The following is a 72,089-nucleotide window of genomic DNA, read 5'->3' as shown; positions in this document are numbered from 1 at the left end:
CAATAAATAGATTTGTCTCTTTCTCCCTTGTTTTTCATTATTCAATCTTATTAAGAGTTTGGAAAACATTCAAACATGATAATTCTTGCTTCTCAAAAAAAAAAAATTGGAGTCTCCATAATGTATTGAAATTTTAAAACTTATTTACAACAATGTGAAAAGTGCTATACTTTACTAATTTCGAATATTGATTATTACAGGGATATTAGGAAAAATATGTGTGTCATTGTGTCACAACGTTCGAAAGAGAAACTCAATTTCCTCGCTTGGTTAGCTTTCATTTGCTCTAACTTCTCCGTTTCCTTTATAAAAATGTATTATTTTTGGCAAAATTAAATGATCTGTAGTAATAATTGTTTGTGCCACCCGATATTTTATAGAACTTGCAGCCCCTGAAAAAACCAATATGATACTCAGAGTTCATGGCTTACTGGCGTTTATAACTAAAACTTTTTAAAAAAAATCAGCAGTGCTATGACGATATTATGACACACATGCGAAATACACATGTTTTGATTCAATGACTACTAGATCAAGTTGTATGATGAAAGTGAGTTAGTGTTTCTTGGCTGTTAGAAGTCCTACTCTCATTTGTATGACTCAAATATCAAGTCGACGAATTGATTGCATCTCAATTAAAAATGCAATGAATGAATTGTGTACTATTCTGTCGGTTCATAAGCGAGGGATATGTGTGCAAATTGTTGTCGACTGATCACCTGTGCACCTACATATGTAGTTCTTGAAAAACTTATAATCAGATTCATGATAGACAATACGAATACACTGAGGTCTTTTTCTACGCGGTTTTTTACGCGGATTTTCAAAGTTATGTGATTTATCTGGTGTCATCACGAAATTTTTTAAAGTCGACTCTCTAACATTTAGAAAATTTTCGTCTGTTTCTAAAAAAAATTTTTTTTAATTACACTAGATCTCGACGTTTCATGCATTTCTAAGACATTTGCCATCGAAAAAATATTTTCGATTCAAGAAATATCAGACCTTTTTATGATTCTTTTTCTGAGATTACACCAGATCTGAACGCTTCGTGCAAAATTTTCGATTTCGGAAATATCAAAAATATTCCCAAACTTGATTTGAAAAAAAAATTTCTAGATAACTTCCGATATTAACGTTTCATGCATTTTTAAGATATTTAATACAACAATTCAAAAAATATATTTCTAAATTCCTTAAATCAGCCCCTGAAAACACAAAAACACCAGTGGCGTATCAAGGAAATTTTGCTCCCGGCACAAAATAACTAATAAATAACTAATTTTGCGTTGAGTTGTATACGAAGAAAAGTAATGGTACCCCCATTTAAAACAACAAAATAGTTTTCATTTAAAACCTAAATAAGAGTTGTATTAAACCGAGAAATCATAGATTCAAGCCAGAATCTGCTTACTTACTTACTGCTATTTAGATGTGTTGTTGTCACTAAAAAAATTTAAAAAAATTCTTCAATTACCCAGAATTTATTGATTTTTTCAATGTTTTCTACTTCTCAGTTTTAGTTATAAGTGAATAATATTTTACCATTTTTCATGAATTTTCCGAAGAATTATAGATAGTTTTTATCTACGCTATATTATTTTTTTTTGTAACTCTAGATGGCAGTTTCGGTTTTTGGATAATTTCTTCCAGTCGTTATATAATTTGAAACTTCGAGACGGGTTAGACAAGCAAGCTATTGAGATTAATGTCATATCAATTCCTAACATAGATTTAGAAATCCTTGATGAACTCAAACTATTTGTTGTGAATTTTTCAAATTTGAATGAATATATGAAGGAATTTTAACTTTGCATTTCCAGTATCATCGTATTCTGTCTTGTTCCCCACACAACCTTGTAATTTTTTGCTGTCATGTGTTTGGCCATATATTCGTACCGTTACAATTCTGAAAGTGGAGCATTGTAAGTTTGCAAAATTCACACAACAATTAACTAAACTGTGTTTTTTGCTGGTATCTTTTTGGCAACACTGTTTTCGACAGATCACGCGTGAATCGTGTCTTGTGTCATTGTCAAACTTGTTCAGTTAGGTCTATAATTTAATCATGAATCGTCGTTTGATCTATAACTAAATCATCATTAGACGCTGGCAAAGTTAGAGGAAGATCCACCTATTTATAAATAAATTATGTTCTGCGACGAAACTCATTGCTGGTTGAATGGATACGTCAACAAGAAAAATTGCCGCATCTGGAATGAAGACCAGCCAGAAGCTTTGCAAGAGCTACCAATGCATCCCAAAAAACCACTGTTTGGTATGGATTATGGGCCAATTCATGGAATACCGATCGATATGTTGAAGAAAGTGCGCCAACATGCGCCGTCTAAATGCGGAGCCGCGGCCAACATTTGCTTGAAATAATCTTCAAATATGAAATTATCGATTATAAAAAAGAATTCATATATTTTTATCATTTTTTGTGTTTTTTTTTTTTCAAAAAATCAAATCCTATACCTGTTGAAAAATTACCCTTTAGTACGAACGGCTATCGATATTCGACTCTGACATTACCCGCCCACCTATTTCATCCAGATGTTAACTGATGCTAGCTTTAAATTATTTAGGCAAAAAATGTTTCCTTTCCGACAAGGTCGTTGTGTTTTGAACACTCTAAGACTCGTCTCTAAGTTTCGTCTTACCATTCCGTTCTTCTCTAACTCATCGAACTTATCAGTGTCTAGCTCTTGTCTCTCGAAATAGAATGTTATCAGATGATCAACAGAAAACTGAGTGACCAATAACGAGCTTCGAACAAATGTCAGTCAAATAACCGATTGTCATTTTATTTCAATGGAACCAAAAATAGTGCAAGACGTTTCGATCAATCGATAAGCATGCAATGGTTTTGTTTGTCAACAATGAAATTATTACAGCATCATTGTCCCATTGTCCATTGCTGGGGATCGAAGCTTGATTGTTTTTTTTTTAAATGATTAACACTTTATCTCACTCAGTCATGCTCGGGTCCGAAGCGCGACATGCTGAACGTCCATCTGGTGCCGCACTCCCACGATGACGTCGGTTGGCTCAAGACGGTAGATCAGTACTACTACGGTAGTAGAACCAATCACCAACGAGCCGGAGTTCAGTACATCCTGGACTCGGTTGTTGAGGCTCTGCTGCACAATCCCGAGCGTAGATTCATCTACGTCGAATCGGCATTCTTCTTCAAATGGTGGAACGAGCAAACAACGGAACTCCAGGACGCGGTCAGAGAGCTGATCGAACAGGGACGGTTGCAGTTTGTAGGAGGTGCATGGAGCATGAATGACGAGGCAGCTTCACACTATCAGAGTTTGATCGATCAGTTCACGTGGGGACTGCGGTTGCTGAATGACACCTTCGGGGATTGCGGTCGACCTCGGACGGGCTGGCAGATTGATCCGTTTGGGCATTCCAAGGAACAGGCTTCGTTGTTTGCCCAGATGGGCTACGATGCGACATTCTTTGCCCGGCTCGACTGGCGGGATAAATCCAAGCGCCTGGCTAATCAAGAAGCGGAAATGATTTGGAAAGCAAGCCAGAATCTGGATGACAGCGAACTGTTCACTTCCGTACTCTACAACCACTACAGTGCTCCGCCCGGTTTTTGCTTCGATGTGCTGTGTTCCGATGATCCCTTCGTTGATGGACCGTTCAGTGCGGAAAACAATGTCAAGGAAAGGGTTAGTTCGAGAGCACATTCTTTCGGGAAAATCGAGTCTTGAAAGGTATTTTTTTCCTATTCTAGGTTGATGCTTTTCTGTACTTTGTTGGAAACATGTCTACGAAGTACCGTTCCAACAATTTACTTGTAACCATGGGCGATGATTTCAACTATATGGACGCTAACATGAACTTTAAAAATATGGACAAACTGATCAAGTACCGCCTGAGATCTGAAACGTAAATCAATGTTCCTAAATGTGATTTTATTACAGATACACCAACGCACGCCAGTCCCAGGAATCCAAGGTCAATGTGTTCTACTCAACGCCAGCCTGCTACCTGAAGGCAGTTCACGAAGCGGAGCTTCGCTGGCCGGCAAAAACCGACGACTTTTTCCCGTACGCGTCCGACCCGCATGCCTATTGGACCGGATATTTCACGTCTCGACCGACTTCGAAACGCTACGAACGAATGGGAAATCATTTCCTGCAGGTATGCAAACAACTGACGGCACTCGCTCTTCCATCCGCGGACGAATCCTATCAGGAGAATTTAACCCATTTGAGAGAAGTTATTGGAGTAATGCAGCACCATGATGCCATCACCGGTACAGAAAAACAGCACGTGGCCGACGATTACGCCAGGATGATCCACACTGCGATCGATGCATGCGGTAAAAACACAGATGCCGCGTTGACACGGTTAACCAGTCGAACCAGTGCAACGGAGTTGAGGTTCGAATCATGCAACCAACTCAATGTTAGCCTGTGTGAAATAACTGAAACCAAAAAGACGTTTGTAGTCACCCTGTACAATCCGCTGGCACATGCCACGCATCAATACGTACGTCTTCCGGTCAATGGGAACAGTTACGTGGTCCGAGATGCCACTGGAACTCAGTTACCTACTCAAATAGTTTCGGTTGCGGAATCGGTTACCTCACTGGACTCTCGAACCAGTCCCGCCATCGATGAGTTAATCTTCTTTGCTGAAGAAATACCCCCGTTGGGATTCAAATCCTTCTACATCTCGGAAGGATCCGGAAACAAAAAGAAACACACACCACAACCGAAACAACAATTCGTCAGCATCGGCAATGAATATCTTACCTTGTATTTTAACGGCAATGGTTTTCTGAGTACGATCAACATCAACGGACAGGATCATCGGTTGGAGCAGAACTTCCTGTACTACGAAGGAGCGTACGGTAACAACGAGGTGTTCGAGAATCGATCGTCCGGAGCCTACATTTTCCGTCCGAATGGGACCGAGTCCCCGATCGCCAATTACGCACAGATTCGCGTTTTCAAGGGAGATCACGTTCAGGAAGTGCACCAGATCTTCAACGAGTGGGTCAGTCAGGTCATTCGAGTTTACGAACACGATCGACATGTGGAATTCGAATGGTTGGTGGGACCAATTCCGATCGAGGACGGAACGGGGAAAGAAATCATCATCCGTTACTATTCGGATATCAAATCCGATGGAATCTTCTGGACCGACTCGAACGGTCGTGAAATGATCAAGAGGATCCGCAATCATCGGGAAACTTGGGATCTGGAGTTGGCTGAACCGGTAGCAGGAAATTACTATCCGGTAACGGCCAAAATTGCTTTAGAAGATGATCGTCTGAGGATGGCGGTTTTGAATGATAGAGCACAGGGTGGCACCAGTATGCAGGATGGAGTTTTGGAATTGATGGTTCACCGGAGATTGCTGAGGGATGATGCATTCGGAGTTGGTGAGGCGTTGAATGAAACGGCTTACGGAAAGGGGCTGGTCGCACGTGGAAAGCATTATCTGTTGGTGGGACCGAAATCTATAGCACAGCAGACGACAACTTTGCCAGCCAAGGAACGCTTCCTACAAAATCAAATTCTTACTCCTGCCTGGTTGTTTGTGAGTGATGCCACTGGACTTTCCTTCAATGCATGGCAGAGCTCCTTCAATAGTGCAGTAAGTTTCCAGATTCGTAGATTCGCCGATCTGTTTTGATTTAATTCGAACTTTATTTCAGTTCACCGCACTTACAACGTCACTCCCGGAAAATGTTAATCTACTTACGTTCGAACCATGGAAAGGAAGCAACAACTTCCTGGTGCGCTTCGAGCATTTGCTCGAAAAGAACGAAGATCCGCTTTACTCGCTTCCAGTAACAATCGACCTGCAAAGTGTTTTTTCAAATAGCGAAATTGTGAGCGCTCGCGAAACAACTCTCGCTGGAAATCAATGGAAGGAAGACAGCAGTCGTTTGAAATTTTTCTTCGATATAGAACCTGCCCGGCAAAAGCAGAAAGTGTCCAAACCGAAACGGACAGCGGGGCTTCAGTTTGTCCTGCAACCGATGGAGATCAAAACTTTCGTGGTGGAAATGCGCAGAACTCGTTGAAATGCGGCTATTGTTCTAATTGAGATTGAAATATATGATTAATCTTTTACAAATGATTTTTTTTTGCTTCTGAAATCCAATACTATTTGTAAAATGTTTTGGTTTTGGTAGATTTCTGAACACTACTAGCTGAGTAATTTGAAGCTAAAACAAAATAATTTCCATTTACGCTGCCATATGTCGGTTTCGAAGATGTGTGTAGGAAGGTTCAAAAGTTCTGAATCGCTTCGTAGTTCGTACAATCGGTTTTGGATGGTTTCCCTTACTGTTTTGACACGCTCTATTCTCATCTCTCATGCGGAAATGCTTTCGACGAAAGATGTTTGAAAATCAGATTCGATTTGCTTTTGTTTCTGTTAGAAACGGGCCAATTTACTAAATGCAAGATCTATTTCAAAATAGTAACTGGTAATGGGAAGACACCATTCGTTCGTTTCAAATTTTTCCGTCGCTATAACAAGTAGACCATACTATCGACACTATTTTCCGGGATATTGCTTTTTCGAGAGCCGTTCGTCGAGAGTCCTAATGTGACTGGTTGTAGCTCTAAACAATCCCTTCCACCTCTTCTATATACGTGCCTGATTTGCTCAATTTAACAAAGTATTCTTTAATACTAACGTCGTTTACTAAGTAACATTCCTGCAACTGAAGCATTAGTCGTTATGCCATTATTGAGTAAATAAAGACATTATCTAGAAAAGAGTGCTGTTTGGCGATTACGTCTATTCTTCGGTCATATCTCCAGAACCGGGAATGCTCACTATGAACTATTCACATTTGGCCTTAAATTGTCGAAATCGGATGAGCGACCGTTGAGCCATGCGTTTAGTCGGTTACGTCACTTAAGCGATTATGTCACCGGAATGACTAATCTCGAACGTGATTTGCGACCATATCATAACTTTCGAAAGATCTCAAGTTTGTCGATTTTCTTGTCCGAACAATTTTTTTTCCACCTACTAAACTAAATTAAACTGGAAGTCATTAGCATCCAAAAATCCAATGAAACTTAATTGGTGAGGAAATTTCACAAAAGTCTTTCGCTAATTGCCCGATATTTTCGAACAGTGTCAGTACGGGGCAAGACAAAGTTTTTGTTAGGAGAACTTTTTTTCCCTAAAATTCTAAAATACTAATGTTAGTATATGGATGGTTGGAGGGGCACATAATTACCAACATCTCACAACAAAATATCATTTGAGCTTGAGCTTGAGCTTGAGCGAGCACCCCTGGTTGCTACTCCGTTACTGATCGGGATTAGCTGAAATTGTACAGGGAGTTTCTAGATGATCCGACCGGGGACTGGTAAATCATCCTTCAATGTACATCTTATGGTAATCCAAGAATTCATTGATCAGTACCGGCACCGACCAGGCCCGAACGTAGATCGTCTAAGGAATGGGAAGGGATGCTAGTCCAACACTTGTTGTTACTAGAGGCCGTATATACTACTGCGCACTCCACAAATGTCACGGGAGAAGGATATTTGTTAGTAAAAATTTCAGTATTGGTATTATTCGCGCACGACTCAGTATGTTCCGGTTTCGAGATGCTCGGATGCACCACTAAACTCACTGACTTCCCGAGTGAACGTTTCAACAATATCCTATATTGAAGTCCCGGGAAGTCTTGATTCACCGCTTTTTTCCGAGGAAACTAAAGAAAAATTTGAAATACTATCGCGAAAATAATAAAAACTTGTCTATTTTTTATAAATGAAATTACGTGATACAAAATAAACGAGTGAATAGGATTAAGACAAAATAGTTGATTCATTGCATTGACATATTCTAAACAGTTGTTATAAAATCATTTTAAATCACCAAATAAAGGTCAAGAGAGTTCACGTGCGTCTTGATTCTTTATTATTTCCGCTTTATTCTTTTAATTATATATTAAAACCAATATTAGTTGATCTGGGCAAAACTATTAATTTATTGTCTGAAATATTAATATCAAGTGTTTTTTTAGTATGTACCTTATGATCAAAAAAGAACCGGAATTTTCATTTTAAAATTCCCGCGCTTGTCCAATCGGTAAACTTTTATTCTCTCAACGTTGGCAACACTTTTATACACATTCTGTCAAATTTTGACACATATCGTACGATTATTTTTTGTTTGGCGTCTATACAAAGAAAGTCTATACAAAATTTTCGTGTGGCGATTTTTATAATGGATGAAAATTTAGAACAACGTGCGTGCATCAAATTTCGTGTTGCAAATGGATTTAAGTGTTCCGAAATGTTGAAAATGTTAGAAAAGGCCTTTGGTGAATCGTGTCTAGGAAAAACACAGTCATACGAGTGGTAAAAACGCTTCAAAGGTGGTCGTACAAGCTTGGATCATGATGAGATCCCTGGCCGCCCAACAACATCTGTTACTGAAGAAAACATTGAATCGATGAAGCAAATCGTGTTGCAAAATCGTTCTGTACCGATTAGAGAGATTGCTGTGTTGTTGGGTGACCAAAAAGATGATTTCCAACGCAGATAGTGACCCCACATTCATCGAATGCGTCATAACTGGTGATGAGGTGTGGATCTATGAATATGACGTCGAAACCGCACAACAATCGACCGAATGGCGCTTCGAAGGCGAGCCGTTGTTCTAAATTTTCATCCATCATAAAAATCGTCACACGAAAATTTTTCAACATCTTTGTATAGACGCCAAACAAAAACTAATCGTACGATATGCGTCAAAATTTGACAGAATGTGTATAAAAGTGTTGCCAATGTTGAGAGAATAAAAGTTTACCGATTGGACAAGCGCGGGAATTTTTAAATGAAAATTCCGGATCTTTTTTGATCATAAGGTATTCAATATACCGATATATGTTATCGCTGTTATTAACTTTGTAATATCAACGGATTTGCGCAATAGTTGATTTTTATCATTCAATTTATAATCCTGAAAGACAATCAAAAACATGGAAGAAGAAAACATTCCAAATAAAACTTTTCTCCGAAGCTAGACGGAAATTGATAGGTTGAATGAAGAGATAATTTAGTAAAATATAGTAATCAGAAGTGAAACATTGAAAATATCTGATAACTGAAAGGAAAAAGAAACTTCTGCAATTGTCGCCATGGAAGCAGGAACCCAGTGGATCTATTCTTGGTTCATTTTTTTCCGCCGGATTCCACACGTCATCCAGGCTGGTACTGTCCGGAGAGAGCTAATAGGTACTATCAATCTCGTAGTGGACCCAGCCCCTTTTCACAACAAAATATCATTTGAATAGAGCAAGAAGTTTTTTTTTGTAAGCCGACTTTAACCCATTATGTCCTAGCGTATGACAAGTTATACGCAATAATATCTGCTTTTCAAAACATGTTTTGTGAGGAACTTGCAATACCCAACAGCTTCACTATAAAAAAGCAGGAGAACTACACTACGCAACTTCCTCGCGTGTTAAAACTGCTGCCTATTTTTTCCATTTTATTGTATTTTGATCCTCGAACCTTGACCCACTAATGTACAATTTAATTTAATTTCATTCAATTGATATCGACTATACACAGTTGACTGTACTATACTTCATACTTAATCGCTCACTGACATACTGAATGGACATCATCCGTTGTACCATTGCCGTTTCAACCTTCCGAGCGAACGGACGTGATTTGGATTTACTGCGAAAGCATTGAAAACCAGTTGTGTGTGTGTGATAAAGTGGTCGGACGATATTGTGTGATAGACAATAGTGCTTTTTCCTCTGATAGGTTTTTTTTTCGTATTATATAATAGAACAGTGCCTTATTGCGAGCGGTCGATCGAAACGGTACCGTTAGCCGATTATTGTTTCGCCGATCAAGGCCAAGTGTGAGGATTATAAACAAGCGGCCATTGTGTGAGGATTATAAATAAGTGTGCCTTTTCCTCTCGGAGGTTTTTTGCACATCATCAAAGCGGCGATACGCCGATCGACGAAGTCCAGCTTGGTGTCCCCCGTTGGATCTTTGTTAAGTACCTTTACTTCGTTTATTTTTATTTCTTTATTTGACCATTATATTTCCCCCCGAATCATTTGTTTTTGCGCGGAAGTAGTTCCGCTATGTCTAATTTAAAACCTGCCCCCCCCGCTCCCGATGTTCAAATGGAGACTTCCCTTGTCAGTAAAAAGTCCCGCATAAAGAGCTATCCTGATGGGCTCGCACTACCGGCCGGGCCTTACGCGGTCTATTTCCGGACCAAATCAAAGGAAAAAAAACTGAATATTTTAAAAATATCGCGGGACCTGAATTCGCGATATAATACCATAAAAAGTATAGATAGAATACGGCCAGACAAGCTCAGGGTCCTGTTTACCAGCTCAAAACAGGCTAATGAGCTTGTTCAAAATGATCCTTTTACGCTGGAGTACCGCGTCTACGTGCCAGCTCGTGAAGTCGAAATCAACGGTGTGGTCACCGATTCGAGTTTGACTTGCGAGGATATTCTTAAGTACGGGGCGGGTTGTTTTAAAGACCCCTCACTTAAGAATGTCAAGATACTGGATTGCAAGCGATTGCATTCAGTATCGATCGCCGGGGATGGAACAAAGTCTTATCCCCAATCAGACTCTTATCGTGTGACCTTCGCCGGCTCGGCATTGCCCAACTACATCCTCTTGGACCGGGTTCGTTTGCCTGTTCGTTTATTTGTACCCCGGATAATGAATTGTACCAATTGCAAACAACTGGGGCATACAGCTACCCATTGCAGCAATAAGCCACGTTGTGCTAACTGTGGGGAAGCTCATGCGGACGGCTCTTGCGGTAAGGATGCTGAAAAGTGTCTCTACTGTAAGGAGGGTCCGCATGACCTCTCTGACTGTCCCGCTTACAAACTGCGAGGAGATCGGATGAAGCGTTCCCTGAAGGAACACTCCAAGCGTTCCTTTGCCGAGATGGTTAAGAGTGCCACCCCTCCTAAACAGGCAACGAATCCATATGCCTGCTTGTCAACTGACGAGAGCGATTCTGACGACCCTTTGGAAGGTCCATCTTCAGCGGTCCCTCGTAGCTGTAGGAAAAGAATGAATAAATCTTCTCATAAGCTACCTAGTAAGTGTTCGAAGGTGTCTTCCGAAGGGCTTCGAAAAGTTACAGCTAACGGGAATCGGGAAAAATCACCGAAGCAAAAAGCTCCTGGTCTCGGAAAACTCAATTCCGAGATGGAATTCCCACCGCTTCCAGGGACAAAAAAATCCCCAAGCGTCCCTGAAAATCCACCAGAGAACCAACTAGGTGCTGGACTTATAAAGTTCTCTGATGTTGTGGACTGGATTTTTACAACTTTCAATATTTCAGACCCTCTTAGAAGCATTTTAATTGCTTTCATGCCAACAGTAAAAACATATTTGAAGCAGTTGACTGCAAATTGGCCCCTTCTTTCAGCGATTGTATCTTTCGATGGCTAAATCATCCACCGAGGTCACGGATCTAATCACTGTTTTACAGTGGAATTGCAGAAGTATTATCCCAAAAATAGATTCATTTAAATTTCTAGTAAACAATCTGAAATGTGACGCATTTGCATTGTGCGAAACTTGGCTAACTTCTGAAATATTCTTAAACTTTCACGATTTTAACATTATTCGTCTGGATCGAGATAATCCCTATGGAGGAGTACTTTTGGGGATCAAAAAGTGCTATTCTTTCTATCGCATTAACCTCCCCTCGATACCAGGTATTGAAGTTGTCGCATGTCATGTTACAATCAAAGGTAAGGACCTTTGCATTGCTTCCATCTACATTCCCCCAAGAGCCTCGGTTGGGCATCGGTGGCTCAGTGATATCGTAGAGCTCCTTCCTGCACCGACGTTGGTTTTAGGAGACTTTAACTCACACGGTACGGGATGGGGCTGTCTTCACGATGATAACAGATCAACTATGATCCATGATATCTGCGACAACTTCAATATGGCAATCTTGAATACGGGAGAAATGACACGGATTCCTGCACCACCAGCAAGACCAAGTGCGCTGGATTTATCCCTTTGCTCGACATCGCTACGGTTGGATTGCACGTGGGAGGTAATTCCTGATCCCCACGGTAGTGATCATCTACCGATCGTAATATCAATCACCAGCGGCTCAAAACCATCGAAGACAATCAATGTTTCGTATGATCTCACACGAAATATTGATTGGAATAGCTATGCGACCTCGATATCTGAGAAACTTGAAAGAACTCAACAACTTCCTCCGGAGGAAGAGTACACGTTTTTGGCTGGCTTGATTCTCGACACCGCGACTCAAGCTCAGACGAAACGTGTACCCGGCGCGAAAACTAACATCCGTCCTCCCAACCCGTGGTGGGACAAAGAGTGCACAAATTTAAACGCGGAGAGAGCCTCCGCGTATAAAATATTCAGAAAAAATGGAACACCTGATAATTACCGGAATTACGCGGCGTTAGACGTTAAAACTAAGAACTTGATTAGAGCCAAGAAACGCGGTTACTGGCGTCGGTTTATAGACGGCTTAACGAAAGAAACATCTATGAGTACTCTTTGGAACACAGCCCGACGAATGCGCAATCATAACACCACGAATGAAAGCGAGGAATATTCCAACCGCTGGATATTCGATTTCGCTAAAAAAGTATGCCCAGACTCTGTTCCGGAACAGAAGATCACCCGCGCCGCGACACCAAATACAAACGAAACACCGTTTTCGATGGTAGAGCTCTCACTTGCACTCTTGTCATGCAACAATAAAGCCCCGGGATTAGACAGAATAAAATTCAACTTGTTGAAAAATCTGCCAGACCCCGCCAAAAGGCGCTTGTTGAGTTTATTCAATAAGTTCCTTGAGGACAACATTGTTCCACATGACTGGAGACAAGTGAAAGTGATCGCCATTCAAAAACCAGGAAAATCAGCCTCCGATCACAATTCGTATCGGCCGATTGCTATGCTTTCCTGTATCCGGAAATTGTTCGAAAAAATGATTCTCTTCCGTCTAGACAATTGGGTCGAAACTAATGGCTTACTTTCAGATACACAATTTGGTTTCCGCAGGGGTAAAGGAACGAACGATTGTCTTGCGTTGCTCTCAACAGAAATTCAAATGGCATTTGCTCGTAAAGAACAAATGGCGTCAGTTTTCCTAGACATTAAGGGGGCTTTTGACTCAGTTTCTATAAATATCTTATCTGAGAAGCTGCATCAGCATGGTCTTTCGCCAGTTTTGAACAACTTTTTACATAATCTATTGTCTGAGAAACACATGTATTTCGCGCATGGTGATTTGTCGACAATACGATTCAGTTACATGGGTCTTCCTCAGGGCTCATGCTTAAGCCCCCTTCTATACAATTTTTACGTAAACGACATCGATAAATGTATCAACACATCTTGCACGCTAAGACAACTTGCCGACGACAGCGTTGTGTCTATTATAGGACCCAAAGCTGGCGATCTGCAAGGGCCGTTACAAGATACTCTTGTCAACTTATCCACATGGGCTCTTCAAATGGGTATCGAGTTCTCTACGGAGAAAACTGAGCTGGTTGTATTTTCGAGAAAGCGAGAACCAGCACAATTACAGCTTCAACTAGGGGGTGAAACCATAGCTCAGGTCTTCACATTTAAATATCTCGGGGTCTGGTTCGACTCCAAAGGCACCTGGGGATGTCACATTAGGTATCTGAAAAGAAAATGCCAACAAAGAATCAACTTTCTTCGTACAATAACCGGGTCGTGGTGGGGTGCCCATCCAGGAGACCTGATCAGGCTGTACCAAACAACGATATTGTCCGTGATGGAATACGGATGCTTTGGCTTCCGATCCGCGGCGAACACTCATTTCATCATGCTGGAATGAATTCAGTATCGTTGTTTGCGTATTGCCTTGGGTTGCATGCAATCGACTCATACGATGAGCCTCGAAGTGCTGGCGGGTGTTCTCCCATTGAAAAACCGGTTCTGGGATCTCTCATATCGTTTGCTCATTCGATGCGACATTTTGAATCCTCTGGTGATTGAAAATTTCGAAAGGTTAGTTGAGCTTAATTCTCAAACCCGTTTTATGTCCTTGTATTTTGATTACATGGCTCAGAATATTAATCCTTCTTCGTTTGTTTCCAACCGTGCTCATTTCTTGGATACTTCTGATTCTACTGTGTTTTTCGACACATCCATGAGAGAAGAAATTCGTGGAATTCCGGCTCACGTGCGCCCTCAAGTGGCCCCAAATATTTTTTATAATAAATTTAGAACAGTCAACTGTGAAAAGGTGTTTTACACTGACGGATCAAACATTAACAAGTCCACAGGCTTCGGCATCTTCAATCAAAACATCACCGCTTCTTACAAACTCAGTGATCCGGCTTCAGTTTACGTCGCAGAATTAGCTGCTATTCAGTACACCCTCGAGATCATTGAAACATTGCCCAAAGACCATTACTTCATTGTCACGGACAGTCTAAGCTCAATAGAAGCTCTCCGGGCAATGAAGCCAGGAAAGTGTCCCCCATATTTCCTGGGGAAAATACGGGAACATTTGAGTACTTTATCTGAACGGTCTTATTTAATATCGTTAGTCTGGGTCCCTTCGCATTGTTCCATTCCGGGCAATGAAAAGGCAGACTCATTGGCTAAAGTGGGCGCATTAGAAGGTGATATTTATGAAAGACCAATCTGCTTCAATGAATTTTTCAGTATCTCTCGTCAGAAAACTCTCGAAAGTTGGCAAACTTCATGGAGCAATGACGAACTGGGACGATGGCTACACTCCATTATCCCTAAGGTATCGACGAAACCTTGGTTCAAGGGGATGAACGTGAGTCGTGATTTCATTCGCGTTATGTCACGACTCATGTCAAATCACTATACATTCAACGCACATCTCCGGCGTATCGGGATCGTGGAGAACGGGCTCTGCACCTGTGGCGACGGTTATCAGGACATCGAGCATGTCGTGTGGTCGTGCGTAGAGTATCGCGACGCCAGGTCGAAGCTACTGGAATCCCTCAGGGCCCGAGGTAGACCGCCTGAGGTTCCGGTTCGGGATGTGTTGGCGAGTCGGGATAGTTCATATATGCTTCTCATATACCAGTTTCTCAAACACATTAATATACAAGTGTAATCTGTTACATCTGGCTTAGAAAGTTCCTCCTATTTATCGACGTTGTTTCAACTGTGGCTAAGAATTATTTCTCAACTGCAGGTTCGACACTAACTTCCGCCGATTATCCCGATTCCTCATCTGTCCACCATCTTCATCGGAACTAACAAGATCTTTTTGCTGTCACTAACCTTCGCTTCCCCCCTCCCCGTCTTTTCACCATCTCGATGTCAACTAATTAGATCTCTGTCGTTTTAGTCATTTCATTCCCATATCCCCATTTTACTTCGTTTTCCGCAATATTTACTTCGCTATCTTTTTTTTTCATTTTCTTCTGTAACAACACCATCATCGCCCACGGAAACTTATCAACAGCATGCGGGCCACCCGCCGGGTATTCGTAACCTGGGGGTGTTTCCCGCGGACCCACACGGACCGAAGAATGCGGCCAACATGAATATTCACCAACGCCATATGGAAGACTCTCATGAAATATTCAGATCACCGGCCGATCACCACATGAAGGCTGGATCTGCCAAAGTCAACCACTACGACCCAAATATGACATTACTTAATGATACAACCCTAGTTTTAAGTTAGTCGTAAATTTTAAATTAGTAAAAGCCCTTGGCATCTTAGAGCTTAAGCAGTGTGCCTTAAACATTATATTCTTGAATAAAAAAAAAAAATCCGTTGTACCGTCAATTGAAACTCAGCTAAACCGACGTCAGTTTCTTCCTTGAAATAACAACATCTTTATTGCTTTCTCTTCCAATCTTCATTTCTAATACTTTGGAATACATCTCACTGCATACCAAAAATACTAAAATTATTTACTCAAACTTACTGGTGGTAACTCTGAACTCAAATCGAAACCGTCACCTTTTGTTTTATGTACCGGTCGGAATAATTTTCTGCCATCGAGCTGATGTTCATGCCTATTCATTCGAACTTGTTCACTGTCGGCAGCTGAGACAGAGAAACAGGTGGGTTCATTTGCTCCAAAGTCCTGGCATTACATTCCTCTTGTGGAATTTGGCCTTTCTGTTTCAACAGACTTCGCAGCCGATTCTTAGTGTACAGAATCATTGCATGGCTAGTACTATGGATTCTACTGACACTAATGTCGTTTTCGCTTGATACCAAACCTAACCCAGTTTCCACCCTAACTGCTGTCAAACCGTTTGTTTGAAGCTAGTTTCGAACCTAGTTTTAACGTTGTTGAACTGAAAATCGAGTCAGTTTCGAACCTGGTTGTTATATCAGGTTTGCTCAAACCGCCGTTGCTAAGCGCGAAAACAACACAGTTTCGTGAAAAGTGTTTGTTTGAAGAAACTACCCTGGGTCAGTTTCAGTGTTCTCAAGCGAAAACGACATAAGAATCCTTCCAGGTCGGGGCTCGAACATACCGCAACTGTGGTGCAATGGTGCCTTTCTCATTACCATTTCACGAGAAATTGTTGCAAGTTTCATATTGAACATTTTGAATAATTGTTTCCGGAACCCAAATTAGAAGCTGCAATAAGTTTTTAGGGTTTTTAGGGCCTTCAAATAACCAACCCTACAAGTTCGAATAGTTCTACAACCTTTTTCGAAAATTTCGTACATTTTTGTGTCGTCAACTGTATGAAGGTTAGACATTGTTATCTTTCATCATCCTGTCTTTACCTCACCACCGTGTTCAACAAAAATCGGACATCGATAACAGACATTCCAGTCTGTGCCGTGATTCTGGTCCGGTGGATTCGCTAGAGTTTTCAAAATTAAACTTCGGTGTTGGTTTTTGTTTTCTTTATCGCGTATACGAAATCGAACACCACACACAGCGTACTTCGTAGCGTAGCGTAAAACCATGTATTTCAAACTAATTTTGTAAAAATCGGTTCAGCCATCTTCGAGAAAAAATGGTTTAATCTTAATGCCATTCGCTTCTTCCGACTATCGAATCGAACCCAGGTGGGTTGCGTGAAAGACTTCGACTAACACATCGCGCTACACCCGTCCTCCGAGTTGGTGGACTTATTTTTATACTTTATGGCACATTCTACCCCATACTTCCGGAACCAGGAAGTCGAATTCGAAAAATATTCAGGAATTTTTATGGGATCACAAGACCATTCATTTGAATCTAAGTTTCTGAAAATCGGTTCAGCCAACTCCGAGAAAAGTTAGTGAAATGTTTTCCAAAAACCGTTTGAGTATGATCTTTGACCAGACTCAAGCTAAGCCCAAGTTTAGACAAATCGATTCAGGCATTCTTGAGAAATTTGTGCGGATCGGAAATGTCACTTATGGTAGTTTACATATAGTAGTTTTGGTAAAATCATTATATGAATCGTGTAGAAAAAAGTGTTGTTTGTTGGTTAAATTACTTATATCTTCAGAAGTGTTCACAATATGTCCTTTCAAGTCCATGAATGATCTAATAGTAGCTTTCAAGCGAGTCTAGGGTTGTTGGAATGGGTTAAATTATTTTATAGAAAACTAAGCGGATAGAGAAAACTGCGATCTGTAACTAAAATATGGTCAGAGTGAAGAAAGGAGCACTTGCTCATATAATTATGCAGACGTACTCAAGCAGACATTTTCCGACCTTGTCGAGCTGAGTCGAATGATACATAACACCAGGAGTCTCCGGGGAAACAATAAAAATGTGGTTATTTTAGCAATTCTTTTATAGAGAAAGGCAAAGAGCAAATTATCTCTCTGTTCCATTCATACAGAACAAAGGTAAAGCGTTCGACCAAGTTTCTAATAACTGCAACCGGTGGGTCCTTTCCTGTAACTCCTTCCATCAAACTTTTCACAGACTTCTTGGTTACTTCCCTCGCCGTGAACGTCATTTTGTCTTCAACTGAAACATGTTCCTAACAGTCCTTCGCGACTTGTTGAGGCTTTGCTGATGATAATCACTCAATGAATTGTGAAACTCTGGTGTGTTGGGAGGGTTAATGACTTTGGGTATCTCCTGGAAGTTGTTCGTGGCATAGCGCTATGGCAAGATGCCAAATCCGACCGAAACAGAATGGGACAATTGTTTTGCTCGTGGAAAGACAACCGACGTTTTTTCTAGGCAATTTAGCATATAAACTTAGGGTTTGATGCTCCAAGCCACGATGTAAAGCCACAGATACAGATGGCCTTTACATGAGACATCTCGGGGCGAGAGGTGAAAGTTCCGCTGGAAACAGCTGGTTACTCCTTTTGAAAACATTCAGCTTTCAAATTTTCACCTGATCCGGGCTTCCTGTCAGTCGTTTTCAAAACACTTATAATACGTTGGTGACAGCAAAATTTAAAATTTTCGCAAAGTCAATGTTCGAGTACTTTGGGGTTTCGCGATAAGCGAACAAATATCAAAATTATGCAATAGAAATTATGTTCATCATACATATCTTTAAAGCGACGGGTAGGCAGGATGTTTTATGCACGCTAGATGTAAAATTCATCTTGTCGAAGGTGATCACTTTTCGATCGTAGCTTCTTTTATGAGTAAAAGTCCTACAACAGAATCTTAAAGACTTTTAACCATAGTTCCGAACTTTTCTAATTTTTGGAATATGGATTAAACGCTGTATAAATTAACCATTTTTTCATTCATATATTAGAAGCAGGAACATAAATGGATCATAAATTCATGTTTCTTGAATTCATCAATCCGTTTTGATAAAAGTCAAGGTACTGATTCAACATAAAACAAATTCTATTCGAATCGGCAAAAACTTTTACATATATTAAAATTAAAGATTCTAAACAATAAACGAAAATTTACGGCATGAATTTAATTCTTTTCAGTTCACGTACGATGCGATATGATTTTTTTTTTAAATTGATACCTTCGAATATCTAAAATCTAAATATGTTCGATTTATCACTAGAGTTACATAAACAGGTCAAAACACTTCCAACGGCGACTGTGGATGCATCTTCAATCATATCTATCAAACAAGGCATTCGTTTTATCTGTTTATTTACGGCGCCCCAGCCAAGAGACAATCAGTCGAACTGTCATTTGATAGTGATATTATGTAACAAATCCATTGTTATGCGAGGATGTTTCTCTGGAAGACGAATACGCCGAGAAAACACTTGATTCGCTGACTTGATAAACAACAACAACAATCTCACTTTCTTTTCGATTGATATATAAACTACTCAATTAGTCAAGTTCGATGACTGGTCTCGGTTAGACCACGGCGCGAGTAGGTCATCAAGTGAACTTTCCGACAGTGAGTGAAGTGCCTTGATTCGGCTAATTTGAGTTCTAAAGATTCAACACATTGTAGAGATGCGATTTTTGGTAGTTTTGATTCTCCTGATAGCCGGAACGCTTGCTCGGCCGGGCCGTTTCGGTAAAGATTGGGATCACTCCCAACAGGAAGCCAAGTGTGGTTATGAGGTAAATAACGACCGTATCGAATACTGATGTATTTTCGAAAAGTGCTGAAACGTGATTTTTTTTATTTATTCTGCTGTCAACATCAAGTTTGTTGAAAAACGCAAAATCAGTTTCCTCCGTTACTGCTTGATGAATCTTAAAAAAAACATCAGTTTGTGCAGAAAACTGTTCCAAACAAACTGATATTTGTCTTTTGGATTTCCATTCAACTACAGCGAAGAAAACTGCAGTTGCGTTTTGCAACAATTGCCGTTTAATAAATTTATGGTGTCGTCGTAAAGCTGTCATTACTGGTGTTTGCTGAGTTCAGTTTTCGTGATTCATGGAAATGAACGGTCATGTTCTGGTACTTGTGTTAAGTTAAGACTGATAAAGAATTTAACAGAAAGAAAATTTTCTGTTTTCGACAATATGTAATTTCAAGTAACTAAAGGTAAAGTAATAAAAATAAGATTTTTGACACTGCAAGTTCAACAAATTCGATTAGTTTCCAGACTAGATTGAAAGACAATCTTTTAAAGTCGTCATTTATATGAAAAAGTTGAAATTTGAAATACTCATCACCTTATACTTCTGGAACTGAATACTCATACTCGGATTATAACCAACAGCATTCCATAAAATCATTAGTTGATATATAAAAAACGTGCTTAATCCACCTATCAGTGAGATGATACCTTTTTTTATCAATCCGCATGTGTTTTTTTCATGAATATTCTTCGGTTTTCATGACATTATTTTATGACCGTCGTTTTAAGCTGCAATTTGACATTTTAATCACTCATTACTCTATCTAAAAAGGTTACAATCGATTAAACTTTTCATGATATGTCGAAGTGAGTTCCACTTTAGAATTTACGGTAATTTAAGGTACTTCCAGAGCCGGTATTCAGGAACCAGCATAAACCAAACCGATTCGTATGGCCATATGACGAATAAATTGCAATATTTTTGAGTCCAACTTTAAAGCTTTTCGGGATTGTCATCTTCTATATCGGTTTGAATTTAAAAAATTCATCCTCCTGTAATTCCAGAATCGGGAGTCAGCATTGAATAAAATTAATTAATTTTGTGTGGGACTATAAGTTTATTTTAATTTGAATTTTTTTCTGAAATTCGATTTGGCTTTATTTGAGAAAACGATTGAGCTTTGAGAAACGATTCGATACTGGAGCCGGAATTCGAAAATCGGTGTAGCCGAAGTCAGACAAATTCACCTGATTAGTTTACATTTGTTTCAATATGTTTAAAAATCAGTATAGACATCTTTGAGAAATCGTAGTACGAGTTAAATTGTTGGGTGCCTTCCGAATCGAAAACTGAATACCACTAAAACTGAAATAAGTTTATTTGGTTGTCGACTATTCAAATCAGCAAATCTTAGATGATTCTTAAATATCATTTGAATCTTAGATCGGTTCAGCCATCTACGAGGAAAATAAGTTACACAATTTTAATTTCGTTTCACATATCATCCTGTAGTTCCGGAACCAGAAGTCGGATCCAAACATAATTCAGGAACCTTGTTTAGGAGCATACGAATTTTCATATGAATCTGAGTTTGTAGAAAACGGTTGAGTCATCTTCGAAAATAAGGTAAAAAATTGAGTGAAATTATTTGTCACATACGCATTTGCTGATCTCGACGAACTGATTCAAATGGTATATGGGTGTTTTGTTCTTCCAGCATTTATTGCTGTAAGCAGTTTAAATAAATATAATTATGAAATTGTTCAGAATTCGGAAGTACTGCCATCTTTCCAATATGTCATATTCGAACGATTATGTTGCCAAAAACGAACCGTGCTAAAATTGGTCCGAGGCAAAATGTCATGAAAAATAATGCTGTACACAGTCTTTTTGGTACTTAGAAACTATTGTATGTAACAGTATAAAAAATCGTGTTTTACGTTGCTCCCAAGCCTTTCTTTGCCATACAGCGCTCAGAACTTCTACTGCTGGAATATGGGGGAAAAGTCGCTTACACAAAAAATTCGATATCTCCGTTAAAAATGGACGGATTTTAACAATCTATGGCTTGTTGGATAGCTATTACCGTGCGGAATCTAAGTCTGAAAACATATTCTGTTTTCAAGGTTAATTGTGACAGATACTGCCAAAAAATTTTGAAAATTTTGACATAAAACTTCGTATAACTCAAAAAGTAAACATCCGATCTCAAAACCATTCAATAGCGTTCTGGGTGACGGAGAGACCTTTCATTTGCGACTAGTTTGATCAAAATCGGTCCAGCCATCACTGAGATCTCGACCTCTTAGTTGACAACACACATACAGACACACACACATACACACACACACACACACACACACACACACACACACACACACACACACACACATACACACACACACAGACATTTGCTCAGTTCGTTGAGCTGAATCGATTGGTATATGACATTCGGCCCTCCGGGCCTCGGAAAATTTTTCGAAAGTTTGAGCGAATTCTATACCTATTTTTTATATATATAAAAAAAGGTAAAAACACTGAAGAATTCGATATTTTTATACTGTTCACCCTATAATTACGGATTTGGATAATCGCAACTTCTGCATACTAGAATATCTTCCGGTACTCCACCATGGTCAAAGTCGGTAGTACTATTATCAACTGATATAACTTACAAGTTGAGATTTCCTATTTTCCTAATTTGGAATTCCCGTCAAGTTCAAGAAGAAATTTTTTGACATTTGATAAAGAAAACAATTTTCCCTTCACCATTTTTGCGAAACAAATCCAGAAAGATAATTCTCTTAGAGATAATATTTAGTAACACTATTAAAACATATTAAGTATAAGGAATAGCGGTATTCTTTGTACATTTTTATTATCAAAATGAAGAGTGGTGCCATCGGCAAGAAAAAATTAAGCTACCTTGCCATCGTAAGTTTTTGAAGAATATAAGAAATCCATTCGAAAACCGGGTGCCAGCTTTGAGTATCTATTTCTAATGTCTAAATGTTTGGCTGAAAAGTTTATATAATAAAGTAGGCAAATTTACTATATTTTTTTTGTGAGCACTACAGTTGATTGTTCTACAATGGAGCCTGAGTCAGAATATTTCAACGATGTAAGTACTGTGTAAACTGAAAGGTTTTGTTGTAGTATTTTCATCGTGTTAATGTGTTTATCTAACAGATTAATAAACTCCTCAGCCAAATATTTAGTCATTCGAATTAGCTGCTCAAAGTTATCATCCGATACTTCAAACGCATCAAAAATCGACGGTTGCGAAGTAGCTTAATTTTTTCTTTCTTGCCGTACCACTTCTTCTTATGCAAGTACTATTGCACAAAGAATATCTCGATTGCTCCTACGTAATAATTTTTTAATAGTTTTAGTGCTTTTTATCTCTAAAAAAAGAAATGCATTTCTAAATTTCTTACGCATAAATGTTACAGAGAAAACTATTTTCTTTTTCTTTTTCAAGTGTCAAAAAAATCTGCTTGAACTTGGCAGTAATTCCAAATTAAGAAAACAATCGAAATCTCTTTGCAGTTTTCTTATCTATCTTCTATCTATCTATCTATATTTAAAAAAATGCAGAGATCATTCTTTGGAATCACATCACGTAAGAACGGATGGACGGATTTACATGTTTCTATTTTGTTTTATTAGTTTTTACCACCGCCGGGTTCGCACATCAAAAAAATTAGAAAAACTAGCCAGAAAAGTGGGAGAAATTCATGAAGTTGTTTTGTATGGACAATGGAATTTTCCACTGAAAAAGTCGCCAATGCTTGCTAGATCTACGATTGATGTTTGGTGCGCAACGAGTTGGATAAGTGCTTGGTTTGTCGATGAAAGGAACACTAGATCGTTAAAGAATCTTTCCGAGCTTCCGAGCCACGTGCTTAATTGGGTATCAACATTATTGCTTGCAAAATGATTTAATGATGGAACGCATATGAGTGTTCTAGCTATACCGTAAACAGGATCAAAAGTTCTGATATTGTTTACCAGAAGATGCATTGTGTGCAATGTAATCAGTTAGATGATTAATGTTAGATGATTAATGTCTAAAACCAATTTACATCGCCTTAGTACGAAGTATTTTGGAATATGGAGTTACAATTTGGCCTGCGCATCATAATGTTCACATCGACCGGATCGAAAGGGTCCAAAAGTGTTTCGTCCGATTTGCTCTTCGACGACTACCTTTGCAGAATCATCTTCAATTGCCACGTTACGAGAATCGCTGTGCTTTCATGAACCTGCCGACTCTACAAAATAGACGAGTACATCTACAAAGGATCTTCGTTTTTATCTACTGACTGATAACATCGATTGCCTCGTGCTACTCGAAAGAATTCACTTTAACGTTCCAGGAAGATCATTGCGAAGGACGGATTTTCTTAGACGCCCAGCGTGTATCATCTATTTGATTTTAATATTAGCAAAGACATGTTTAAATCAAAAATATTATTAAGTTAACATTAGTGTTTAGTTATATAGCCAAAGTCTGTGCGAAAAATTAACTCTAATCGAAGACAATAAAGAAATTATTGATACAACTAAAAACGTGATTAATCCACCTAGCAGTGAGATGATACCTTTTTTTTATCAATACGCATGTGTTTTTGCATGGATATTCTTAGGTGTTTTAGTTCTCATGACATTATTTTAATTATCGTCGTTTTAAACGGCAAATTGAGATTTTAATCACTCATTACCCTGTAATGCCGAAACTGCAAAACATATCGAATTTCAATCTTAGCGTGCGACAATCGATTGAACATTCCATGAGATGTCGAAGTAAGTTCCACTTTAGAGTTTTTCGTCATTATTTATGGTACTTCCAGAGCCGGTATTCAGGAATTAGCATAGCCCAAAACGATTCGAATGGCCATAAATTATTACGCCAAACAATTTACATGAAATTTATAAACTCATCATCTGTAATTCCATAATCGGATCAAATTCACCAATTTTGTATGGGACCTTAAGTCCTGTAATATTTGTTTTTGAAGTTCGATTTGGTCTTTTTTGAGAAAATGATTGAGCTTTGAGAATCGATTCGATACTGGAACCGGAATTCTAAAATCGGTGTAGCCGAAATCAGTTAAATTCACCTGAGCAGTGTGTAGACATCTTTGAGAAATTGTAGTGCGAATTAAAATTTGGGGGTACATTCCGAATCCAAAAACGAATACCGCTCAAACTGAAATAAATTTATTTGGTAATCGACTATCCAAATCTGCAAACCCGATAAACCTGATTAATTTATGTGAAATGGACATTTTTATACTAATCACCCTGCATTTTCTAAACCGGAAGTCGGATCTGACTAAAAAGTAAGAGGTTTTATAGGATTTTAAGACCTCTCATTTGAATCATAGATGATTCTTGAATTTCATTTGAATCTTAGATCGGTTCAGCCATCTACAAGAAAAATTTATTGCATTATTTTAATTTCGTTTCACATATCATCCTGTGGTTCCGCAATCAGAAGTCGGATCCAAACGTAATTCAGGAACCTTGTTTGAGTATACGACTTTTCATATGAATCTGAGTTTGTAGAAAACGGTTTAACCATCTCCGAGAAAATTGAGTGAAATTATTTGTCACACACGCATTTGCTGATCTCGACGAACTGAGTCGTATGGTATATGGAAGTCATGTTCTTCCAGCATTTATTGCTGTGAGTAGTTTAAATCAATATAATTATGGAATTACTTTCAACTCGATAATGCTGGTATCATCTGGTTTATATATGCCATATTCGAAAGATTATGTTGCCAAAAATAAACCGTGCTAAAATTGGTCCGAGGCAAATTGTCATAAAAAAGGATGCTGTACACAGTCCTTTTGGTACTTAGAAACAATTATATGTAACAGTATAAAAAATCGTGTTTCATGTTGCTCCCAAGCATTGCTTTTTCATACAGCGCTCAAAATTCCTTCTACTGGAATAAGGCTTACACAAAAATATCGATATCTCCGTTAAAAATGGACGGATTTTAACAATCTATGGCTTGTTGGATAGCTATTACCGAGCGAAATCTAAGTCTGGAAACATATTCTGTTTTCAAGGTCAAATGTGACAGATACTGTCAAAAAACTGAAAATTTTGACATAAAACTTCGTATAACTCAAAAAGTAAACATCCGATCTCAAAACCATTCAATAGCGTTCTGGGTGACGGGGAGACCTTTCATTTGCGACTAGTTTGATCAAAATCGGTCCAGCCATCTCTGAGATCTCGACCTCTTAGTTGACAACACACATACAGACACACACACATACACACACACAGACACACACACACACACACACACACACTCACACACAGACATTTGCTCAGTTCGTCGAGCTGAATCGATTGGTATATGACATTCGGCCCTCCGGGCCTCGGAAAATTTTTCGAAAGTTTGAGCGAATTCTATACCTATTTTTTATGTATATAAAAAAAGGTAAAAACGAATGCAGTGTTCATGTAAAAGTTAATGGACACAATATTTAATAGAATAGTAACTTGAATTTTAGAATGTCCCAGAATTACTCATTTTATCTTCCGGTTTTTTTACAATATCAAACTAACTAGAGATCGTGAGAGGAATGAGAAAGAATATGAAAATGTAGAGCCATAGTACTCAAGGATCAAAAGGTTTCTTGCATCTAATTTTTTACCTTCTACCAGAAGAGTCCAACTTAGCGATGCGAATCATCCGAGTCGCTGATATGTCAGAATTTTAGTAAATATTTACTGACTTACCAGAAGTCATAAATAAACTATATTTTTTGTATCGTTTATTTATACCCGGCTATAACTTAATAAAATATTTAAAAAAATGTTTTTCGCTAAATTGTTAATCGAATATTGTTCCTGTGGCTGTGATTGTTACGCTACGAACATTCATCAAACACGACTAAATAATATCATCTGACTAGCGAGAAGTGACGAACTACAAGTCGCGAGGGCAGCTTTTGTAAATTTGCGGAATCAAGTTAAAGTAGTCATCTTAGTTATGTTTGTTTCACTTTTTATCTCATTTGTCGAAACCATCGCTGTTTGATGCACTGACTCAAAAGATGATATGGCGATCGGTGCATTCGCTCAATTTTTGCGTAACAAAAGCGTTTAACATATTCACAATATGTTTTGATGAATATATAACAGCATAAGATGTTTGACAATTTGCTATCCGAAAACATAAATTCAAAACAATAATTTCGGGCGAGACGAAGTTCGACGGGTCAGCTATCTATATATATATATATATATATATATATATATATATATATATATATATATATATATATATATATATATATATATATATATATATATATATATATATATATATATATATATATATATATATATATATATATATATATATATATATATATATATATATATATATATATATATATATATATATATATATATATAAATGCAGAGATCATTCTTTGTAATCGCATCACGTAAGAACGGATGGACGGATTTACATGATTCTTTTTTTGTTTGATTAGTTTCCTTTGTATGGACAATGGAATTTTCCGATGAAAAAGTCGTCAATGATTGCTAGATCTACGATTGATGTTTGGCGCGGAACGAGTTGAATAATGGTAGTTTCGTTTTTAAATTGCACTACACTGGTGTAGCGAAATCTACACTGAAACCGTTCGTTTTTACCAATTGCACTACACCAGTGCTACATTTTTTCTGCACCGATGCCACTGGTGTAGCACTCATCAAAAGTTTGGTGTAGCTCTGTGCAATGGAACCGTTTATTGTAGTCAATGGTTACTGTTTCTGTTTTCGTCATTTTTGTTCGTTTATTCATGCCTCCGTGTAGCACTGCATCGGTGTAGTGCAAATTAAAAACGAAAACGCCATCAGTGTTTAGTCGTCGAAGAAAAGAAAACTAGATCGTTGAGAAAATCGTTTGGCGCTTAACGAATAGTTTTGTGTGGAGATTTCACATGCATACTTGATTCATGTTATTTGTCATTTCGAGCCACTTGCTTAATTGGATATCAAAATTATTGCTTGCCAAATGACCGCTGTAGACAGGAGAAAAAGTTCTGATATCGTTTACCAGTTGATGGATTGTGTGTAATGGAGTTAGATAAATAATATTGGGCATTGTGAGAGCGAGTGCAACAAATCAGAAAATTTTTGAATGAATCAATGAAAAGATTGTTCTGTTTAGAAGCGCTAATGTCAAACTAATAGATTTTCCTTGCATTTTTCTTTCTAATGATTTAGCGCACACAATAAGTGGCAGTTAGATATCAATGTTCAATATGATTATCAGAATGGATTTGTACTGCCATTTTATGTTTCATATTCTGAGAAGAATGTTCAAATTGGCAAGATCAATATCAAATTAAAATTTAAGCGACGTCTCTCAAAGCAACCAAAAGTTCCACAGAACCTGACAGGCCCATGTGGGGTTTCAAGAGAGGGTTCAAGGGAGGGTTCAAAAGAAGGGAGACAGGTGTTCAAGAGTGGGTGAGGGGGGGAGGAGATTCAAGAGTGGGGAAGGCGCACAAATTTGAAAGAAAAGTCAAGTTATTTGCGCTTTTATATTATAAGTACTTTATTGTTCATGGAAGCTTGAAGGGGGAGTGGCTTTTGAAACCCCTAACCCCCCCCCCCCCTCTGCCCACGGGCCTGGTACCTGAACACTATCCATTTTTTCAGAGCCCTGAAGCACGCTTTGTATGCTTTGTATGTATGTGTTAAGTTTATCAATACAAAATTCTGGTTAGTGAGCTTTTTTATCCATTACCGAAAGCAAGAATCACATCTGGAAGAGAAACCGTGGCATTTTATATCCATTATATCGAAGCCATTAGAGAGAGATTCTTTATTGACTCAAAGAATGGGATGACAATTTGTGCATTTGCTCAATTTTTTCTTAACAGAAGTATTTGACATTTTCACATAAATTTTCGCGTGATATTGCTTTTTGAACTAAAGCGAATGTGTGTCGAATTCCGCTGATTGTAGGTTAAGTAATCAACAAAATAATGGAGATAAACGTTAACTACTTAGTCGTTTGACAATTCTGCTGTCCGAAAACATAAATTCGGACAAATAATTTTTGGGAGAGACGAAGTTCGACGGGTCAACTAGTTGATGTATAAAGATTTCAAATCAACAATTACTATCGATTATATCTGCTAATATCTAAGATTAAGTTTATGCAAATTGTTATTCTAGTATCTTAATTGGTTAAAATTAGTATATCGTTAATTGTACACCATTTGTCTTTTCTTTCAGGAAGTGTGTAGAGTATTATTCTATTATGAATTCTAGAATATCAAATAACTGAAAAATTCGTCTTCTATAAGAAGTTCGTTCCTTTTGATAAACATGTGTTCGATATTACAATGACAGAATATTTTTATTTGTTGCTATTTCATCGTGGAGACTTTGTTATGATTTTTGATATTTTAACTCTTATTTCAAACAAAATAAATTTAATTTCTCCAATTAAGATGGTTGGTTTTAATAATAAATCTTGTTATTGGTTTGCAAATCACTTTTACCTGGGAACCTACATCGCATCATAGCCTTTTCAAAAAAGCCACTTGGCAAACTAGCCACATCAAACAACTAGCCCCGGTTTCTCCTATTGCTCGTTATTGATCGATCAAACTCATTTCGACTATTCCTGATTTCCACTTCGTAACGCACCGGAAGTAGTGGTCAAAAGATTTCGTTGTAAAATACACATCGATTCCTCCGAATTTGCCAAACCGATTTACACAAACTTAGATTCCATCATTTCTCATGAGTTGTCATTGAATATATCAATATAGTGTTGAAAGTTTCAACTTTTTTTATAAATGACGACGAAAAAGGGATCAAATCTTAAAAAACTGGTCTCAATACTAATCACATATGTACAACTCAAACATTCTATCAAACGCCTAGCCTTTATTCTGAATAACGGACGTATTGATTTTTCGATCGAATCATAGCTACCTTTGATTTTGCTAGCGTTATGGGGAACACAAATGAAATACGAGGGAAAAAGACGTTATTCAGAATAAGGGCGAATATCTAACGAGAGAAACTACTCGTAAAAAGACTGACGAATGCAACAGCGAAATGAAAAATTTCGAAAAGGCTACCGCATGGACTCGTGTCCGTAACTAGTCCTGCCCGGGGAAGTGGAGCTCGATGACAGTTGAGCATGTCCGATTTCTTCTGTTTAATTGGACTTTTTCTTCGAGTGTTTTATATGTAGAGTAGTTTAACGTTTGCATTGAATTAATGGACTTTTTACGGATGGTGATAAAAAATAGATAAAGACAAATAACTACTTTTGATAAATTTCTCATGGAAGATAACCATTTAAGCTTACTTGCGAGCGGCCTTCCGGCAATTAACCGGAACATTCGTTAAGCGGACTAAAACATACGTATATGCAAGTTTTTAAATTCTTTAATCGTTTTATTTATCAATCCCTACTAAGGTTTCGCGACAAAATTGTTGCGAGTATATCTTACGCTTCAGGCTGGTCCAGAAATTCTCAATGGGACGCAGATGGGTGACGTTGGGTGGGTTCGCCGACTTGTGTATCACAACGATATTCAGTCGCTCCCTCTTCTCCAATGATCGCTTGGAGCAGTGGAGAACACCGCGTTTTCTCTATTATGGTATTGATTGATGAACGACGCAACTTCCGGAAGACATTTGTACTATGAATTTCCTCGTTCACGGCGAAAGAAGAGCGGCTTTGATATCCTCTTCTCGCTGACTCTCAGCCACAGTAGTACCTTTGTGGGGGAAGTAAAATACGAAGTGCCCTGACAGTCGTTGCCATCCAGGGTGATATAGGTCTCGTCGTCCGGTTGGCTCGGTCTTCCTCTTCAGCTTCCTTTAGAGCTTCTTGTCGCTCAGGGTCGCCGACCGTCCGGAACCGGACTTTCTTCCGATGCTCTGATTGTTGTCTAATAGTGCTAAGATGATATAGCCGGAACGGGCGTATCCGGCGTCCACAAAATACCGCACAATGTCCGTTTTCGACGTTCTTTGAACGCGTACACTTCTGAATGGAGTTGCTTCACTGTTGTTGCGGTTAGAGTTCGACTGATAGATCTGTTAAATTTTGTTTGCTAACGCATGGGTTACTATGATTGATGCTGCATGGGTAGTTTCATCAGTGCGGATGAAGGATAACCCATGAAAAACGACAATTTTTGTCCATTTTTTTTAAATGCAAACCTTAGTTATGTTTAATAATTCAAGTTCGTGATGAAAAATAGGCAATCAAATACTAGAAAATCATATCACATGTTAAAATTGATAAGTTTACTAGAAATAACTTTCACTCATAATTAACCGTTCTCGATGTATTGTATTGTTTTTATTGCTGCAATGCCCTTGAAGGTCGTTCGGAACCACAAATATGTTAAACTTAAACACCATTGACTCTTCTGACAAAATCAGTTTGATTTTGGCATTAAAACCTTTTCATTCGAAAATTTGAACGCTTCTAACTCAGTCATTTTTTGATGGATTTATATAATTCAACTACCAATCGATTCGGAAAAAATCAACTTAAACATGTATGGCAACGTCATTTCAGTATTTTAATTAGAATTTTGAAAAAATCGACCAATGTTTTCACGAACCAATTACAGCAGGCTAAAATGATGTCATCCTCTTGATTCCTTGGGCACGGCAACGAGTTCGATCGTTGCTTAACACCTCGCATTTAGTTTAGTAGCTGTTCTGCTTCGGTCGGCATACCCGATCAGATGTTCTAAGGAAATTGAGATATTCATTTCACATAACAAAATTTGTTTTAAATTTCGCTGGTTTGTTGGCAAAATAACAAAATAATAAAAAATATAACAAAAGTTGATATTGTCGCCTTTGAATGTCTCTAGGTTTCAGTTCAAGAGGCACCCAACTGCCTTGCTTTTGAATCATGCCCATGGATTTCAATGGTTGAGAAACTGCTTTCGTACAGAAAGTCACTTCCAATGATTCTGCAAGCTCCTCTTGCGTTTGACTCGGATCTTCATCGAGTAATGCCTTCAACTGTTTGTCTCCGATTTTTTTTTTGTTGTTGTTCTTGAAACGTCAAAACCATTACCTACATGATTTATCAGTTCGATCATTCAGCTGCACTTGTCTTCCAATTAAAACAGAAAACTAAAGACTTCCCGCAAATGCTGCTTATTTAACACAAGTTTGCTCATAACAAAAACAAGGTTCTTTAAAGAAAAACTCGAAGCAATATGAATTGAATATTAACGACAGATGTCTATCCTCTTGAATCTATCAACATCAGCAGTTACTGTTCAATATCATCTTTTAAACACGGGCCGAACTAATTTGTACCCCCATTGCAGTCATGCCCAGTGGCAAAAAGAGACATGCTGAATCTTCATCTGGTCCCACACACTCACGACGATGTCGGCTGGCTGAAAACGGTGGATCAATACTATTACGGAAGCAGAACCAGTATTCAGCGAGCCGGAGTCCAATACATTCTGGACTCGGTGATTGAAGCTCTACTGCACAATCCCGAGCGTAAGTTCATCTACGTCGAGTCGGCATTCTTCTTCAAATGGTGGAACGAACAAACGTCGGAACTGCAAGATGCGGTTAAGGAATTGGTTCAACAGGGTCGTCTGGAGTTTATCAACGGTGCTTGGAGCATGAACGATGAGGCGGCTTCCCACTACCAGAGTTTGATCGATCAGTATACGTGGGGATTGGGATTACTGAACGATACCTTCGGAGAGTGTGGACGACCCCGTGCCGGATGGCAAATTGATCCGTTTGGACATTCGCGAGAACAGGCCTCACTGTTGGCCCAGATGGGATACGATGGATTATTTTTCGCCCGTCTAGATTACGCGGATAGGGCGAAACGGGAAGCAAACAAAGATACGGAGCTGATTTGGAAGTCTAGCGTCAATCTCGATGACAGTGAACTGTTCACCACGATTCTGTACACGCTGTATCAAGCACCGCCAGGGTTCTGCTTTGACGTGCTCTGTTCCGATGAACCGTTCATTGATGGACCGAACAGTGCGGAGAATAATGTCGATGCTAGGGTTTGTGTTCACTGAAATGTACTTTTAAACGGATTTTAATTTTTGAATACTTTCTTTTAGATTGATGCTTTCCTCGAGTGGGTTTACGGAATGGCAGAAAAGTATCGTTCAAATAATTTGATTCTTACCATGGGAGGCGATTTCACCTACCAGGATGCCGGAATGTACTTCAAAAACATTGATAAATTGATTAAGTATGGAGAATTTCGAATAAAATCTCATAGCGAAACAATAACACGACTTCCACTTTCAGATACACCAACGCGCGTCAACAACATGGAGTTAAGATCAATGCTTTCTACTCGACTCCAACGTGCTACCTAAAGGCTCTACACGATGCGGAACTTACCTGGCCAACCAAATCCGATGATTTCTTCCCGTACGCTTCGGATCCGAATACCTACTGGACCGGTTACTTCACTTCCCGGCCGACCTCGAAACGATTCGAACGAGTCGGTAACCATCTCCTGCAGGTATGCAAACAATTGACGGCTCTGTCACCTGCAACCCGTTCGAGTTACTTCCAAAACCGGTTGACCGTGTTGCGGGATGCGATTGGAGTTATGCAACATCACGATGCGATCACCGGCACCGAAAAGCAGCACGTGGCCGACGATTACGCACGGATGCTCCATACAGCGTTCGAAGCCTGCGGGGAGAACACCAATGAGGCGTTGCGGGACTTGACGAAGGCACCGTCCGATATAAAGTTCGAGTCCTGCCATCTTCTGAACATAAGCCAGTGTGCGATAACCGAATCGAAAGAATCTTTTGTAGTCACACTGTACAATCCTTTGGGACATTCCACCTATCAGTATGTGAGGTTGCCGGTGAACGGTAACAACTACGTGGTACGAAACTCCCAGGGATTCGAACTCCCTACTCAAATGATCCCACTGCCCGATACCGTATTTAATCTGAACTCACGCGAAAGCATTGCGAATCAGGAACTCGTATTCCTAGCGGATCAAATTCCACCAATGGGATTCACATCTTTCTACGTGACGGAAGCGTACGATTCGCAAGCCCGCAAAGACACCGAGCCACTTCCGAAGCAGGAGGTGACTAGCATCGGAAACAAGTACCTGTCACTTTATTTCAATAACAACGGTTTGCTTAATATGATAAACATCAACGGAGAGAGTCACTGGTTGCAGCAGGATTTCCTCTACTACGAGGGAGCTCTCGGAAACAATGCGGAAGCGAAGAACCGATCTTCCGGAGCGTACATTTTCCGACCGAATGGAACAGAGAAACTAGTGTCAGCATCCGTGCAGTTGCGGGTGTACAAAGGGGATCATGTTCAGGAGGTCCATCAGGTGTTCAACGACTGGGTCAGTCAAGTGATTCGAGTATACGAAGACGAACAGCACGTGGAGTTCGAGTGGTTGGTTGGACCGATTCCGATCGAAGATGAAATTGGAAAAGAGATTGTAACTCGGTACCAATCGGATATCGTTTCCAAAGGTGTGTTCTGGACCGATGCCAACGGTCGTGAGATGATCAAGCGAGTACGAAACCATCGCGACACTTGGGACTTGGAACTGAACGAACCGGTTTCCGCAAATTACTATCCGGTAACGGCAAAGATTGCACTGGAGGACGAATATAAGCGGATGGCAGTTTTGAATGATCGTGCCCAGGGTGGAACTAGTCTGCAAGATGGAGTGTTGGAATTGATGTTGCATCGTAGACTGCTGAAAGATGATGCGTTTGGAGTCGGTGAAGCCCTGAATGAAACCGCCTACGGGACGGGTTTGATTGCCCGCGGTAAACACTATCTGATGTTTGGCCCGAAGGCTTCCCAATCTGTGGCGAAGGAACGATTCTTGCAAAATCAAGTGCTTACACCGGCTTGGATGTTCCTCAGCGATGCCACCGATCATTCATTTGGTGAGTGGCAGTCAACTTTCAAAACTGCGGTGAGTTGAGATCTATTTTATTGTGAGAAAATTTTTCCAAAAACTTTTTCTTCTCGATAGTTTTCCGTCTTACCTTCGTCACTTCCGGCAAACGTAAACTTGCTAACATTCGAACCGTGGAAACAACCGTTCACTTACCTGGTGCGTTTCGAACACCTCCTCGAGAGATCGGAAGATCCTCTGTACTCGGCACCCATAACCATCAACTTGGAGTACGTGTTCTCGAAATTTAACATCTACAGCGTTCGTGAAACGACTCTCGGTGGAAATCAATGGCGAGAGGACAAATCACGGATACACTTCTTCTCAAACTCGGTACCGACGGCCCAAGAACCAGTGGAAGACAAATCCAATCTACTGATCGACGGATATCAGGTTACACTAGGACCGATGGAAATTCGGACTTTCGTAATGGAAATGAGCTTCAACTTTTAGTCTAAGTGATTTATCAATCCTTTAAACCGATATAATAAAGCTTATCAAATATTCAAACTCCAGCACTCTATTTTTTAGAAAGCAATCTGTTTTTTTTTCATCCGTAACAACGAGAGATAAGTTGCCGATCTCACAAATCTAAGGCCACAGGGTTCTATTCCGTGCATTCTATTTAATAGTATAAAATAATGAGCTCCACGTCATTGCTTAAAGCTACGGTAAGGCTAGGGCACTTGAAAATTTCTACAAACTAAAATTTCGCACAATGCTCCTTCCTGGTCTGCTCAGAAGTTTGCATCCCACCCGGAATTCTCGTCCGGTGCCGTCTCGGTGTCCTTTGGAAACACGTCGAAATTGGATAAATCCATCGGTCCTTTCAGCTTCGGTTGCAGTGGAGATTTCAGGGTTAGATTCGCCAGTCCTTCCCAATCGAATCCCTGGAACCATCTGGAAACATTTATCGGATAATGAGAATAATGCAGAATTTAGTAATTCAGAGTAATTCGAAGATATCTACTTGTGCTTTTTAATATCCTGAACTCCTCCCCGCTGGTAACCCAACCGTTCCGAGGGGATATCCCGACAGAGCCGTTTGATTAGGCTGATTGCCGAGCGGGACATGTGCTTCGGAAAATTTACCATGTCAATTCCCTTCAGAATGATGTTGTACGTCTTCATCGGGTCAGCCGCTGCGAACGGAGGTCTGCAAATGGTTGAATGAAGATGGAATGAATAAATTTGAAACATATATTTTTCTTAATTAATCGAATGAAATCAATTGTTCCTCTGATTTTCAATACGAGACGCAGTTTTTTGGCAGACGAAGTCTTTCTGAGACGAACAATAAGCGTCACTCTCAGCTCCGCTTGCAAACTATGAGAATGTCCAGTCAATGACATAAACAAAAGAATAGTTTTATAACTGTGTTCTTCTTTCATTTACCCTTTCAGTCATTTTCGGTTTTCAATGAAAATTGCATACTGTGCAGTGTCGATATTGAACCGTAGCTTTGAGAATCGATAATGACAGCAAAACGATTCAGTGTTCATTTCAGAGCTCATTTTGCGCACGAAAATGTGAATCAAGATTTCCGATTGTGAATCAAAAAACCGAACACCGTGAATTAAAAAATTGGGTAACAAAACTAGAATTGCGATTATTTTTTAAATAGTGGAAACTGTATATTACAAAGAGTAGCAGCAAACCTTATGTATACGCGCTTTTTTTTATTGAGCTGAAACAAATTTGTTCTTATTCTCAGAAGACAGCTATGTCCAGGTGAAGAGCTTTAGCTGGTCTCACAAAAATTCGATCGCGCATCTACGTACCGCGGCGGCAGAAATGAATGTACAACGCTTCGTTCGCTCTCGGCGCATTTAGCCAAGAACGAGGTACGAGTGTTCCAGCTTAATAACATTTGTACAATTTTGTAAGAATATTAAACCCTACATTTTTCGGTAGTTGTGTTTTCTGGGACTTGTTTAATTTCTTTCCTTGGCGTACGGGACAATTGTTTATAATTAGGTTTTCAAAACCGGAGAAAAGTATCTGTAACTATGTAAAATTTTAGTGCGATCTTACTCAAGATCACATTAAAATTTATTTAAAATTGTTTGCGTGGTCAAATGTGGTAATCACGCTAGTAATTTTAATTATATTAAACTACTTTTCATACCTGATAATTAGAATAATATTTTACACTTTAATTAATTTTGATTCCGAAAAATATTTTAATAGACATTTTTTAACTTAATTATCTTAATTATCTGATTGCTATACAATTAGATTACAATGAAAGGTTCGTCATCAATAGCCAGTATTCGAAAATCTTCTGAACCTCAGACAACTTGTAGGATAAACATTGGGTTGCAAGCGCATACGATTAATTAATACAGTAAACGACATTGAATTTGTTAGATAAAATACATAACATTCAATATGTGGAATTCCGCAGCCGAGGGAAACAAGAAAAAAGTTCCCATGCAAAAATCAACACATTTGCTCTTAAGGTGAAATGTAGTGGAATGCGAAAATCGCGTTTTTGATCAATTATTCAAAGACTAGACCGATTTTCGAAAAACCAAAAACACTTAAGTTTTCGAAATCAAATTTATCATAACTAAGTATTCTTAGAATTTTGAAATTTTCCTTTGCCGAGCCGTAATTGGTTTTTGAAATGTAAAAGGTGATTTTTTTGAGGTTAGGATTTTCATGCATTAGTATTTGCTCAGATTTTTTGAGGTTATGATTTTCATGCATTATTATTTGCTCAGTATGCTTTGACATTTCATCATGAATAGACTTACTAACGAGCAACGCTTGCAAATCATTGAATTTTATTACCAAAAAGTTGGCAGGAAATCCGCTTTTTTATCGACAAATTTTGTTCAGCGATGAGGCTCATTTCTGGTTGAATGGCTACGTAAATAAGCAAAATTGCCGCATTTGGAGTGAAGAGCAACCAGAAGCCGTTCAAGAACTGCCCATGCATCCCGAAAAATGCACTGTTTGGTGTGGTTTGTACGCTGGTGGAATCATTGGACCGTATTTTTTCAAAGATGCTGTTGGACGCAACGTTACAGTGAATGGCGATCGCTATCGTTCGATGCTAACAAACTTTTTGTTGCCAAAAATGGAAGAACTGAACTTGGTTGACATGTGGTTTCAACAAGATGGCGCTACATGCCACACAGCTCGCGATTCTATGGCCATTTTGAGGGAAAACTTTGGAGAACAATTCATCTCAAGAAATGGACCGGTAAGTTGGCCACCAAGATCATGCGATTTGACGCCTTTAGACTATTTCTTGTGGGGCTACGTCAAGTCTAAAGTCTACAGAAATAAGCCAGTAACTATTCCAGCTTTGGAAGACAACATTTCCGAAGAAATTCGGGCTATTCCGGCCGAAATGCTCGAAAAAGTTGCCCAAAATTGGACTTTCCGTATGGACCACCTAAGACGCAGCCGCGGTCAACATTTAAATGAAATTATCTTCAAAAAGTAAATGTCATGTACCAATCTAACGTTTAAAATAAAGAACCGATGAGATTTTGCAAATTTTATGCGTTTTATTGTTTAAAAAAGTTCTCAAGCTCTTAAAAAATCACCCTGTATAAACGGTAACTGTTCCGTTCCACGGGGATGATTTTAGAACTGAAAAGTAGTGTTTGAAGCAGAATTTCACAAAGAATCTGAAAATGCAACTCAAAATTATAAAATTTTAGCTGAAACATCCGAAATTTGAAAAAGTTTACATAAACTTTTCCGCATTTTTTTTATTGCTTGCGCGCTGCTGTTTCGTATTGAGGTGGTGTGAGAAATGCACGGTGGGCACGGTGGCATTATATCGTGAGCAAAAATTACATGTAGAATTATGACGCGAATTTATGCAGGTTGGGTTTTGTGTAGAAATAAAAACGAGTTGAATACAATAAAATGGGTATTGTAAGAAATTGTTTATTTTTTAAGTAACTGTCATTTATAATGCTAATAATGTCCAATTCTGTTGAGTTCAATGCATTGATGTTGCTGAAGCAATAAAGCCTGGCTGTGTGATATCGTATAACAGGTATTATTTTAGATTGTAGCAATTTTTATAGCAAAACTAAAACTTCATCATTGACAAGCTGCTGAATGAAATACAAACCAAGTATTATCGTGATATAAACAATGTGATAAACATTGATAAACAACAGGCATATACATGGTTAGCAAGTTGGTTAATACATATACATATTTATTTATTTATTTATTTATTTATTTATTTATTTATTTGGGAGCAGGGAAAAGCCCGATGGAGATGAAATTTAGCAATCTCTCTCTCCAGCAGGCATAAAACCTCCTCATCAGTATCAACAGATTACAATGATCCAACAGATACATTTGGACTTAACACTAACAATTAGAACTAACAATAAAAACTAACAATTAAAACTAACAATGAAAACTTAATCTATAATCCTATAACTAGTTGATGACACCAAGCATTGGATGGCAGTAATAGTGCTCTTTTTTAAAAGGTGAGAGAGAAGAAAAAAGTGGGTAGGCGAATGGAGTACCAGGGTTGGTGGAGGAGGTGGTAAAGGAGCGTGGACTAACGACGATGTTAGAATCGGCATGTAGATCTAATTAGTGACTAAAAAGGTGGTGGAAGGAAAAGAAAACGACGATGTTAGAATCGGCATGTAGATCTAATTAGTGATCGAAGAAAGCATGGTGATAGACAAAGAAAAAGAGAAAGGGACGACCGGGCTAATTTCTGCGAGCAAATCTAGTTAGTGTCCAATGAAGATGGTGGAGAGACGAAGTGGGGGTTGAACGAAAAAACAATATTGTCGGTTACAAAACAAATACTGACCGTAAGGCTAATCTGACAAGTGATTACGAAACAATCGTTTGTTTGTTTGTTTGGAGCCGGGAAAAGTAACATGAAAACTCTAACTGTGCCTGTCTCTGAGATCGTAAATAGAATTAAAGCTAACTAGAGAGAGTATTCCGGAAACGTTTTTTTGAAGTAGTACGCGACAAGTGGAAATCGAAAACATCTGAACAGCGATTGAAAAGGCGACACATGCTGAGGAAAGGTTCGTTATATGCATAATTTGTTCTAGCACGAGGTAACCTCAGAAATGGCTGGTATCGAAGACTGCGTTGATGGATGTTGAAATTCAATTTTTGTAACAGATCTGGACAATCAATTCGTGATAATATTAAATCAGAAACAAAAACTGCTTTCGAGACATCACGGCGAACGGATAGCAGGTCAAGATCAATTAGCTTACAACGGTCCTGGTAGCTGGGAAGGTTATGAGGGTCGTTCCAAGGAAGACGACGAAGTGCAAAGCGAACGAAGTTGCGTTGGATAGATTCAATACGCTGGATGCCGTTTTGATAGTACGGTGCCCAAACAACGGCAGCGTACTCGAGAGTAGATCGGACCAAAGTGCAATACAGCGCTTTTAAACAGTATATATCAGTGAAGTGCTTAGTTACGCGGAATACGAATCCAAGCATTTTAGAAGCTTTTGAGATAATGTATTCCATGTGTTCCTTGAAACTTAGTTTACAATCCAAGAGAACGCCTAGGTCTTTGACTACGGATTCCCGCTTAATAACTGTTTGAGCGATAGTATAGTTGGATATAATTGTTGAGCGTTTACGAGAGAATGAGATAACGACGCATTTGGTTGCGTTCAATAACATCCTATTCACGTCACACCACATAGTAAAATTATCCAACTCTCTCTGCAAGAATACAGTGTCTTCAGAATCTCTGATGAGCTGGAACAGTTTAAAATCGTCGGCGAAAGATAGTTTTAGGCATTTCAGCGATAAGTTTAGATCGTTCAAATACAGTAGAAATATGAAGGGTCCGAGATGACTGCCTTGAGGTACACCGGAGCTCACTTGGAAAGGCGTGGTAATACAGGTACCAATTTTTACTGCCATGTCACGATTTGTTAGGTAAGACTGAAACCAGGCCAAAAGTGCGTCATTGAATCCAAGCCTTGCTAATTTAGCAACGGCTATTTGATGATTTATTTTGTCAAAAGCAGCTGAGAAATCCGTGTATATAGCGTCGACCTGTAGTCGCGCTTGTAATGACTGGATGATAAATGATGTGTAAGACACTAGATTTGAAGATGTAGATCGTTTAGGCATAAAACCGTGCTGAGTTGAAGAAATATAGTTAGAGCAGTTATAAGTGATGAAGTCGAGAACGATTATTTCGAATAACTTAGAAACTGCACACAGCGCAGCTATTCCTCTGTAGTTGGATATTTGTCGCTTGTCGCCTTTTTTGAACACAGGAAAGATAAATGATTTTTTCCACGGATCGGGGAATACTCCGGTACGTAGAGAGGTATTTAACATTATTGATAATGGTACGAGAAGGCTCTCGGAGCATTTTTTAGCACTAGGGAAGCTATACCATCAGGTCCGGCACTATATGATGATTTTAATTGAGCACATGCGGATTTTATGATTGTGGTAGTTATTATAGGATGTGAACCAATAGAAGGACGTATAGGTACGTTGCTTGCTGCTTCAAGAACCTGATGGCTACTCAAAATTTCTGCGGAAAAGACACTGCTGAAGTGTTTGCGAAATAGTTCACAAATGTCAAAAGTAGTGGTAGCTGCTATTCCATCAAATGACATCTGGTTTGGCAATCCAGTTTCTTTCCGTTGAGTATTGACATGGTTCCAAAAGTTTTTCGGTTTAATTTTCAGATTATTTTGAATTCGGCGTAGATGTGCATGGTATAGCGCTTTGTTCAAACGTTTGTACCGAGTGTTGTAGTACAGATAATAGTTCCTAAGTTGAACGGAGGGGCGTTTTGAGAATTTCCTGAGTGCTGTCCTTTTGGTTGACTTGTAGTATTTTAATGTAGAGTTGGACCAAGGTGGATTCGTTGATGCACGACAAACCTTCTTGGGAATGAACTTATTTATTGCGTAAGAGACGATCTCAGACCAAATTGTGACAGCAGAATTACAGTCCTTATTGCAAAGTAAAAGTTTCCAGTCCAGTTCAATAAGAAATCTATTCATTGCTTCATAGTCTCCATTTTTATAATCATAAAAGGTCTCATCTGACATACTGTTGAAAACGATAGGCGACACTTCAACTAAGGACAGATGAAGAGGAGGGTGATGTTGACTACTTCTTACAAGCGCAGAAGGGGCAAGTGAAATCGTACAAATGCTTGAAAGCTCCTGGCTAGCGAAGCAAAGATCAAGCATGCGATTGTTTGTGTTGTGGCACTCATTTAGTTGAACTAAGCCCGCTATATTGTATGCATCAAGAAGCATCACGGAAGATGGTGTTTTGGATGAGCAAGCAGTGTCTGGGTACAGATAGTTAGATGAACCACGGATCCATCTTAAACCAGGAAAATTATAATCGCCCAACATCATAACTTTGTCGTTAAAATCCATTCGATCGTTGATTTGCGATAATGAGCTCAAATGCTGTTCAATCAATTCTATGTCATTAACACGATCAGGCGGAAAATAAAGTACACAAATGTAAAGAGTATAATGATTGAGAGCGAGAGCAATCCAAATCTGTTCTACGCTAGCACAATTCGATAGAGAGATGAGACGTGATTTATATTTTGATCGACAAGCAATGAGTACTCCACCACCAATTTTTTTGGTGCTATTCGAGTCGCAACGGTCCTGTCTATAGACTAAATAGGAATTCCCGAAAATTTGACTCGAAAGAGTGTTACTGTTTAGCCAGCTTTCAGTGAACACATATAGATCATAGGTTTCATCAGAACAGGCAAGATGATAATCATTCAGGCAAGTGTTAATTCCCCCTACGTTCTGATAATAGATTGCTAAACTAGAGTGGTCTGGATCATCCTTGAAGTGGGATATCGGGAACAGACTGGAACAGACGGGTGTCGCACGGGGGGGCGAGGCTGAGACTGACGGACTGTGAGAACTCGGGGTGATTGCGCATACGGGCGATTGGATTGATTGTCTGGCATTCGACGAGGTGGGAGACGGGGTGAATATAATCTGTTTGGCAGCTGTCTGAGATTGTGCTCTAAAAAAGGAGCTATTGTCACACCGTTGGGCCAGAAATCAGATGATGTGATAGTTGTTTCGAAGTTAATTGGAACGCATATTTTGAATGAGACGAAAGATAACGGACGATCCTGATTCTGACGTACGAGTTTGATACACTTGATCAAATCAGTATTACAGTTGAGTCTAGCTTGTAACCTCATGTTAGTTATTCATAATTAGTCATGATTATAGCTCTAGTGTAAGAGTAATCACTAACAATAACGATTGAATTAGCATATATTCAAAGTGTGAAGGATTCTAAATCCATTACGTCCAGTCTTTTTTACAAGCCAATATAACGAAAGGTAAACCCACTGCGCTCAATCATTGAAAAAGGTTCGTGTTTCTATGTGTCCGTTTTTCTTGGTATGCTTTGTGCGACGGTTCGTTCAACTGAAGCGGATAAAATTTGGCGCGCATTTTATGACGCTACATTTCACCTTAAAGCACCGGCTAAGATTTTATCCGGTTATCCCATTCAATTTTTTTTGTCTGGATCTTGCACTAAAAATAGCTTTAAAAGTTTTCTACTCTGGAAAGTTCAAGTCCGATTTTTGCACACAACATATCGATTCGGTTTTTGTACTTAAAACTACTTATAAGGTTGCACTTACCACCCGTTCATTTAACGCTCAATCACGTTTTTAAATCTGCTATTTTTTCAAACAGTATCACACACAGAGATTTTTTTTATAAAAAGCTTTGGAAATTAATGTTTCATTCATGTCCATTCATGTTCTAATCTCTAAAATTATAGTGGTCTAAAACTATAACCAAAATGGAACTGGTTCAATCGATTTTCACGAACTTAGATTCAAAACAAAGTTATTATGATAGCAGCATTTTGCGCAGCGTTTGAATGGTGCGATTGAATTGGCGTAGCACTCCTGTTACTTCTGTGTATTATATTTAAGCTAAATACCGTAAATTGGACTAGCTAAATAGCTGCATAGCGCGCTTTGTGATTGGGTATGATTTTCTTATCATTATACAGGGTCCGGCACTCGAAGTATAACCACGGGCATCAGCTCTCTAGAAATTTGCTAAATGACAGTTCGGAGTTGTATTGTTTACAAGCGCAAGAAAGCATTTTGCCAAAAGTGAACGCGAAAAAAAAATCTTGACTTGAGAGAGCGAAGGAGTTGCTTCGTTTGGCCGAAAGCGGTCAATTTCCGAACATTGTATTTTCTGACGAGAAAATTTTTCCAATTGAGCAATTCGTAAACTCTCAAAACGATAGGGTTTACTTGACCGACCGTTCATACGAGAATTTGAGTCATCGATTGGCCACCAGGAGGCAGCACCCGCAACAGATAATGGTTTGGGCCGCTGTAACCGCAGATGGGCGCTCTCCAATCGTTTTCATCGAGCCTGGCGTCAAGGTAAATGCGACATATTATCGGGAAAGTATTCTGGAGGTTGCTTTGAAGCCGTGGGCAGACAAACATTTCGGTGGCAGACCATGGACGTTTCAGCAGGACTCGGCACCGTCTCACAAAGCTCGAGTGAACCAAGAATGGCTGAAAAACAACGTTCCGAACTTCATCACGTCCACACAATGGCTCTCGAATTCTCCAGATGCGAATCCAATGGATTATTCTCTTTGGGCCATTTTGGAGAGCAAAGTCCGAACTAAAAGATACACCAGTCTCGAGGCGCTGAAAAAAGTTATTGTCCGCGAGTGGGCCAAAATACCTGCAAGTCACATTCGGCCAAACGAAGCAACTCTTTCGCTCTCTCATGTCATCAAGTCAAGGCAAAAGGTGGTCATATCGATCAAAAGTGAATTGATTCTGAATTTTGTATTATTTTTACACATTTTGTACTTTGAATTAAGTAAAAGTAATTTTCCAAACTGAATTTATGGCCTTATTAATTGATTACACTTCGAGTGCCGGACCCTGTAATTATTCTTCATCGCAGCATGTATGTTAATATTAGAAGCTTTTTGGCCTTTCTCATATAGAAATGTTATGCAATCACAAAAAAATAAAAATATTTCCCGAATTTCATCCGGATCCGACTTCCGGATTCGGAAATATAGGGTAAAGTGTGTTAAAAATTTTATATCATCACTGAAAAGAGCCAAAAACCGTAAAAAAAAATTCGCCTAAACAAGTTAGTTTTAATTATTGTAAATCCGAAAATTTATCAAAAGTTCAACACATATTTAAAAAATGGTAAAAATGTTTATAACTTTGCCAGGATGTACTACCTTCAACAGAATTATGGGATGTTATATTTTCTACAATTATTACAAACAAAGCATGCATAACAAAATAACTCAAAACAAGTATAAAAAACCGATTTTAGGGGGTTGCATAAAAACGCTTTGTATATCCGAAACAGTGCGACCTAGACTTTTGGTTTAACATATTCGACAAAGTAAATTATTTTCAATAGTTCTGAAATTTTGTAGAAGAAAAAATTGTTCCATCTCTTCAGAAAAAAAGTTCTGGTTATATTTTTTGTCAAAGTAGGCCATGAACAATTAGGGATAAAATGAAATTACGCGATATATATTTGTAAAACAAATTTTAAAAGCATCTATATGCATTAAAAGAACGGTTTGGTAGCTAATGATTTATGTTCACGTTTTTGCCTTTCTCTATAGAAAGGTATTAGAATTGCTGGAAAAACCGACTTTCGATCGGAGCCTCGGAGACCCATAGTGCTATATAGCATTCGACTCAGTTCGACGAGATCGGAAAATGTCTGTATGTGTGCTCTTTTCGAAGATATTTATACGCGATCAATTTTCTCAAAGATGGCTGAACCGACTTTAACAAACTCAAAGATTAAATGACTGTGACTTTTGGTTCCGGAGATATGATTGTATAAGTGACGTAACCGACAAAACGCGTTGTTTTGTATCGCTCTAATGTAAATAAGGGTGCCAATATTTTCGTAAAGCGCTATTGTTCAGAAGTTTAAGCATCTCGAAAAAAGTCCTCATGCAAAATTTGAACTAAATCGGACATGGGCAAGAGGTGCTGCCCAGCGGTTAAAGTTTGAAAATTTTCGATCTTGAAAAAGAACCATAGGGGGAAGTACATGAAATTTCCGAAATCGATTTATTTTTTGTTATGCCAAAAATCTAAAAATTGCATGAAACGTCGAGATTTAGTGTAATCTCAAAAAAATTTTTTTTTTTAAATCGACTTTCTGGGACTTTTTGATATTTTTAAGTCCCAGAAAGTCGATATTTAAAAAAAATTCGAAATGACACTAAATCTCGACGTTTCATGCAATTCTAAGCCTTTTGGCATCAAAAATTTTGTTCGATTTCGAAAATTTCATCTACACCCACCCCCTCCCCCGCAACACAGAGTAGCATTATAACTATCCTAACTTTATTGAAATGTTGATTCCGAATCAAACAGTGATACAAATAATGTTGAAGATATTTTTAAATTCTAAGTAAAACCGAAATTTATCTTATCAAAAATCATATGAAATATGTGATATGAAAAGATAATACTGACTATTTATATTTACTGTGAATCAAAAAATTTGCTTATTTCCACCCCTGATTCATTTCACAAAGAGATTCTGGACTGTGATTACTATGATGTCTTATTTTAGACACTCTTTATAGTTAAACGTCATAAATTTTCAATATATCGATAATATAATGAGACTTGAAATTCGACCGATTCACCCTGCAGACGGTAATTTGCTTTCGTCTTGTCACAGGAGAACGCTTTGTCTCTCTTTGGATGCTATCATTTACGAACGAGACAGTAAAAAAAACGAATATGTGGCTATCGGATTGGAATCATTCATCGAGAATGCGTGACAATTTTAAGCTCTGGTTACTGGGGTGCATACTGCACGTCCACACTCAGCATTGACATATTTTGTTCACAATCGTGGAGAGAACAAGGACGCTATTTATCTTTTCTAAGTGATAATTTATGTAACATGCACAGTTCTCATTGGAGACATATGAAAACCATGCACAAGCTCTTTTCAAAAGAAAACCTTTGTGAAGGATAGTTATAAATTAAACTTAAATTCAAATGTAGTATATCAATGTACTACAATTAGCAACAGAAACCTTCAAAACTTCTTTTTTTAAACATTTTTTAAATTGTAGTATTTCGGGGAATTCCTGCTGTAATATATAGGGAAAATGAATAATATGAGGAAGGCATCATTACATTTTTTTAATTCGTTAGACCCTACCACCCACACCCTTGAGACCAATTTAAAAGAATTTACAAATTTTCTGCACGGCGGTTTGAAATGAATAACGGGTCCAGCAGCCGACTACCGGTGAGAGAAAACATTTATCACAATTATCTTGAAGAGAAGAAAATTTTCAAATGTCTTTTTCTTCACAAAATTCACTTTCGTTCTCAAGAAATTTAGCAACTATGCTCCTGTCACGAAATTTCGAAACTATTAAAAACTTATTCCGTAGGAGCAACGGAGGTATTCTTTGTGCAATAGTATTTGCATAAGAAAGAGTGGTACTACCGACAAGAAAAAATTAAGCTTGAAAAATTAAGAAGTCTATGTTAAAGTGATGCTACGGCAAAAAAAAACTTATGGAAATTGCTATAAGAAATAAACGTATTTATGGAAAAATAATTTCATTAGATTACTGAAATTTTTCGCATAGTATTGATAACTTTCTAAATGATTTTTTTTATTATTTCGAGCACGAGAACAGAAGAGAAGAAATTCTGAAAAACCTGTTTTAATTCACCTTTTTTTCTGCTTCGAAAATTTCGTACATATTTGTGATGTAAATGTTGTAAATTTGATGTTGATTATAGAGTCAAATACGTTGTTTCAATTAAAGCTGCGGAACTCTTTCGTTTGAGTCGATTATACGAAAATGAAACCAAATGAAAATCTGTGCTCCTGCTATTGCTGTATAAGAAATTCAAGTTAAGTAGGTAGTAAGAGTTTTCAAGCAGCATAATAAAACATGCTTTGTGATTGGAATAATATAATCAATCGATGAATTCGGTTGTGTTTTGAAAACGGTGTAAGTTTTCGTTCTCTTTTCGAAACTGAGCAAAGTACGTTGTGTGCTTCGTTCGCAAAGGCGGCGGTGTTTTCTTCTTCCATACCAACATGTAACGATGCGTACCGGGTTTGCGTCGTCATTTTGTATGACGGTTCGAAAGTTTTGACACTCATCTCCCTATATTTTTGGAAGCGAAAGTCGGATCTGGATGAAATTGCACAGTATCTTTTAAAACAATCAGAGCTTTAATTTGAATTTAAAAGATTTGTGAAAATCGTTTCAACTGCTGATTAGAAATCAAAGTGAATTCGGTTTTTGGAGTTTTTTTTCACTATTAACGGTGCTTTCGGTTCATATATTCATCAACTAACAAGATCTGCCAACCAGAAGAATATACTAGTTTCATAAAAATTTTCACCTCGCTTCGCAGTCGTTTGTGAAAAAATACTTATGGAAATGAACATTTTCACTTATCGCGCTGTAATACCGGAACCGGAAGTCGGATCTGGATTGACTTCTCGGGGATTTTTAAAGAATTTCAAGACCTTTTAATTGCATCTTAGTTTGTAAAAAACGGGTGAGAAATTTCCGGGAAAATTGAGTGCGTATTTGCCATAAATTTGCACATATTACCTTATAATTTCGGAACCGAAAGCAGGATCGAAATAAAATTCAGGAACTTAGACCATTATACTTTTCATTTGAGCCTTAGTTTGTGAGATCGGATTCAGCTGTTTTCGAGAAAAGTTAGTACACTAATTTTTTTTTTGCGCACATCTGTAATTCCGAAATCGGAATTCGAATTCGAATAAAATTCAGGAACTTTGTGTAGGATTACAAGACCTTTCATTTGAAATCAAGTTCATGAAAATTGGTTAAGCCATTTCCGAGAAAAGCAAAAAATGTTACATACACACAAACAAACATACAGACATTTTGCGTACTCGACGAACTGAGTCGAATGGTATATGACACTCGGCTCTCTGGGCCTCGGTTAAAAAGCCGGTTTTCATAGTTTTTGCATTACCTTTCTATTTGAGAGAGTCAAAAAGTTAGTAGAGAGGATCACCGAGAATAATTGAATGATTAGAGAATGCTTCTAAACATTTCATGATGATTCCGAAATACTTTACACGACTTTTGATATTTCAGAATATACGAACTGCAGAAGTTCTGTAAAATCTTTCATACGATATTTTCAAAGAATTTGCAAAAATATCAGAAATTCGTAAGATTTAAACAAAAGATAGCGAATTTCAAATGTTCAGAAATCAAGATGATTTGGTATATTCAGCAAAAGTAATTATTGAAATGATTTCTGAAATTGTAAGAAGGATTTCCGATCATCTTCCAAAAAAAAGCTTTTATGTCCTATATAAGACATTTTCAATAGTTATTCCTTATTTTATAAGAATAAGAATCATTTTATGATAATGTTAGCTTATGAAACAGTTAATTGCAAGATTGTATCTACCACTTTGAAGAGGAAATAAAAAAATATATTCCTTCTGTTCACTAACATATTGACTACGCGAAAATGATACTTCATACGATCGACACATCAATACGAAAAAGAGATTTCGAAAAAATATCTACTCAGTAGAATGACTTCAGTATACTCACATTCCAGTCAGCAGCTCGTGGATCAACACTCCAAGCGCCCAGTAATCGACGGATCGATCATGACCTCTGTTCAGTACAATCTCGGGAGCTACGTATTCGGGTGTTCCGCAAAATGTCCATGTCTTACTGCTGTATCCGATAAATTTTGAGAATCCAAAGTCCACCTGAAGAAGTAAATTCAAATCATCTACCGGTTAAAACTCTAAAATTTCAATCCAACGAACCAATTTCACATATCCCTTCGAGTCCAGCAGAAGATTTTCCGGCTTCAGATCACGATACACAATGCCTCTGGCATGCAGAAACTCGAACGCCTTCAGCACACATCCGACGATGAATTTTGCCGTTCCATCGTCGAAGTACGAGCGGTCCCTCAGAATTGTCCACACCTCACCGCCCATGCAAGCTTCCAACAGCATATAGACGTACCGGTCGTTTCGATATGTTCGATAGAGTCGACAGATGAAAGGACTGTTGCAGGCCAACATAATCTTCCGCTCGCTGTACACGTGCTCCTGCTGTCGAGTATCTACGATATGTTTCTTCTTCATACATTTGAGGGCATACACCTGAACAACCCCGTTTCGTTCCAATTTGACCAATTCAACCCGCCCGAAACCACCAACACCCAAAGTCCCCACTATTTCCAGATCGTAAAGTTCCACATCCATCAGTTCTGCCAACGAAACACAAATTTAATTATTCAATGTAAGAGCACGTTCGAAATGTTTACAAACTAACCCGGTTTAACAATGTCCAACGCCGGTAAATTGTTCTCCAAATTGCGGAAAGCCAAAACCCGCTCGGCATCGCCATAGTCCTTCTCGTGCAGCTCGCACAGATCCCCGATATGCTTGGTGAAGGACTCTCGATCCAGCGTGAGACACTCCACTCCCGGCGACATGGCAATAATGTTTGCCGTTCGTTTGTCCTCCTTGATGAGAGCCTTCTCGCCAAAGTACTCCCCGCGGCCGAGAATTCTTATCTCCTCCTCGGCGGAACATCCTAGCCGCGTGTCGTCGAGTGGCACATCGCGTTCAGGCAAGGAGGAAGAGAAAATCGTAGTTAATTGCAAGTTGCTATAAACTGGGGCCTCCACTAATGAGACTGTGTCCAAGTGAGTACTCAGCATACCTGGCATACGCTGCGTGACCTTCACCGTACCCTGGCTGATTAGGAAGAACGTGTCTCCGGCTGCCCCTTGACGGATGATGTACGCCCCGGCCGGGTAGAATTCCTTTAGAAGATAAGAACATGGTTTACATCGGTGGATCCCAGGATGGCTAGAGCTTAACTGTCCCATAGTCGAAACGGTTCCCCCAGTGACCCTGAATCGACCGACTATAACGGTTTGTCACATAACAACCGTTTCCTATAGTACTTGTAAATATGTATTTTTTCTAATTTGGATTTTTACTAGCCTGCTGAGATTATATTGGTGTTATACTTAGACCATTTGCAACGGCATTCTTTTTTATATGGAATGATCAATCTAAAACATGGCAATCGTTTTACCGAGATGGAGTTCAATTTGTAAGCATAAATTTAAAACAAATGTTTAATGGCTTGATGATTTTGCTTAAAATTATTCAAAATTTACAATAAGAATAGAACAGAGATTCAAATTTCAGGCTCCTGTGTGAATAAGTCAAATGAAAAAATAGAATTTGGCGATAATGAACTAAGGCACGATTCTTTTTATGTCTATACACACTGTTTATTTTATTGTAACGCGCCTAGTTGTCGGATCTGGGATGTTTCGACAACAGTCTGTTTTGAAATGTTTCCTCTTTCGGTGCTGAAATTCTTTTTTGCTGTATTGATATTGGTTCAAAGAAGTGGCATTCGACGCAAGCCGTAAACCGAAAACCAGACATCCACTTCGAAAATTCTATGAGGTCAGGTTAAAAAATTGTCTAAAACATGCCAGCGAGCGGCCGACTATCGAATTGGAAAGATCAAAGCAATCGTCGCCGTCAAACCAAAAATTGATTGGGGTGAACCATGGGCTGATATCGCCGGGAACCAGGAACAACTTCCTAGACAGCAGTGCTGATAAATCATGTAGGGAATTGTTTCAACGTTTCAAGAATGGAGATTTCAGCGTTAAAGACAGGCCTCGCTCTGGACAGCCAAAAATTTTTGATAATCAACAATTGGAGGCATTACTCGATGAAGATCTGAGTCAAACGTAAGAGGAGCTTGCAGAATCACTGGAAGTGACTCAACATGCAGCAGTTGATGCGTTTGAGCTGTGTATTATAAGAAGGACGGCCTGAATACAAGCAAAGACAGGATAAAGTTATTTTCCTGCATGACAATGCTCGGCCTCATGTCGCAAAAGTCGTAAAAAAATATTGGACGCGCTCAAGAGGACATTTTGTCGCACTCTCCGTATTCTGCTGATATGGCTATATACTAAATACTGGATCTTCTGACGGATGCAGCACGATCTGGCAAGTCATCGGATAACTTCTTGCACAGAAATCGAAAATTGGCTTTAAACTTAGATCACTTCAAAAGACTAGACATTTTTCATGGAATCCAAAAATTGCCTGAGAGTTGGGAAAAGTAGTGACTAGCGATATTTTGATTAATCTTTAAATTCGTTTTAGTTTGAAATAAATGCATTGTTTGACCAAAAAAAAACAGACCGAATTAATTTGTCCTCCCAGTATGATAAATGATATTCAAAGAAAAGTTTAAGAATTAATTGAAACCAAATCAAAATATAATTTTTCGTTATTTTAGCTCGAAAGGTAAATAAATTTTCCCACGATTCTCTCAAAAAGCCCAGAGTCAATCAATTAATAAAGGAAAGAACATTTTGAATTCAACACAAATAGTTAAAAGAAATAGGATAAATTTACAGTTGTCATGTACTCAAGCTACTAAGTGCTTATCAATGCTTATCGTTTTATAGCCCAGTAGAAAATGTAACTACGGCAAACAGACTGCACGAGTATAAAAGGATATTTCAAATCACATGCACATTTGATATAGTTTATTGTCAGTTGTCAATTTAATCGACGAGAGTGTTTTAATATTGTCGAATACAGTTTCTGATAATCAAAGATTTCTAAGAACTACCGAAAATTTACATTGCCTTTGAATAAGATTTCTATCACAGCGAGCAATTTGTTAGAAGTATTGACATGTGCACAGTTGATTCTCGTAGGTGACCAGAGACTTACATGGGTACATTGTGTATTAAACACTTAACACGAAATATAAAACAAAATGATTTGAGCGCATATTCATTCGTAAAGAGTGCTCCATCTGTTATTTCGGTATGTAAACATTGAATAACTTTCACATTTACCAACTCAGCGATTGCATCAGATATGTACAATTTTTTCCATGGATCGCTTCACACGAAATAAAAAACAAGATAATTTGAACGCACATTCATGATACGTACACTAAGTTTCAAATGATTCGAATTGAAAGTGAAATGAATTTCGCAAACCGGTAGTTGCTAAAAGATTTGAATCCTCGAAAAAATTCATATGAATAGTTTCATCTAAATCGGGTAGCAAATTGATTGGTAGTAGATGGTGACACTGGTGATCAATTTGTAAAGATTTTTATTCATAAAAAAATGTTTATAGTGTAATAGCCGACATCGATTTTTTAAGCCTTTGAAATCTTAGAAATTCATCAAAAGTTGAGGTCGAGGGCCTCATCGAAGAACAAAAATTGAAAAATGATGATTTTCAGTAACGTAGAAATTTTTTGAATTAAGATGAGAAATACAATACCAAATATCAAATGAACTTTATATTGTAGTTCTAGATGATCTAAGAGAAGTCTACACAGTTCGAAAAAATCTTGTGATTTTACATCTTATAAGATGCACATGAATGGAGCGTCGTTTTTTACACAAATTTTTATTTAAGGACATGTAAAATTGTGTGATTTGAAAATTACATGGCTTCAATTTGATCGAAATAAAAAAAAAAAGATCGTTAGCAGCAGCGCGACTTGAACCGAGGAACATTTACTCACAAGTACAACGGTTACTCGACTGTACCACAGAAGCACATATCTGATTATTGAATAATTGATACATATAAATTCATACAGAGGCAGATGGTAGCCGAGTGTAAATTACACTCGGAGCGTGTAAAATTCTGTGCGAGTGGAATATTGCGTCATTTGAAAAATTAAGTAGTTAGGAATTGTATCGTTTGTAGAATTCTGTCATCAGTCAAATTCATAATTTTTTTTGCTGTGTAGAGACGTTAGAGATGAATGTTTTTTTTTTTCAGCCTTACTACATGGAATGAAAAATCCCGGGCCTAACAAAGAAAAAGTTGAACCGTAAAAACTTTTTTTATTCTTCAGTATAATCTCCATCTACTGAGATACACTTGACCTATCGGTCCTCTAACATTTTGATGTTCCTTGAAAAAAATTTGTCAAGACCTTAAAAATAGGCTTCCGTTTCAGCAATGATTTCAGCATTCGACGAAAAAATTTTTCTCTGTAAAAACCTTTTCAGGTTTGGAAATAAGTAATAGTCGCTGAGAGCCAGGTCTGGAGAACATGGTGAACAAATCCATACCGCAAATCATTAAATTTCACCGTTGTTTTTATGCATGAATGCGCAGGTAAGAGTGCAGAGGTTTGTTCTCAACAAAAATGTACACGGTGCGAAACCATGCACGTATTTTCTGTGAGAGGACCGGAACTTTTTATTCCATGTAGTACATACAGGATGCGCCATCGAGATAAGGCCTATTGAAATGTTTAATAATTCCACCATTTTTTTTAATTGGTAAACGAACAAGATTTATTTACGTTTTACAATGCCATATATTGCAATCCACTCAGACGACAATATCGATCAAACGATCAGCACCACAAGACACATAACTCTTTTTTGGGGCAATTTGCATTGTATTTGAAAACATATCAAGCTTAATAACAGCATTTCCCGCTGTGATATTACTCATTATTTCTTCAATAGTCTTCGATTTGCTGGCATACAGTTTTCGCCGCAGTACAAATTGCCTTGACGGAGGGCATATATTTTTATGACAAGCATCTGAAAAATGACGGAGTTATTCAACCCTCCTATAATCACCAGTGAAAGGAATCCACCTGACTGTAAGGGACTACTTCACGGTGCAATAAATTTGATAAGATATTTATCTTATTCGTTCAGGACAAGGTGAATCTAGCTTAGTTGGAAAGGAATTGGATGTATATTTTACTCTACTCTACTCTACTCTACTCTACTCTACTCTACTCTACTCTACTCTACTCTACTCTACTCTACTCTACTCTACTCTACTCTACTCTACTCTACTCTACTCTACTCTACTCTACTCTACTCTACTCTACTCTACTCTACTCTACTCTACTCTACTCTACTCTACTCTGCTCTACTCTACTCTACTCTACTCTACTCTACTCTACTCTACTCTACTCTACTCTACTCTACTCTACTCTACTCTACTCTACTCTACTCTACTCTACTCTACTCTACTCTACTCTACTCTACTCTACTCTACTCTACTCTACTCTACTCTACTCTACTCTACTCTACTCTACTCTACTCTACTCTACTCTACTCTACTCTACTCTACTCTACTCTACTCTACTCTACTCTACTCTACTCTACTCTACTCTACTCTACTCTACTCTACTCTACTCTACTCTACTCTACTCTACTCTACTCTACTCTACTCTACTCTACTCTACTCTACTCTACTCTACTCTACTCTACTCTACTCTACTCTACTCTACTCTACTCTACTCTACTCTACTCTACTCTACTCTACTCTACTCTACTCTACTCTACTCTACTCTACTCTACTCTACTCTACTCTACTCTACTCTACTCTACTCTACTCTACTCTACTCTACTCTACTCTACTCTACTCTACTCTACTCTACTCTACTCTACTCTACTCTACTCTACTCTACTCTACCCAAGTAGCAATCCGCAACTAGTTCTGATGCGACTAAGTCCAAACTATGTTGCAACAAGAACACGAATATGTTTTTTTATGTTATACTGGTTAAAACAAGGTGAAAGCAATATTTCTTCATAACATAACCAGTTACGAAATATTTATTTAGGTTTCAAATCACCACATCTTTTTGTCATATTGAATTAATCATAAATTATAAGCTATCGTAACTTAATCCAAACATATCTTTAATCGCAACTTTATTACTAGCTACTAGTTGAAAATAAGTTTATTAGACTCCAATATTGGCAACCCGTAACTAGTTCTGATACCACTTAGCCCAACTATGTTGCAACAAGAACACGAACATGTTTTTTTATGTTATGCTGGTTAAAACAAGGTGACGGCAGTGTTTCTTTATAACATAAACATTGAACTAGCTATCATTAGTAAGTTATCGTTACTTGATTCTAACATATCTTTAATCACAGTTTTAGTTTTAGCTACAAGTTGAAAAAAGGTTGCGAAACCATTATAAATACGTAAGCGTATATGTAAATCGTTACTATGTGAATTGATGTAGTAATAACTTAGATATTATGAGATTATAACATATAATTCTTCATTGATTCAGATAGTTATCGGTAGGTTTTCCCAACGTTATGATAACGAAAATGCAAACAAAACAACCTTTGTTGGCTTGAATATGGCGAATACAATATGGAGTCTCAAGAAGTGTATGAAACGTAAATAAAACCAGGAGATTACTTTTTTCCAAACTACTTTTTGCCGAAAATAGTGAAAGGCAGAATAATCATTTTTGTTCTATGCACTGTCATAAATACGAAGAAAATAATATAGGGATTGAGCATCGATTGTGATAATATTATAACTCTCATGATATATGAATTTAAAATGATAAGAAATCACTCTAATTTGAGCATTCTGAACATAGCGTTATTTTGTTGTTTATTTTTCATATCTTTATAAACAGATTCTGATTGAAGGCGCATGAAAAACAGTTAAGTAAAATTGAATTCCGCTCGACAGTTTTAAAATCGTTGTGAAATTTGTACCTTGTATCAAGTTTGTGATTTAAAGCACTCTCCTGCTTTTTTTATTGAAGATAGAAAAGTATTCTGGATTCATTCAATGTTTATAATGTCGATGGTGACTAAGTTTCAACTAGTTTACTCGAAAACAAGTTATTTTCAAGTTATGAAAAGATAAGTTATTTCAGTATGGCATTACAACGTAACGACAACTTATTTTTAGCTGACTTAACAACTAGTAGAAACTGCGCTTTTTGAGTCATGCAAGTGGTTGAATGTTAGAAACAATCACTCAAATATCTGGTTGCAAACTAGTCACAAACAAGCTAGCGTAACAAAAATTGTTACTTGGGTACTCTACTCTACTCTACTCTACTCTACTCTATTCTACTTTACTGTTCCAGCCTTTTCAGAATACATTATGAAATATTATTTTTCAGCGTTTCGAGTTGACAAAACAACAATTGTACACGTATTTACACAGGATTGCGGGGTGCCGCGCATACTGACTTTGAATTAAAAATACAAACGCAAGCGCACCTCGGAAGTGTCTTTGACCGTGGTGGAATCATAGTGGACGCAACCTTGGATACACTTTTTCACACTAGATAACAGAGTGACAAACCGGACAGTGGCATGAGTTCTCCGAATTTAGGAAGGCTTAAAGGATCGGAGAGATTATGGCATTGGTTTTCTGGGATTGCCACGCTATAGTTTTTGTGTTTTACTGACTTCGATAAGGGAACTGACATCAACAGCGAGCAATTGATGGTTGAAACACCAATTCAGTATATATCTGCTAGCAACTATGTCATTCACATAACAAAAAATGTAATTCGGATTGACTGAGAACTGGTTTAACTGGATGTTGAACCCAGTTTTATATCAATTTCAATAGAGTGAAAAAAATTTCGCCAAACAGTCATGAAAAGGAAGTCTCACTGCTAGAAGAAAAGAGGATTCTGTCACTTTATAATCGTTTTGATGTGAAATCTTCATCTTAGCATAACTTTTCTATTAATTTCAAAAGGAAACAAATTGGAAAAAATAGGCAACTCGAGTTCAATCCACAGAAACGCTCTGCCCATTGAACTACCTATGAAATAAAAAGAATTTCCAATAATCGATCCAAAGTCTGATGAACTAATTTCTCACGAACCATAAACTGAGTGCTGGTTTTCCTACCTTTCTAGAAATCATAGATCAAATTGACACAATAGATTTTATTGTTCTGACAGGAATCAAATTAGTGTTCTAATCGATTCTTCATAACACAAAACTATCAGACAGAATTCTTCGAAAAATCTAAAAACTCCAAGGGCAAACGAAAAGCGATTCAACTTACCACTTCCAACACGTCAGCAATTTTAGTAAGTACATCGTTGCTCAGATTCTTCAGTAGAGGCACCGACCGCAGGAAGTTTACATTCTCCTCCATCCGCTGCATCCCAGTTCGCATCATTATCTGCTGGAATACCCGCCGGTCCAGAACCCAAACTCGCGAATCACACAAAACTGTTTCCAAAAGAAAACGATGCATTAGCTTTTCTACCAACTTTTCCCATAAACCTAAGTACCTCTAATCGAAGCCGTCCGGGTGCAATTGTACAGAATGGCCAGTTCACCGAATGCCTTTCCGGGACCCATACATCCCAGCAGTTGGCCATCTTTCAGCACCTCGAACTCCCCGGAAGCCGAAACGTACAGATGGGACCCGGCCTGACCCTCGTGGATCACGTATTCGCCACTGTGGTATTCACGGCTGTACATCGAATCGACAATTTCACGGATTTGCAACGAGTCGATGTTCTTGAAGAAGTCATTCTCCAAAATGGCATCCTTGATCAGTTGCTTGGCGCTGTGGTTGAAAAAATTTTAATTAGTCCTGAACGTTAGATGGAAACTCAATCATTACCTGTAATCCTTTTCATATTTAGGAATTTTAATATCAGAAGGACTGCCCATCAGTTCGCAACTTTCTCCGGAGACACCCTGCTTTTTCATTGCCATCAGCACTGCCCCTTTATTACCGCTGTTGTTGTTATTATTATTGTTGTTATAACTATTAGTAATTCCGTTAGTTCCATTATTATTACTGATTTTTGAGTGAATCAAATTGTAACCCTTGCCGGAGATGCGATACAGTTCGGATATTGGCAAGTGCTGACCGGCCATAACGTAGTTGGTCTGAATACTGGACAGCAGATCGCCCTCAACAACATGATTGACCTTCGAGTTGGCCGTCGGCGTCGGATTCTCCTGCTGCTGCTGAAGCTCCAAACTGCTCGTTGCCGTCTGCTGGAGGACACTCTGAAGAAGCAAGAGGAAATAATCGTAATAACGTATAAACGAGCATGTCGTAAAACTCATATTTAATCATTAATATTGAAATTATCAATTCGGGACACGCGACCGATTTTATGAATTCATTCATTACCAATCGATATTTTTGACAGGACCTTGACTAATAACCGGGAGTGATGTAGTGCCCATGGAAATAATAGCGAGGATGGTTCAAATGAATGCGTTATTTCTCTTCCCTGATGTCTAGTGTAGCAAATTTAGATGATGCTTGGAAGATCGTCTCCGGTTCAAGGACCTCCTACAAGTTAGAGTCTAATTTGGCTACTAGAAGCCTAATCGAAAGCGTGAGTCAAATGACTCTCTTTGTTTTTTTTAGTCTAATTTTCAATTCAAATCAGTTAATTATAAATTAAAATTTATTTCGAAAGCAGTTCAATATAAGCTTTTAATAAACTGATGATACTTCAGTTTTTTTTGATAACACGTATAAAAATTTTGAAGCTACAGTATATCAATTTCCTAATAAAGAGCTGTTTTTTTCTAGTATCTCTCCACTTCAAACAAGATTCATGTCAAAATTAATAAACACTGATTCATTGCACTTTAATTATTGAGTATTTGGTCGACTCATGGCTCTTAAACTTAACAACAAACACACATCTCTTAGCACCGTTCTGATAAACAGTCGGTCCTGTTTTTGCGGTACATTTACAGATCAAACAATCGACCAGCAAACCCTGACCGAATTAGGTGCAGTTTGATAATGACTCCATGCCACTACTACTACTACTACTACCACTACTCACTTTCAGTTTGTCAATCTCCCGCTTCAGTTTGCTGATTTCCTCATCTCGAACCTTCAACAACTGCCGCAGACCGACGATTTCATCTTCCAGTGTTTTGCGGTTTTCACCGGACAGCGTCGGAGTGCTGCCGTACGACTGGAAACTGTCCGAGTTGCTGGCAGGTGGGATGGACTTCCGCCGCCCGTTCGTTAGGACCGTCCGTTTGCCGTACAGTAGCTTTGAGTTTTTGCGAATCTGTCGGATGGAAAGAAAATTATGGATTAGAATTCGGATTATACACGTCAATCTACACTCCAAAAAAGATTTGAATTTTACAGGTGACTTAATCCCTCATACGATGTAATTCATGAAGACCTAATTTGTAAAATGACTGAAGATTTTATTTGTAATGACTTAATGTTAGATGAGCTTGAATTTTACTGGTTTCGACTGTAACTTGCGTTGTGCTAGCAGGTGCGACTGTATGAATTTAAATGCACCTTTTACCAGCCAAGCAGACGCATGCTTCTCTGGCTCAGTCGATTAATAGACGTACTTACGTCCCGGGTTGGCGGTTCAATGCATAGGACGCTGGTCTTACAAGCCAGTTGTCGTATGTTCGAGCCACGACCTGGAAGGGTTCTTAGTGTCAGTAGGATCCATAGTACTAGCCATGCAATGATTCTGTACACTAAGAATCGGCTGCGAAGTCTGTTGAAACAGAAAGGCCAAATTCCACAAAAAGGAATGTAATGCCAAGACTTTGCTTTACGATCCAATGATTCTCGGTTCAAGTCGCGGCGGTTGCTATCAGTATTCCTTTTTGCCTTTCTCTATAGAAAGGTATTAGAATTGCTGGAAAAACCGACTTTCGAACGGAGCCTCGGAGACCCATAGTGTTATATACCATTCGACTCAGTTCGACGAGATCGGAAAATGTCTGTGTGTATGTGTGTGTGTGTGTGTGTGTGTGTGTGTGTGTGTGTGTGTGTGTGTGTGTGTGTGTGTGTGTGTGTGTGTGTGTGTGTGTGTGCACTTTTAGAAGATATTTGAACGCGCTCAATTTTCACAGAGATGGCTGAACCGATTTTAACAAACCTGGGCTCGTTTGAAAGCCACTGTCGGGCCATTGATCAAGTTCGAAGATCAAATGGTTGTGGCTTTTGGTTCCAGATATATGATTGTATAAGTGACGTAACCGACAAAACACATTGATTTTTTACCGCTCTTATATAGTATAAGGGTGATTTTCTGCGATAATTGTCAACTTGCGATTCTCCTTTGGGAAATTCCACACAGCAACGATCATTATCCGACAGTATTTATTTTAAGGGCCGTGAAATACTCAGAGTATGAATTAGAGCGAAGAAAAGTTAAAAAATTCTCTCACGAGGAATTCCAGAAATGCTTAGCAGATCATCAGACTCGACCTTCTCCGATTTGAATGAAACTTTGCACATGGCTTCAGTATGGCAAACCATAAGCTTTGAACTGATGGAGAGGTGAATTCGACTCACGACTGATTTTTAAAAAGCGCGTATGTATTTTTGCATTTCACCAAAATTACCTTTTTCAAAACGTTGTAACTCGGAAAACCGTTAATTGTACAAAAAGGGCGTTCAGGAAGAAGTTGTAGGGAATCGATGACTCTACAAAAATATACACTGAAAAAAAAATTGGATTTTTTTTCTTAATAATTACAAAATAATCCCAAAAAGTTAAATAAAAAAAAGCATGGCTTTAATTTTTTTAAAATTTTTATTTCAAAGCTGTTATTAAAACCTACAGAATGATGGCTATCCCATCTGTGCCTTTTGAAAAATGAAGAAGTCACAGCTAAAACAGTTTACGGGTCTCGTTGTAATTCGGAAACCGTTAATTGTACAAAAATGGCGTTCAGGAAGAAGTTGTAGGGAATCAATAGGACACTCTAAAAAAAAATATACACTGAAAAAATAATTTGATTTTTTTTCTCAATAATTTCAAAATGAACCAAAAATATTAAATTAAAATAAAATCAGGTTTTCGATTTTTTTTATAATTTTTATTTTAAAGCTGTTATTAAAACCTACAGATTGATCCGTGATTTTTGAAAAATGAAGAAGTTACAGCTAAAACAATTTACAGATATATTCGAAATTTCAACTAGGAACTTATTTTGATGTAAGAACCTTATTTGTACATCAATTCGTTACCGAGAAACAGATTCTAAATGGACACAGCTTTGGTTCAAATCATAAATTGAATTCTAAACTTGAGATGCGCGATGGGATCATAAATTTGGCTTTTTGGACAACAGTTCTTCTTAACAAGTGATTAAAGCCAAAATTGCTTATTTCAGAAAAAAAACAAATTAAATTATTTCGTCTGGAAAAGCACTGGATTTTTCAAGGAATATATTTTACTCGAATCATGGAAAAATTCGGAAGGGTGATATCGCTATTCTTGTTTGATTCTTGAACATTTACTTTTAATTTCGATTTGAGCATTAAAGTTATAGCAAAGATTTTTTTTTGTTTTATTTCATCAGATATATTTGATGAGTAGATGTTTATCTTGTTGACTTTCACGCCCTTATCAAAAATTCCGCGAGATATGGAAATTGAATATTTTATATAGTCTTTGACCTGAAATGTCTTTGAACCGAAATGTCTTATAATGTTAATTTCGTTTACGTATCGTCTTCTACACATCAGCGCACAACAGTTTATGTCGCACTGTTATTGCACCTGGCAGTTCTACAAAAACCGGCAAGCAGACGTAAAGTTTCAGCTATTTGCAGAACACTTTTTGTTTTGCATCGAAGGGCAATGCCATAACTGTTTTTTTTGGAATAATGCTATTTTTGGTTTAATTTAAGCGACAATCGCGAAAAAACGGTTCGGCGTAATGAAGGACACTTCCATACAAACAATCCAACGTACTTTAGTGAGCTAAGTATTGTGAGATGTACATTACTGAATTGTTTCAATTAATAGAATCTAGTCAATGTTGTTGACATCCAGGAATTTTATGGAAATACCAATCAGCATCTAAGCGCCTAACTGGCCACTGTTGCATAACTCTTGCGTGCGGTACGTACTCATGGTACTAAGTACTGAAAAATGACATATCATGATAAGGTCTGTGAAAGTAAATGCTCATCCGAAAACGTTCTTGGAGTATGGGCCTTAAGAACCAGCAGCGCAGTTCGCTTTCACATCTCATCCAAGTCAGTCGATAAAACAAAACCGCTTACGTTCGGGACGAAAGAAACCAAGTACAATATTGTGTAGTGAACAATAGAACAACCTCGAAATGAGTGAACCAAACGAACAAAAGCTACCGCCATACGAGAACTTGAAGGTTTGCTTAAGGAGCAAACGCATCTTGACATTAAACGTGTGCATTTACTTCAATGCAATAAGAAAAATAGTGTTGTTTACATCCAGTTTTATAAAGAGTTGGATGCAATTCAATTCGCAAAAGACAATAACAATGTGCACTATGTGGAGCACGAAAGCATTGAGTACAACTTTCCAGTATATATGGAAGATAGTGTAATAGAAGTGCGTGTGCATGATCTTTGCCTCAAGCGTCACCGATTCTTATATTCGCAAAACTATGTCCCAATACGGAGAGATTCTCTCTATCGAAAAAGAAAAGTGGAAGAACTTCCCCGGTATTCTAAATGGCGTACGTTTATTACGCATACACTTGAAGAAGGCTATACCTTCTTATGTGATTTTCGGTCAGGATACAGGAATTCCGTGCAAATCACTTGTTACCTATGACAATCAGATGGCCACATGTCAATATTGCCAAAAAGCTGTTCACTACGGTAAGCCATGTGATAAACTGGACAAGGAGACAACTACACCAAAGGACAACGGTGCTTCCTTTACACCAATCCCAAGCAATCCCAGTACACCTGTGACAGCCACCAACAACAATAAAGCATCCCCTTCAACGAAACCATCAGTATCCCCTATAGAACAAAGTACACCAGCTGCAGTTAACAACTTACCCTCCAACCAACCAGCAACTGCAACCGAAGTACAACAAGGCGCATCTACAGCAACTCTCAACGAGCCCAAGACTACGATCAACAAGGACAACGAAAAGAAAACGGAAAACACACACAACACCGACGATGAAGCAATGGATGATGAGATAAGCCGCGGACAAAGTGACCCCCGATACTCGTTGGGTAGAAATGGAAACTCATCTTCCCTTAGAAAAAGGGTGACAACGAGATCCAATAGCAAAACAAAAAATTGTTAAGTAACAAAAATGTAAGCAAATCGGCCACGTAAAGCTTTTACGCAAAGAGGCCAGAATTTTATGATAAAAAATATATATATAAAAGGTCTTCAATAATTAATTTGCTGAAGCTAAATGCTAAATGCGCAGTTGACAATTTTTACATTTAATACATACCAAGTTGGTAGAGCGAGCATGCAGTTTTGCTCTCTGCATCAAAATCGTCGTCCGAGCACGAGAAAGACAAACAAGCTTGTCACGAATTTTTCTCTTAAATACTCGTTGACACCAAACATTTCAGAAAACTATAATTTTGAGTAATTTGTTAATTCAGAAAACTATAATTTTGAGTAATTGTTTAATATCATAAATTGTTCATTATATTTCCGATAGAATGGAGAAAAAATATGTTCTTGGGCTATGTACAACAAAAAATTTTCATGATTACGTTCTACCCATTCTTGTATAGGGTAAATTTTAAAAAGGTGCTCCATAGTAAAGTAAGTCGTATTCACAACACTAATTTCACGCTGGTAGCTTGGAAATCAAGGTTTCGTTTATCGTTTCATCGGTAGAAAGCTAGAATTTGTACAATCTACAGTATATCGGTACAACGTTCGTTCAACTATTGATCAGAAGGAAAAAAAGTGGCCTAAAAAAAATTTCCGTATAGTGAAAAGGATCAGAAGCAGGCAGTTCAAGCTTTCAAGCGAAATCCATACTGCTCTGCACGGAAAACCCTCCAATAAAAAAACTACAATTTCGCAATTTTTGATTCTTGCAGTTGTTGTTTTAACTAATAATTAGTTGATTCAACCAATTTGCTATTTGATTTGCACATATTGAAGTAGTTGAAAAATATATTGTTTTTAATGCTGTCTAATTTCAAAAACAGCACAAAAAAAAACAAAAACCTCAATGGAAAATTAACCATTACTTTAGTTGAAATTCAAACGAGTTTCTTAAACATTTTCATGCAAACGATATTCGCTTATTATACACGTGTAACTTTTGAATGATAGTAAATTAATGTTTATCTTAACACTAGTTGTCAGAATATTAATGTTATGATAAATTATTTACATCTTCACTGCTCTGGTGTTACAAGAAGAAACGATTGATATAAAGTAGTGCTGTGCACAGAACTGATAGCCATTAAAACGTGTTTAATCAAAACTAGAACCCAGTGAATTGTATGCGTTTGAATTTTGGTCTTAAAATCAACTTTTTTCTCCATCGTGAAATGCATGTTACAGAATGAGCTTCATGTTATCTTCAAGTCATGTACAAACATTGTATGAACAAAGTGATTAAATTGAAAATGTTTAATATTCATTCAGTTGAAACTGTTGAAACTGTAAGTTGCAATGGCTCAAAAAATAAAAATCAGTGCATTCGGTTCGACTTTTTGCTTGTAATATAGTGGTAACAATTAGAAAGTTTCGTTGACACCAGCACTGCTAAAAAACAGTATATTAAAAACAAAAATAAAAATGGTTTCAATGAATAATTCATTTAATATAAAGCAAGGGCTGAGAAAGGTTTTATCATACCGAAAGGTGGAAGGTAGTATCATTTTTCTGCTTCATTAAAAATAATACTTGATTTGATAGGATATGAGTGAGATCCTTTACCGAAAACTAAAAATTAAAAATTAGTTTTAGAAACATAGGATCTCATTAGACTTTGAATTGATATACTAGTTTTTTCGCAAATCAGTTACCAATCATAGAAATCAATTAATTTGATGCGTGACTTTCTAAAAAATCAACAATCATTACTTCAGTGAATAAAAACCGTGTTTCTAGTTTATTTTTCTGTTATGTTGTTACTACAACAATATTAACTTTTATTTATACCGTCATAATATAATATATTATTTATATTAAATACTAGCTGAATTGCCCGGCGTTGCTCGAAAATGTTTCGTGAAGGGAAGGCCGAAAAAAATTCTTGAAGTTGTCCTGCTTAGTGAAATACTTTTGTAGTGAAATAACTTAGACGGAAACCCGATCGAAAAATACTCCGTTCATGTTCAGAATATCGTTTTTATATAATTTATTTTACCAAGGCTTTAACCATTTTGGCCGTTCTTCGGGGAGGAAAACCTACAGGATAACGATTCAGTCAATAGAAATGTTGTTGTAAACTTATTTCCATCATCTTGAGTCGACAGTTTTCTCAATTTACATAAAAATGCGCATTAATTGTATGATTTCGTTAACTCAGATTAATGTTGAGAATACTTATTCCCCCTCCCTCTTGTGAATATTTTTGTGAACCTCACTTAGTTGCTAGAAATATGCGGTACTCGTAAAGAAGTACTAATTTTTCGTATGACCCTATCAATTTTCCCTTATACTTTCCATGTTCAGGGCACTTACTCCACTCTCTCATCCTCAAAATAACCTTATAATGTATTTTGATTTAACTTCCTTTTTGTCAGTGAACTTACTACAGATCTCCTCCATGATTACCCTGAGTAGTGTAGAAAGTTTCTGTGCTTGTCAAAAAAATATCGACTCCCACCTTTGGTACATGTGTCAAACTTGGAGGCGATTCGTTTAGTTGTTTCGTAGTTATGCTGAGACTAAAATACAAAAAATGGGAGATGAAAATTTATTTAAAAAAAAACCTCCTTCTAGTCTAAATGTCGATTCTCTGCAAGTTATATAAATTTCGAAAATATCCTAATGATCATCTCTGAAGAACAAGAAGTACCTGTGCCAAATTTGATAGCAATCGGTTCAGTAGTTCCGGAGTTATGCTGTCACAAACAATACATACCCTTTTTAGAGGCACGTGCTACACAAATACCCTTATAATCATATCTAAATTGCGCAAAAAGTATCCATGGCCTTCAAAAAATACCGATTCTCGTCAAATTAGATAATTTTTTCAATGACTCCCTTTGTTAAGCCTACTTGCTACGCTCCCTCACCCCATAAAAATATTCTTATAATTATCTCTGAAGAGCAAGAAGTACATAATCCAAGTTTGATAGCAATCCGTTAAAGAGTTTGGGAGTTATGCCATCCGTTCAGTAATTCCAGAGTTATGCCATAAGAAATATTACACCCCCCCCCCCCCTCTTTAAAGGCACTTGCTACATCCAACCCCCATATTATCATATCTAATATATGCAAAATATTTCTATGGTCTTAAAAAAGTATCGATTGTCGTCAAATTAGAAAAAAATTCATGACCTCCCCCTGTTAAGAACACTTACTACGATCCGTCCCCCATTAAAATATCCTTTTGACCATCTCAGAAGAGCAAGAAGTATCTGTGCCAAGTTTGGTGGCAATCCGTTCAGTAGTTTCGGAATTATGCTGTTTTAAACATTACACCCCCCTATTTAAAGGCACTTGCTACATCCACTCCCCATATAGTCATATCTAAGGTATGCAAAATGGTTCTACGGTCTTCAAAACGTATCGATTCTTGTCAAGTTATATGAACTTTTCCATGACCCCCCTTGTTTTTGAAACTTGCTACGCTGCCTCCCATATGAATATACTCCATAAACTATCGCTGAGATACAAGAAGTACCTGTGCCAAGTTTGGTGGCAATCCGTTTAGTAGTTCCGAAGTTATCGCGTCACAAACATACAAACTTACATCCATTTTTAAATATATAAGATTACATACTTTTTATATATCTTAACATACCGAATTTTCAGATAAAAAATCAGAACGTATATCAATAAGGAATATTTATAACTAATCGTGATATCTACAACAACTAAAACAGATTTGTTTTTCAACTCACATAACTGTTAAATCAAAAACAAGGTCGGTTGTTGTAACTAAAATCTTTATTGAAATTGGAAGGTGTGTGTCTTGACTAACTGACAGCATCTTTTTTTCAACCAAAAATTTTGTTATTTCAACCATCGTTTCTGTTGATCGAAAAAAATGACAGTTTAGAATAAACAACAATCTATTTGTTGTACCAAATTTTAACCAATCAAACTCAGAAAAACAACTAATATTTTCGTTATTTCACGATCGCGAGAGGTTCCGTGCGGCAGCTTGCAAGACTTCTGTTTTTTTTTAATGCCCATCATAAGTTTAATGTTGCAGAACACGTTAGAAAGTGGAAAATTTAGAAATTTGCAAAAAAAAATCATGATTTGGCAAACTATTTGCCCATATATAAAGGCAACACTCCATTTGTGACAACCGGGACGATCAACGGGCAGATATACAAAAAAAGGCGGGTGGGTAATGTCAGAGACATAACTGGATGTCGTGAATACGAAAACAACTGACATGTTCCTTAACACTTCCGAATATCAATTAGTTGATCAATTCAAACAGTTCTAGATTTGCCCTAAACTGAGGATATTTTCCTTCGATTTGCGAGCAACAAATCCTAATAGTTCTTTAGAAAAATTTTGAGCCATTAGAACGTGATTTTGTGTAATGCTCTCCACCGTTGTTTTTTCATCAATGCAAATGACTGGCAGCTGTGACGCAATCGCTTTTTTTTTTATCGGAAGCGAAACTAGCTTTGCAAACGGCACAAAATACATCTGCTCGCATTGGCGATAGAATCCAAACTGATTCAATTTTTGTTAGGAGCTTTCTTTTACGTGATTTCGTTTGTAGCTTTTTCACTAATAGGCGGTCCTAACGGCTATAAAAATAGCCGCATATAGAATTTTAATGTCGATTATTTCATTCCGGATTTGCATAATTTATTGAAAGAAACTATCAATATGCTGTAGGGATTCGTTTCTAGCATTCAGAAGGACCAAATTGTGGAACTCACTACGATTTTCACCACTTTTCGGAACATTTTTCTCGAACGATTGGTTTTACAGCAGCAGATATTTTGTTCTCTTCCTCAGAACGCGTTTTGATTGGCTGGTGTTGACATGGGTCAAATGAGATAGGTTTTTCAATAGTGTACTATTGAAATACTTCAATGCTTTTGCTATACACGTTTAAGTTGAAAAATTTCGATTCTAATGGTAGTTAGATTATATAAATCCTTCCACAGATCACTGAGCTATGAGCTTTCAAACCACGAGAAAGGCAAACGCGTCTTATGAATTATCCTCTTTGATACTCGTTTATACCAAACATTTCAGAAAAGTTTAATTTTGAACTATTTGAGATTATGTCACACAACTGAAAATTTTATCATAAAATTGTGATCATATTTCCGATGGCATGTAGCAAAAATTATGTTGATTCGTTAGATACAACAAGAGATATTCACGATCAAAAACTTATCACTCTCCCAGAGGGTAAATTTTGAAAAAGCACCCCATAGTAAAGTAAGTCGTATTCACGACAAAAGAAAAAATCCAAAAGCAGCTACTTCCAGTTCTAAGATCACACTATGGTCCTACGCTCTTGTGGCTGGATCTAGCCTCGTGCCATTACTCGAAGGATGTTTTGGATTGCTAGGGTAGGTTAATGAGGTCAACTTCGTACCGACGGATTTGAATACCCCAAACGCACCGGAACTACACCCAATTGAGAAATACTGAGCCATCATGAAGCAGATGTTTCGTAATTATCATAATAAATTAAAAGAGAAGGAAGTAAAAATGGAATTCCACTCAACAAATATGTTAGTCTAAACGTTTCACAAGACCTTATGAGTTGTGTTAAGAGCAAGGAAGGTATCATTAATTTGATTCCACGAAAGTTCAGAGATGATCAGTTGAATGAGTGAATTATGCCAAATATTTTTTGTGTTGTAATTTGACTCCGTACACCCTTTGGAATATCGATCTAATAACTAGTATAAACTTTCGCGACCAAACAGATATTATTTGAAAACAACCAAAGTCGATCATAGCTTCAAGTAAACAGTGCTAATGAACGCCATCAGTCAGCCATTTTAGAACATTTTGAATCAATGAGTTTCCACCAACACACTCTAATCAAAATTCGTTCACAACCTCAGGACAGACTGCCGCTTTTAATTGGCACAACAAAAACAACAACAACTCTGAAGTAGGTATAACTTCAAAACAAATTACTATGGTTTCGCCGAAGTAAGCACTCAGACTCGGTGGAAGTCAGCCAATGAACACTAATTTTCATCGCGTATGGCCAATGCCAATCACCAACCGCAGCACAAATCGGTCTTAATCAACCACCATCTGCCGAGTGTTGTCATACGGGCCAACAGTGTTAGTCATTTGGGATCGGTCTGCACAACAACAACAACAATCAGAACGTGATGCCCCGGACTGAGCTGCGTGTTTCTTCGAACGTCGTCCCGTGATCAGTTCGCTGTTGAACAAGCCAATTAGCGCAGTGGCGTCACATTTCAATTGAAGCAGAAGCAATTCGTTTGATCGATTTAATCTTGCTACAAGAGGGCAAACTCCAGTCCAGTATCTCAACTTACCTTCTCCTTGACCGGTGCATCGACATTCGGCACAATCTTGGAGGTTTTCCGCATGAGTGACGATCCATTGCCCATTGGTCCTAGGATTCCGGATAGAATGAAAAACTCATGCGCCGAAGGATCTAGCTTTGGTTTGACGGTTCGATTCGCCGTCGAACACGGAGACGGATTTAGCAGCTGCGTCGGTTGAGGGCTGCTGTCATTGCTGTTACTGACTCGATTACAAACACTTTGTTCACTATCACAAACAATATCACTACAGCAGGGGTCTTCAACCGGACAAACGCTAGCTGTACTCGGAGAAATCGGAACACTTTCCTTGTCCTCCTCTAAATGAATATCACCTTCACTAATAGTTTTGTCGTCCTTCGCTAAACTAGTTTCTTCATACCCTCCACTACCGATTCCGGCATATTTGAGCGAAAGTTGCCGTATGTTGCAGTTGCTGAATGAACCTCGGTTAGGATCTTGCTCTGCAGTAAATGAAATATACGAATCCTGTGAACTGCTGCTGAATTCTTCAATCCCACAAGCTTGACAGCTCTGCTGCTCTTCTTCTTCGTTAACTTCGTCTACACTCGAGGATTCCGAATAATTTCGCGCGAAAGAGCGTAGAATTGAATCAACGCTACTGTTGGAAGGAGACAGTCCTGGGAAGCTTTTGGATCCTTTCTTCAGGTAGATTTTGCGTGACGATGGAATGGAAATGGACGCGGATTTTTCCTCCTTACTGAAACCGTTACTTTTCGGTGTTATCTTCTTGAGCACGAACTCCGGATGGAACGCATAGTCCGGATCGATGTTCGGAATCGATAACCGTTTGGAATGTGTCGAGTGCAGAACTTCAAACTCGCCAGCCTGAGCAGAAGTAATCAGTGGACGCGTCGGTGATTCTCCAATGTTATTCGCGTATTTATTCTCATCGGTAAACAAAGTAGTCGTGTCGGGATGCGCGAAAGCATGCACTAACTTTATCTTGCGAAAATCCTTCTCCGATGTCGAGAACGGCCTACTGCGATTGCGACTGTGGCTGCTTTGAGAACTACTCACACCTTTACCCACCCCTACTGCAGTTTTGGCATGAGGTCCGCCCTCCGACGAGCTGCAACTACACTTCACGTACAAACTGCCACAAGTATTCGATTTGCGGAACCACGCGCGTAATCCCGTATTCGCTGGCTGCTGCGACGGCGACTGTGACTGAGAGTGAACTGATTTTTCGATTTGGGACTTTTCGTCTCGCAGCTTGAAAATCGTCATCGACATCGTCGTCGTCGTCGTTGGTGGTGGTGGTGTTAGTGCAGGGCTGGCTATCGTGGCCGTCGCTGCTGCTATGACTGTTGGTCCAATATTATTATCACCTATTTGTATATTTTCCTTGTTAATCGTCTCCATTCTGAACCACTGACGATGAAGCTCAACCGTTCGCCTACGCCACGGGTGGCAAAGCAGCTACCGGTGTCCAGCTTCTGTCTGCTTCTCGCACTTCACCCGTCTGTCACTATATCGGATGGAAATGAGCCACTTCTGTTCTGACTGACTGACCGACCGACCGACCGAAGTAAGGTTGAACTTTTGCCGTTTGACCCGGTTTTGGGTTGTGATTTTTACTATTTCCTCTCCACCTACTTTTGGTGAGTGTTGCTCTGCTTCTGATTTTTACTAAGCTGATCAGGTCCAAAGTAGAACACACTTCGGGGGTGATTTCCTGCGGAAAGGATAAAGAGAACAGTTAGTACCAAGAATCAGATCCGCCGTCGCGAAGTGTGCTGGCGTGATATGGGCTACCGTGTGTACGATTCTAGTTAACTTAGCTCTAGGGATGTTTGAATGTTTTCACTGACAAATGAATTCGGCAAGAATTTTTTGTTCACAGCACAATTGTTTTACAGTTTTACAGTTTGTTTGAAACATACAATGTCTCAGAATCACTGAATTTATTACTTGTTTTAAGCTTCAACAAGATGAAAGCCAAGCTTAGTGGATAAAATGACATTTCAAGATAGTGCGGTGCTTCAAAACATATGGTCGGTACGAATTCAAATAATGATGTTATTTTATACTACTAGGATTATCACCGGCACGGGCCGCGCTCGACAACGTCAGGCCCTAGAAAAAGCTGCTGGGCGACCAGACTCATTAAACGCAGTACGACTACTAACTCCTGAAGATCAATGTGATTTAATTCTATTAATCAATACCCATCTAAAGACACACTAGATTACAGAATGATGACATACAATTGCGAAAAAAATGTTTCCTTTGAAGACAAGACTCAAATCCTCTCC

At 38.2% G+C, this 72,089-nt stretch overlaps 3 protein-coding genes across 3 annotated transcripts in view; 2 read left to right on the top strand and 1 right to left on the bottom strand.

The window, feature by feature from the left end:
- LOC131431251 (lysosomal alpha-mannosidase-like) overlaps window positions 1–6,108 on the top strand; it is an 11,773-nt gene extending 5,665 nt beyond the window's left edge. The window contains exons 2-5 of the mRNA XM_058596852.1: window positions 2,979–3,689; window positions 3,755–3,888; window positions 3,945–5,628; window positions 5,690–6,108. Of these exons, the coding sequence (XP_058452835.1) occupies window positions 2,979–3,689; window positions 3,755–3,888; window positions 3,945–5,628; window positions 5,690–6,061 (2,901 nt within the window). The 3' untranslated portion in view covers window positions 6,062–6,108. The remainder of the gene's footprint in view (window positions 1–2,978; window positions 3,690–3,754; window positions 3,889–3,944; window positions 5,629–5,689) is intronic.
- Window positions 6,109–19,309: 13,201 nt separating this feature from the next.
- Window positions 19,310–34,991, top strand: LOC131431252 (lysosomal alpha-mannosidase-like). Its single transcript, XM_058596853.1, has 5 exons — window positions 19,310–19,521; window positions 31,867–32,577; window positions 32,638–32,771; window positions 32,831–34,499; window positions 34,560–34,991. Exons 1-5 carry the CDS (start codon window positions 19,411–19,413, stop codon window positions 34,932–34,934), a joined length of 3,000 nt encoding a protein of 999 aa, XP_058452836.1. The 5' UTR covers window positions 19,310–19,410; the 3' UTR covers window positions 34,935–34,991.
- LOC131431250 (cGMP-dependent protein kinase, isozyme 1) lies at window positions 34,966–71,509 on the bottom strand. Its single transcript, XM_058596851.1, has 11 exons — window positions 69,802–71,509; window positions 59,205–59,438; window positions 58,010–58,404; window positions 57,672–57,952; window positions 57,440–57,609; window positions 50,256–50,358; window positions 49,863–50,126; window positions 49,346–49,797; window positions 49,122–49,285; window positions 35,452–35,637; window positions 34,966–35,381 (listed from the first exon to the last, which is right to left on the bottom strand). Exons 1-11 carry the CDS (start codon window positions 71,194–71,196, stop codon window positions 35,219–35,221), a joined length of 3,807 nt encoding a protein of 1,268 aa, XP_058452834.1. The 5' UTR covers window positions 71,197–71,509; the 3' UTR covers window positions 34,966–35,218.
- Window positions 71,510–72,089: the final 580 nt, after the last annotated feature.

The sequence above is a fragment of the Malaya genurostris genome, chromosome 2 (genome assembly GCF_030247185.1).
Source record: "Malaya genurostris strain Urasoe2022 chromosome 2, Malgen_1.1, whole genome shotgun sequence".
In the NCBI taxonomy this organism is placed as follows: domain Eukaryota; kingdom Metazoa; phylum Arthropoda; class Insecta; order Diptera; family Culicidae; genus Malaya; species Malaya genurostris.
The sequence above is the reverse complement of the archived record's forward strand: the minus strand, read 5'-3'. Positions and strand labels throughout refer to the sequence as shown.

What these genes read in the sequence shown, in the direction of transcription:
- LOC131431252 (XM_058596853.1), top strand. Translation starts at nt 19,411, where the DNA reads ATGCGATTTTTGGTAGTTTTGATTCTCCTGATAGCCGGAACGCTTGCT. An exon ending in AACATTGATAAATTGATTAA is followed by an intron (nt 32,772 to 32,830) that starts GTATGGAGAATT and finishes TTCCACTTTCAG; the next exon opens with ATACACCAACGCGCGTCAAC. An exon ending in AGTCAACTTTCAAAACTGCG is followed by an intron (nt 34,500 to 34,559) that starts GTGAGTTGAGAT and finishes TCTTCTCGATAG; the next exon opens with TTTTCCGTCTTACCTTCGTC.
- LOC131431250 (XM_058596851.1), bottom strand. Translation starts at nt 71,196, where the DNA reads ATGGAGACGATTAACAAGGAAAATATACAAATAGGTGATAATAATATT. An exon ending in GTTGGACATTGTTAAACCGG is followed by an intron (nt 49,798 to 49,862) that starts GTTAGTTTGTAA and finishes TTTCGTTGGCAG; the next exon opens with AACTGATGGATGTGGAACTT. An exon ending in CACGAGCTGCTGACTGGAAT is followed by an intron (nt 35,638 to 49,121) that starts GTGAGTATACTG and finishes AACCATTTGCAG; the next exon opens with ACCTCCGTTCGCAGCGGCTG.